General features: G+C 38.1%; 3 protein-coding genes and 1 long non-coding RNA gene across 4 annotated transcripts; 1 reads left to right on the top strand and 3 right to left on the bottom strand.

Moving 5' to 3' along the window:
• Positions 1-862: 862 nt before the first annotated feature.
• On the bottom strand, positions 863-12197 carry LOC127417649 (ras-related protein Rab-33B-like). Its single transcript, XM_051657722.1, has 2 exons — positions 11717-12197; positions 863-3992 (listed from the first exon to the last, which is right to left on the bottom strand). The coding sequence occupies exons 1-2, from the start codon at positions 11942-11944 to the stop codon at positions 3510-3512; spliced, it is 711 nt and encodes a 236-aa protein (XP_051513682.1). The 5' UTR covers positions 11945-12197; the 3' UTR covers positions 863-3509.
• A 183-nt stretch (positions 12198-12380) lies between these two features.
• On the top strand, positions 12381-16048 carry LOC127417654 (uncharacterized). The gene is made up of 3 exons (XR_007893301.1): positions 12381-12958; positions 13279-13497; positions 15679-16048. It is a non-coding gene; the product is annotated as an uncharacterized LOC127417654 (long non-coding RNA).
• Positions 16049-16193: 145 nt separating this feature from the next.
• On the bottom strand, positions 16194-38616 carry LOC127417645 (N-alpha-acetyltransferase 15, NatA auxiliary subunit-like). The gene is made up of 20 exons (XM_051657712.1): positions 38384-38616; positions 34067-34151; positions 32776-32880; positions 32401-32558; positions 32184-32318; positions 31711-31864; positions 28731-28850; positions 28532-28627; positions 28342-28448; positions 28159-28231; positions 24471-24640; positions 24148-24300; positions 23761-23889; positions 23299-23512; positions 23011-23204; positions 22757-22865; positions 22351-22449; positions 22119-22262; positions 17500-17597; positions 16194-17408 (listed from the first exon to the last, which is right to left on the bottom strand). Exons 1-20 carry the CDS (start codon positions 38435-38437, stop codon positions 17202-17204), a joined length of 2604 nt encoding a protein of 867 aa, XP_051513672.1. The 5' UTR covers positions 38438-38616; the 3' UTR covers positions 16194-17201.
• A 15618-nt stretch (positions 38617-54234) lies between these two features.
• On the bottom strand, positions 54235-57976 carry LOC127417798 (piggyBac transposable element-derived protein 4-like). The gene is made up of 3 exons (XM_051658044.1): positions 57543-57976; positions 55953-57439; positions 54235-55300 (listed from the first exon to the last, which is right to left on the bottom strand). The coding sequence occupies exons 2-3, from the start codon at positions 57376-57378 to the stop codon at positions 54981-54983; spliced, it is 1746 nt and encodes a 581-aa protein (XP_051514004.1). The 5' UTR covers positions 57379-57439; positions 57543-57976; the 3' UTR covers positions 54235-54980.
• Positions 57977-61302: the final 3326 nt, after the last annotated feature.

Consider the following 61302-nt stretch of genomic DNA (forward strand, 5'->3'; position numbering starts at 1 on the left):
ATGGTGTACAGAATGGTGTGTTAAAGTGATCTGGTTTGGTGTAAGGGCTCATTCTAACAAGCATTTCTTCTTTTGTAAATATGATTGGTACTGTGTGTATTTTACAGGAGTTTCTTGCTCCCCAGAATGATCCTAGTGCTCCAGTTGATCTGATCTGCACTTGGCACTTGGCAAGGTAATAGAAGGATATTGCTGGAGTGGGTTGGTACATTTAGATAACAAAATCATTTTTCAGAGAGCCTCTGCCACAGGAGCCACTGTGTGTGCTGTTATGAAGATGTTCATGAGGTTGTGCCAAATTGTAATGTATTTTGCCTTATGCAGGCAGAGATGAGCACATCTTAAACTCTCCTGTGTCTTTCATGGATCGCTGCCCTGAGCAGGAACAGCAAGACATCTCCACACCTCCACCTTATAGCAGATTAGATTAGGAATAGCCATCTATGGTTTTTAAATCCATGTTTGTGATGGTAAGATGCATCACTGCATGTACCATTCACTTTTTCCCCTATTGGGAAATATAATTAATTAATTAGCCCCAGAAAGTGAAAGGTCAGGAAAGTCCCTATTTTATTGTGCTTCATTGTTTCATTCGACTTAAAATGTTTCTCTTGATATTTATAAGTTATTATCAGTGCCATATCAGTTTTATAAGATCTTTTAGTTTGTTTTTTCATAGGCCTGGGCCTTATCTTTATACCTGATGGATTGTGATTTTTTTATGATATACGTGAAACCTATATATATAGTTTCCAATAAATAACTCTCTAAAATATTCTGTGTAATTTCTGCAGTACTAGTGTCACCAAATGGAATTGTAAACAGATTCCAGAAAACTACTCACACTATTGGTGATTAAGCCAATATTGCTGTTGGGTTGGATGGATCACTCAAACAGGATTGTTATAATAGCGCCACAGAGTAACACTTTTAGGTGAAATCAACATACAAATGGCTTACTTATAGTTGCTTATTAAGCTGGGATACAAGAAATATTTCTTTTCACATCAGCTTTAAAAATGGTAAGAATTGCCTCTTTGTGGTTATAAACCTACAAATGGCTCCTTCTGAATGACTGAGATCAGACTGATCAAACCCAGCAATTTCAGTTTTTATTATGCATTTCAATGTTGGTGCTCCTCTCATATTCAAAATAAGAGGTTTATTCATTAAGGCAAAAAATAAATAAGTAAAGTGAATGTTTTCGCTATGTAAGCCAGAACTTAATATCACACAATTCGAGTCCAGAGATTTTTGATCGTGCTAAACAAAAAAAGACGCAACACCATTCTGGTGGAATTCAAAGAGGTGATGCTTTATTCTTTTAACATAACTGTTTAAACCAAAACGGAAACAAGGATGATTTCTTATGTACCCATTTGATTACAGTGGATACCGATTGAAATAATATTGTTCCTCAAAATTATCACTCTACCTCACCAACACTAAAGACAGGTTTTATCAGCAAAATGATTAGTAAAGATATATATGATTTGCATGCTTGTGTTTTGGCATTGCAAGGTGCTATTTTATCAGCTGTTGACCCCTGGTAGCATGAATTGCTCACAAACTTTGGTTGAAAAGATGTATAACAAACTTTAACTGAGAATAATAATTAGTAATATTGAGCACTCAATTACATGCCACATATTGTATGCATAACTTGGAAGTTTCATTTCACATAGCTTTTTGAGATTTGCACATTCTTAATATTATAAACTATGTTATTGTGAAACAGAGAAAATAAGAATGCTTGAAATTGTACTTTTGGTGAAGAGAAAACTCAATATTGACAAACAAGTGAACCCAGAGCCATAAAAGGTTTATCAAGACCACTCCAGCATCATAAACTTCATAAGATCATTACCACAGAAGCCTGTTGATATACCAAAAATGATCCACTTCATGGTGCTTCCGGCAGTTAAAACAATACAATAATTCTTCTGTCAAGTATACAAGAAAGCACCCAGGATCAACACATTTAGCACAAACAGTTATTTCTTTAGTAAGTATTGAATACTTTGCACTAACATATTTCAGAGCCATCATTAACCATGCAAAATTCCACAACAATCACATGCTCCTTTTAATTCATTTCACTTTAATTGGAATTCATATGCAAACCTCTTCAACTTTTTTGACAATTCCCCAAACAAATAAAACAGGTGGTGCCTGAGGCTTCTTTGACGCAATCCACAGTACCTGCTGTGGTGACATTAAATACATTAAAGACAATGAATATTCCTTTATTGTACTGAATACGGTGTGCAACATGCCTGTGTAGAGTGACTAAAATGGCCACAGGGGGAATAAATTTCTCCATTAGCAACTGTGAAGTATTGTAAATTACAGCCGATTACAGTGAATGAGAGACTGACCGTGGAACTGTCAGAGCAATGCCATGCACAGCGCAGATGCCATGTGTAACACAAGGTGTGTATTTGACAACTAATCTATTAAATACTTGACAGATGTGTTTCATTTTGCCTAGTAAAGCTGCGAGATATAATGTAATATGTCTAGAGTAATACATCCTACACCTGATTATGGATACTTAAGTAAATATCACAGTGAATTACTGTCCCTTTTTACCAGCAGTCATTTTAACAGCTGCCTTTCACACATCCACAATTTTGAACTGATTCACTGTAAGGATTACAAATGAGAGATTATTCATAATTATTTTTGTGGAAATAAACATTATGCCACAAATGCTGTTGATTGAGCTAAACTTGTATTGAACCCAGAATATTCCTCTACATTCATCCCTTGTTTCTCTCTATTAGCAGCACTTATAACAAATAATCTGCATTTTTCAGAGTGTGTTTGATGGTTAGACTTTTCCCTTGAGAGAACTTACAACTTTCACAGGAAGTGCCTGCATGTGTGGTGGTAAGAGAAAGGGAGAGAACGAACCAGAAATAAACAGACTAAACCAGATTTGGCATTTCAACTAGGAGGCAAGTGATTTTACTAAACAATTTATCTAATTTTGGCATGAAAATTGTTTCATAGATGTAATGAAAAAGACATCATCTTGTACATGATGATTTCACCTTTCAATTCCCCTGTGCACTATTGCACTAAAACTAAAAGCAAAATCTAGTAGGTGAATTTTTTCATCTGTGGCGAGTGTGTGGCAGTGATAGTGGGGAGGTACAAGAGCTAGATAGAGGCTACTGTACGATAGTTTGAAGCTGGGATATGTAAGGTGGGCATAAATGCACGTAAAAGCATCTGGACAGCCATAGAGAGACCATTTTCTGGTGCCATTTCCTTTTTGAATAATGGCCCGATTCTGCACATCAGATACAAAAATCTAGACAATGGTTTACATCTCCCTCAATATAATACTCCTCTGTCCTTATTTTAACAATCCCAGACCTCCTTTTCACAGATAACGTAAGCATTAAATCTGCCTCTGTGCAGCTTCACTGATGTTGGCCCCGCCCAGTAAAGTGTGGCTCCTCCCCTTTCTGCACTTCCAGGCTTGCACAGACTCTGCTTCATTAGCAGCTACAACCCCAGGCTCCCCTGTCCTCCTCCTCCCGCCTCCTAAGAGTGACCGTATCTCCCGCTCGGCTAGGTGGCTGGCTTAACATCAGTGGTTTCTGAGATTTCAGCTTGTGCGCCACAGTCATAAAAATGGCCTCGACATGGTCGCTATTGTTCCGACTGCCATCATCGTTTCCAAAGGGGTTCTTGGCTGAGGTCTCGAACAGAGGCATTGAGTGGGCATCAGCAAACTGCTGTGCTACATCAGTGCTTACTTGAGCGGCGTGGCGCAGGTCACATTTGTTGCCGACCAGGATTCTGGGCACCTCCTGACCCAGAGCATGATGACGGCACTCCTCGATCCACGCCGGAAGATTCCGGAAACTAGCAGCATTTGTGACATCATAAACGAACACCACAGCATGGACATTACGGTAGTAATGCTGCACCATGCTCTTACGGAAGCGCTCCTGGCCTGCAGTGTCCCACAACTGGACCTAGTTGATGGAAATGGGAGAAAGGGGAAAGTTAAACTTAAAAGAAGCAGTAATTCAAAGCTTAAAGGAATGTTCCGGGTTCAATAGATGTTAAGCTCAATCGACAGCATTTGTGACATAATGTTGATTACCAAAAACATTAATTGCGACTTGTCCCTCCATTTTTTTTTTTTTTTTTTTAAAGAAAGAAAAAGCAAAAATCAAGGTTACAGTGAGAGGCACTTACAACAGAAGTCAATGGGGCCAATCCGTAAACATTAAAATTCTTAGTATAGCCACAAGACAAACAATATGCATGGTAATATGATTTTAGTGATAAAATTGCTTACTAACCTTTAAGTGTAGTTATAACCAATTTTACAATTTTGTTGCCATGACGACGAAACGCCATAAACCCTGTAATCACAAACTACGATTTTAAACAACTTTACAGCTCAAATAATTTACAAATTTTAACAAAAGAATTCACGTAAGTGCTTTTATAAAATTAAGGTTCACATTTTTGCCTTTAAACCATCCAAAAATTGGCCCCATTCACTTCCATTTTATGCAGATAAATGCGGATAAAGTGTTTATGACAGTGGATAGCTAGGAATATCATATGGTAAGGAAAATGAGCTGTACCATCAATGCAGACTACTGACAAGAGCATTGCCAATCATACATTCCCTGCATTCAACTGTCCAGTGGCTCTCTTTAAATTCCCTCATTAATGCACTTATATGCACGGCTATACAAGGCGCCTTCTGAAAACTAGGGATGTTCGATTCCGACTTTTTTGGAGTCGACTCCGATTCCCGACTCTAATCCTTGACTCAATTTGTTTTTAGTAAAGACAGGGTCGAGATTCAAGGCCATGGCCAAGGGTGGCCGTTAGGGGGCAGTGCCTTCCAAAGTGACACAATGTGGCCCTTAAAAATTGCTTGTCAGGCATGAGGGGAAAATGAAGTGAATGATAAAAATCCTCAGGAGGTTTCACTCGTATTAGCTTGTTTAATCCAATAATTTAAATTGCTGCTCCATAATAATTCTGCAGTTTATCTGTAACTGCTCGTCTAGGATCAGTTTCTCTCACCCAAACTCAAACTATTAGTGGGGCAGGAAAAGCTGACTCTAAACAAAGTGTCTTATAGCAAGTCAGCCCACTGTCGGCCATCTTTGGAACACTATTGGGAGACTATTTCCAGTCATGCCAGTGCAGCTCCTATCTACTTGAATGGATAAAGACCAAAATCTCAAAAACAGTTGGTCAAGATTACGATCAAAGAACAAATTAAATCACCAATAAAATCTGACAACACTGGAACATAAATTGTGATTATTTACCTCACATTATGCTGAAAAAAGTTATTTTCCCAGCTTGTATAGCTAATGCGCATGCGTGTTCTAGAGTTGATTGACAGGCAATGTCTGTATCTAAAAGGTACATCCGTTGAAAGTTGGGCGCTCACAGCTCCGTGGTTGAGCGTTCCAATTTCTCCCATTCATTTTAACAGAAGTGGCCTGTCTCTGCTAAATAATCTCTGACCTAAATCAGCACCTGCGGCCAACTGAAAACACATTGCTTGCTGTGTGCATCTGCAGAGAAAGTGTCATCTTTTAATATATAATTATACATGTATAACCAATTTTAAATAAAAGTAGTGCAATTCAAGGAGTAAAACATATTTATTAAATTATGGAGCATTAAAACGAGTTCATCCCTTATTAACCATTATAATCAACTCAAGCTAACCTACACTGAGATGACTCTAGAACATTTTTTTCATAAGATATAACCCTTGAACATGTGAGGCATTGCCTACTGGATTTTATTTCAACTCCCTAAAACTCAAGTTGATGCTGAAATTGTCGGCAAGACTGCAAGATATGCCAGGTGCAAGTGTGATTTTGTTGCATTCAGTGGTTAGGCCTGTATATATATTTCATGTTGGCTCGCATGCCAACAGTAAACATATCATGCATATGTTCTTGCTCGATTCACTTAAAGGTGCACTCAGTGATTCCTGAGAAACACTAGCCTAGTTTCCATCCACTTTCGCACTATTTTGTTATCGACAAAGTGAAAATGCGTTAAAAAAAAAATTTGCAAAATTTGCTGTCTTCTGCCTGTTTCCATTCAAATGACCTTTTATCGATAAAAATGGTGTGCGTGATGACATCATGCTTAAAAAAAAAACAAAACACTTTGTCGCATAGGTTTTTGTTTACCGCAAAAGAAAGCTGCCCTTAAGCCTTTTCCATACAGAAATGAGTGTATATCGCTAATTGTGTACCTTTTGCCTCCCAGATGTCCCTCATTTTTTCCCACTCTAAGTTTTGGTAAAATGGGTTGAGTATTGACACAACTCATTGAAATTATCCAGCTTACTGTCATTTTAATTTCACAAATAAATGCAATCAGAAGACGAGGAATTGCAAGCAAAAGGGAGCAGTTGCCCTTCTGATAGGACTGTAATATTGGTTCTGATGTTGCGCCTATCGCAGGTTGCCACAAGTTCCGACCTGAAAGCGAATCGTCATGGCCGTTTTCAAGCTGGCAACCTGCACCAAGTAGTGGAGGAAATTTCAGTCTTAGTATAAGGACCATCCATCGGCGTGTATATGCTGTGTGCACAGCTATTAAAGAAACATTGATGAGGTGTAATATCAGGGTTTACATATGATACATTCCTGATATTCAATAGGTTATTTTGAACAATCATCTAATCTAAAGCATTGCCATCACAACTGCATTATGTCCCGCATATTTGTCCAGCAACTTTTAACGACCAACTTAACTTGATTGTCATCTCAAATTAATTTTAGCATCATAATGAATTTTACATTTTCTATAAGGTAAAGAGGGTTAGATTTAAAATATTTAAAGTTTTCAAATGTTCAAAAGCTAGTTTTCTGAAAGTGACCTCAGCATTGGACAAATAGTTCTGATAGTTTATAATCTTGAAAGTGTAGAACATTCTGAGTGTCATTCAGCTGAATTTTTTCACCTACAGAAGAGGGTAAGGCTAATTTAGGCTTGTGTAAAGAACAGGCATATATAGGTCTAACAATATTACTTTTTTGTTTGGTAATTTCTTTTTTTAATGTAATGCTTTATTTGTTTGGTAACTTATTTTATTTAAACCAGGGAATTTTGCCTGCATTTTTTCAAAAGTAATCTAAACAATAATTTTATAGAATTGGGCTATATGTTAGTGTTCCAGAAAAGCACACTGATGCTTTTCTCCGAGTATTGTGTATTTATTTTTCATTTAAAACATCTTTGTGCACAGAAATGATGTTTCTTTGTATTGTGGGTTAATTCCGTGACTGCCGTCTATTATTTTCAATGGTGTGGAAAAGCAGCTTAAATAAATAAACGGATGGCTACCGCGATTAAATTAATCACAAACAGTGGCCATTCATTTGTTCTCCGTGCACTTGTTGATGTGAATGATACGAGATATTTGTGTTGGCACTCCTGGAAGTGTCATGTTTGCAGCATCGGATCTGTGCAGGTATGCCGTTAAGATCAATCCATAATCACGTACAATAAATTGGCTTTTAAGGATGTATACCATAGTCGTGATTATAACGACTGGAGTAAATTCTGTCATGTGACACTAAATTTTTGCGTTAATGCCAATTTTCTCCTTGTTTCCAAACAAGTTTTTTGCGACATTTGAAGTATCGACATAGAGTTTATGCGCTAGAGTTAAACGGAAAAATATTATGTCGACACTTGTGAAATTTTAGCAATAACTTGCGTTTCCATCAGCTTTATTTTGATGCGCTAAAACTTTTTTCGTAAAAAAAAAATCCTTGGATAGAAATGTAGTTACTGTTGATATTTGAACTCAACGGCCCCTAACCACATCCTCCACAGTTTTAGCAATAAATGCGTTGCGTTAATATGCGTTATTAATAAAAATTATATATCCTTTCTTATATGCTAAAATGAGAACTTTCCTGACTCACGACTAATACATGATGTATTTTATGTTAAAAATATATTTATTTTAATTTCTTCGATTATTTGTCTTCTTTATCTTATTTATGTATACATTTTGGATGGTTTATACATATTTTATTTTTTATAATTTTTATTTATTTGTTTATTTTTATCCTTCACCTGTACTTGTCTTTATGATTGTATTCATACATTGTTTGATCTTATTGTACATTTATATAGAAAAAACTCCACAGTTTTACCAATTGAGGACTTTCAGACGGTCCATTACCACACCCTCCACAGTATTAGCATGTTTTGGCACAATGTGTGGACTTTTCAGATGGTTCCTTTCCACACCCTCCACAGTATTAGCATGTTTTGGCACAATGTGTGGACTTTTCAGATGGTTCCTTACCCACCTTAGGCAAATTTTCCAAATTATATCAATGTTAAATGGGCGTCTGGAACGATTTCACCATGACGCCATCTGACCAGCATAAATATGGGACAAATCGCATCCCGTATTGATTCAATATATATTAAACGGCAGGGGTTTAATTCACATATTTTAGTGTGTTTATTGCTTGTAAAATATCACTTGCTCTCAGATCATAAAGTGTTCCCTATTCAATAGCATGTTCTGGCGATGGACCTGACAAGTTTACAGTCATTATCACACACTCAATGTCATTTTTTTGTTTGATTTGTTTTTAAAAATGTGCTCCCCAAACACATAAACTACAGAATTTATGAAGACATAAACTATAACAGCACAGTAGTATAATTGCTCAAATGAATCCAGTTTAGAGACATTTCACATTTTACCTTAAAATGCCTTTTGAAAACGTCAATCCCTGGTTTCTGCCAATAACCACATTTAAAGGGGGAAAATAAGACACAGGCCAGGCCGAAATTTATTTATTTCATTTTTCAAATAGAAACTAGTCAAACAGAGAAACAGGGGCGGGGTACTAAAGTTATGAATAAAAAAAAACAAATCGACAGTAGTACATGGTGGAGAGCAAAATGACAAGCATTCAAATACACACTGATAAAACCAGCATCAGTTTATTTCCCAACCACTGCCCCATGCATTGATGTAATTCTAGCAAAGTAAGGTTTCGTCTTTTGAAGTCTATCACCCATCCTCTCTCTCTTTAGGATGCACATGCATTATCTCTCACTCAAAAGTACATGATGAATGAGTGTCCCACCTACACGTGTGTGTAAGATATGTGATTGGTTCTTAAGAAAGCCAATTCACTGATTTGCGCCAATCAAAACATCCTGCTCGGAAAGCTACTGAGTCAACAGAACAAAAGAGTCGATTCCTATCTAGAGTAGTGATGTCCAGTTCGTGAATGAATCGTTCTTTTGAACCGGTTCTTTTTAGTGAACGAGTTAAACTAGTTCACCAAATCGGACTGAATCATTTGAAACAGTTCGCGTCTCGAGTCAACACTGATCCACAAGTTACTCTATCTTATCCGGTCTCTCGGATGTGCCTGACACTCCGAATCGAAATGAGCTGATAACCGGGAGTAATATGAACCTAGAACTGGTGATATCTGCTTTTGCCAAATCTTCTTTGCAATTAACCGCTCCAACTAGTTCACAAATCGGACTGAATGCTCGGGTCACATCAGTTCTCGAGTCAACAGTACACTGAACTGAGAATCACCTCTTTCAGAGCATGTGTGATTAAGGGGCGAAATGTATGTTTCAGGTGTATTTTGCTGAACAACAGAGTGTAACAAATAAAACATATGTTATGTTTATGACTTGAATGTATTACAGTTTTATCAAAGTATGAAGATGATCCAGTCTACAGCTCTCGAGTGAACAGTACACTGAGTAGTTCACAGCATTTCTCGAGTCAACAGTACATTGATCCGAGGACAGCGGCTCTCGAATCAACGGTACATTGATCCGAGGACAGCGGCTCTCGAATCAACGGTACATTGATCCGAGGACAGCGGCTCTCGAATCAACGGTACATTGATCCGAGGACAGCGGCTCTCGAATCAACGGTACATTGATCCGAGGACAGCGGCTCTCGAATCAACGGTACATTGATCCGAGGACAGCGGCTCTCGAGTCAACGGTACATTGATCCGAGGACAGCGGCTCTCGAGTCAACGGTACATTGATCCGAGGACAGCGGCTCTCGAGTCAACGGTACATTGATCCGAGGACAGCGGCTCTCGAGTCAACGGTACACTGATCCGAGGACAGCGGCTCTCGAATCAACGGTACACTGATCCGAGGACAGCGGCTCTCGAATCAACGGTACACTGATCCGAGGACAGCGGCTCTCGAATCAACGGTACATTGATCCGAGGACAGCGGCTCTCGAATCAACGGTACATTGATCCGAGGACAGCGGCTCTCGAATCAACGGTACATTGATCCGAGGACAGCGGCTCTCGAATCAACGGTACATTGATCCGAGGACAGCGGCTCTCGAATCAACGGTACATTGATCCGAGGACAGCGGCTCTCGAATCAACGGTACATTGATCCGAGGACAGCGGCTCTCGAGTCAACGGTACACTGATCCGAGGACAGCGGCTCTCGAGTCAACGGTACACTGATCCGAGGACAGCGGCTCTCGAGTCAACGGTACACTGATCCGAGGACAGCGGCTCTCGAGTCAACGGTACACTGATCCGAGGACAGCGGCTCTCGAGTCAACGGTACACTGATCCGAGGACAGCGGCTCTCGAGTCAACGGTACACTGATCCGAGGACAGCGGCTCTCGAGTCAACGGTACACTGATCCGAGGACAGCGGCTCTCGAGTCAACGGTACACTGATCCGAGGACAGCGGCTCTCGAGTCAACGGTACACTGATCCGAGGACAGCGGCTCTCGAATCAACGGTACACTGATCCGAGGACAGCGGCTCTCGAGTCAACGGTACACTGATCCGAGGACAGCGGCTCTCGAGTCAACGGTACACTGATCCGAGGACAGCGGCTCTCGAGTCAACGGTACATTGATCCGAGGACAGCGGCTCTCGAGTCAACGGTACACTGATCCGAGGACAGCAGCTCTCGAGTCAACGGTACATTGAGTCGATCACAGCAGTTTGCGAGTCACTAGTACACTCTTTCGGACATAATACTGAGAACTGCTGATCAGTGAGCAGCTGATGAGCATGCGTGAACCGAGGACTTGAATGAGTGGGCGAAACTTTTCAGTCGAGAGATGTAAACAAATTTTACAATTGAGTACTGTGAATGCGGATTATATCTGAAGTTGTGATGAGCTGGATCAGGGTTTCTGTAAAAAAGGGTGAGATAATTAAGACTAGTTTAATCACTTTTTATGCTTTAAACGTGTAGAATAACCACGTTTGTATATCAGTGTCAATATTGGGTGCTTTAGGTGCAAAACTTTAATGTAGGATGTATTGTAAGATCACTGAATGAAACACTGATGACAATAAACACCCTTATTATTATAACTTCATTAAATAAAATGTTATAATCAGCAATATGCCCTTACATATGGCTTTACTGAATGTGTTTGTGTGTGTATTTTACAACGCTGGCTTTTTAGCATTGTATATAGTGACGTCATTGCGTGATGACGTAAATGAACTGGTGAATCGGTTTTTTGAACCAGTTCATTGAAACGAACCATCCGAAAGAACCGGTTCGCGGAAAAGAATCGGACTTCCCATCACTAATCTAGAGTCGACTCCGATTCCATGGCTTATCAGAGTCAAGGAATCGACTCTCTTGGAGTCGACTCCCCATCCCTACTGAAAATACGGGAATCCTCACCTTGATTTTCTCGCCGTCTATTTCGACGATCTTCTCCCTAAAATCCACCCCGATAGTAGCCTCAGTCTTGTCTGGAAACTTGCCCGCACAGAATCTGTAGGTGAGGCACGTCTTGCCGACTCCGGAGTCTCCGATGACGATGATCTTAAAGATTCGCGTCCTTGGGGGAGGCAGCGAGGAACTAGTAAAAGATGAGCTGAATTCAAAAGAGGACTCGATATCTGCCATACTGTCTGCCTGTAGACACACGAGTGCCCAGTACGTGACACCTAACAGGCTGGCACAGTGCAAATGTACTGATGCTAAAGGGTTAGATAGTGATTCAAAAGTACACTTAACTTAACCTCTACCCCTTCACCACGAGCTTCTTTTGTAAAACTCAGAAATACAGAAAGTAGAGAGTGTATGAGACGTGTTGACTGCTAGACTCCACATTTTGCTGATGCATTCCTGGCGGAGTCCTGTTTCACTGTTTGGGTCTGTAGCCACGTACGACGTTGACACAACTGTAATCTCGCGAGATGTTATATTACACAGTTATTGGTATTTCCACATAATACTAACACAAAAAAGGCATTAAAGCAAAATACATAATATAAAACAAAGTAATAATAATAATAATAATAATAATAAAAAAACAAGACAACTGTTATATATTATATTTAAGCAATATCACTCGAGTTTTTGAACAATTTTTTTTTTTTAAGTAAACGAATAATTCTCGTTCACTTCCATTGTTTTGGTGGTGAACAACTGTGTTTTTTAAAGAATAATTTGAGTAAACAAACCTTCCTCCTGATGAAGATACAACATTAAAATCAATTGTGGTAATCTGTAGTTAAAGAGAGCAGGCCTACTGCCACGCAGGCACGCGCACACACACACTTTTATGCTGTATTTATGTGCTTTTTGGTGTGTCAAAGTTTTGGTCACCATTCGTTTGCATTTTATGGACCTTCAGAGCAGAGATATTCTTCTAAAAATCGTTGTATGTGTTCAGCAGAAGAAAGTCATTCACATCTGCGATGGCAGGAGTGTGCGTAATTGAGGAGAGAATTTTCATTCTTGTGTGAACCATTCCTTTAAGACAATAACAGTGTAACGTGCTGATAAACAGGTACAGGAAGGTGTTGAACTGGAAACGCCTCCCTTAGGACTGGAGAGTTTCACACACTATTTAGCTCTGAAACCCAGCAATTTCTGTCTGAACTCATCTCTATCTTCCAACCAGAGGTTGACAAGGTATCTGTGACCCACTTTAAGACAATTTCCTGTAGAATTTCCTCTCACCGTCTTTCTTAAGAGATCAAAATATATGTAACAGGGAGTCCAACATTTTTGATATACAGTAGATTACTGTAAATCTACAAATCAGAGCTTTATTTTGTTTGCATCTATGACAGGTTCTAGTTTGAAAATGAAAGATAAAATATAGAAATATAATATACATATAGTGCACAGATTATATGAGGATAGCACAGAGCATTAGACTAATCACAGTCAGGTTTATTTGTTTATTTTTTGGGTGTGTGTTGATATCTCTTTATTTATTTGTCTGCAAGATCCTAAAGCTGCGAGTTCCCCCGAAAGTACAATTGGATCTGACCGGAGAGCTGCCAGGATTTCTGGAGGACACAGCTCACAACCGAAATTATCCCAACTGGAGAGTCAACTCTGTTCCACCCAGATTACACTGCAGACATGTGGACATTGGTGACCTTTCACCCTGTGACACACAACACTTTGTACAGGGACTCAAATCCACTGTCCAAGGGTTACAGGTAGGACTGTATGTATTGAAATAAATGTGTATACACACCGATCAGCCACAACATTAAAACCACCTGCCTAAACAACGCCAACCTGCATCTCAGAATAGCATTCTGAGATTATATTCTTCTCATCACAATTGTACAGAGCGGTTATCTGAGTTACTGTAGACTTTGTCAGTTCAAACCAGTCTGGCCATTCTCTGATGAGTTCTCTCATCAACAAGGCATTTCCATCCACAGAACTGCCGCTCACTGGATGTTTTTGGCACTATTCTGAGTAAATTCTAGAGACTGTTGTGTGTGAAAATCCCAGGAGATCAGCAGTTACAGAAATAGTCAAACCAGCCCATCTCTCAGATAACCGCTCTGTACAATTGCGGTGAGAAGAATGTCATCTCCGAACGCTATTTTGAGATGTGGGTTGGCGCTGTTTTGGCGGCATGAGGGGGACCTACACAAAATTAGGCAGGTGGTTTTAATGTTGTGGCTGATCGGTGTACACTTCTTGATTGATAATAGTTTGCTTCAATGAACATAATAGATTAGTTGATATCACCTTATTTAAATGGGTTCCTGTTGAAACTATATTTTTGTTCTTCCGTTCTATATCTGTAGGTTGATTTTGATGATGGCAACTGTCCTACATATCACAATCAAATAAGGGCATATATAAAGTTTACCTGGCTGTACACAAGCACTTTCAAGGAGAGTTTACCTTATCTCTTGATGTGTTTTGCCAGAACTGTAATGAATCATACTTTAAAACAAGTAGCCCATCAGATACACCTGTAAGATTAGTATGTGCCAATCATTAACAATCTGTCACATTCCTCTTAAATATATATGTCCCGCCCATTTCTCAGGTTCCATTGCTGATGCCCACGAGCATGGAACATGGTGGAACACAACATGATGGTGTGGAGATGCTATAAAGATGCATCTTATATTTTAATGTTGTATTGTAAGATTTTTCTTTATTTTAAATTAGGAAGTTGAACGCACCCCTATCTCCACGTGTGTACTGTAGGTGAATGGTCGAGAGGTTCCAGGTCCATTATTTGACTTTGGTCTGCTGATGTTTCATAATGCAAAGCTACTTCTTCAAAACCAGAGTGGCCCTTTTCTCTACTTGTCCAAGTTTAGTAGTGAATTATTTTAATTCAATTTAGTAAAACAGTATTTGTTTTTCAAAATAACTTAAATTTAACACTTTTAAAATGGAAATTCTCTCAACGTTTACTCGCCCTCATGCCATCCTGTATGTGTATGACTTTCTTCTGCAGAACACAAATGAAGATTTTTAGAAGAATATCTCAGCTCTGTAGGTCCATACAATTAAAGTGAATGGGTACCAAACCTTGAAGCTCCAAAAAGCACAAAGGCAACATAAAAGTAATCCATATGACTCCAGTGGTTTAATCCATATCTTCTGAAGCGATTTAATTGGTTTTAGGTGAGAACAGACCAAAATGTAACTGTTTTTTCACTGTATATCTTGCCATTGCAGTCTCTAGTGTAATTGAGCTTGAAATCACGATTGCCAAGCAGATTGCTGATGTCAAGATTTATAGTGAAAAAGGACAGCAGGGAAAAACAATGCTAAATGCAAAAAATAACAATGCAATTATACACTCACCAAGCACTTTATTAGGAACACTATGGTCCTAATAAAGTGCCCGACATGGTCTTCTGCTGTTGTAGCCCATCCATCTCAAGGTTCAATGTATTCTGAGATGCTATTCTGCTCACTACAATTATACAGAGTGGTTATCTGAGTTTCTGTAGCCTATCAGCTCAAACCAGTCAGGTCATTCTCTGTTGACCTCTCTCATCAACAAGGCACTTTCGTCCACAGAACAGCCGCTCGCTGGATGTTTTTTGTGTTTCGCACCATTCTCTTAACACACCAGAGACTGTTGTGTGTGAAAATCCCAGGAGATCAGCAGTTACAGAAATACTCAAACCAGCCCATCTGGCCACAGTCAAAATCATTGAGATCACATTTTTTCCATTTGATTTTAAGGACATTTTACTTTTGTACGCTAAACGATTTTTAAACTTTGTTGGGTAACCGCTTGATGTCAAATGTAAAATCTGGGTCCCCCCTGGAAGATGTCAAAATGTGCAGTTTTGGTGGAATTTAAGTTCTCAATATGTTACAGCAACATTTTCTCTTTCCACTCTCTTTAGAGACGAACAGACGTTGATGACTGCTGTATCCATGTTTCTAGAAATAGTGCAGAAGAATGATTTCCCAGAGTTCCTCACTACCTACCTTAACCTGGACCACACATTCCTTAACTCTCAGAGCCTATAGGAGAAGGGACAGATGGATAGGCTGCCCAAAGCCCGGCTCTAACTCAACATATAACCTTACATTCAAGTCTAAAATTATTATTACTTATGTAGTAAATAATACATCCATTAATGTAAATCTGAGTTATCATGCAAATTCCCCACATGGAGGCATCACTATTAGCTATAAAATTTTAAAGATTATTAAGAGGTATAAAGAGTACAGTCTTACTGTGTGGCAATATTGGCAGGTGGAGTACAAATCCCAGCTCATTTATCCAACAAATACTACACTATTTTGATCAACTTTAGTAGCCCCTGATTATTTATTATTTTCAGATTAAAGTGTTACATTCTACTTTGTTCAACCAATTTTGAAAATTAAAAACTTAAAGAGAAGTGCATCACAGTAATGTTATTTTGTTTTATTTTTAACTGCATGAGTGTCAAATGATGAAACATGTTCTCAGAATTCAGACTTGCTTGTTGTAGTCTTGCATTATGGAAAAAAAATGATAAACCAAAAGGTTGAAACCAGCATGAGAGAACCCAAACAATGAGTGGAAGAAAAATAAAATAAGCCAAACAAACCCAAAAGAAACAGTCACAGTAAAAGTCCTGCAGGTCCAACAGATGCCACTGCCACCTCTAAGACATTCGCTGAATAACCGAAAGGCAACAGAGGACGAAAGAGAAAAGTAAAGAGATACACGTCTGCCTCTCCTCGGCACTCCAGGTGACCTTTCAATCGATTCTACTATCAGCGTATTGGCTGAACGTAGTCTCCTCCTGACAGTCATATTGGGCTTTGACTGCTGGTTTCCCCTAGTGGCTGATACTGAAACTGCTTTGTGCCCAGCAACACAATGCCACAATAATTCACTGCCACACTCCCCCTGACCTCCCCTCCCCCCAGTACCCTCTCAACAGGTGCCGTTATCCGCATCTAAAGATCCGCCCCACAGGTTTGGCACACGACCATGTTAGTCAAACCAGGATCCAAAGTATTGCTCCTTTTGATAGTATTCTGTTCTCTTTAATATTCTTTTATATAAATTACTCTTAAAAACATGAAAAGCAGATGCCTGTGTCTGATAAACATGACTTAGGCCAAATAAGTTCATTGTGACAGTCTTTCTCAATCTTTCACATTTTCTGTAATACCGTTTATTCTGTTCTAGCATAAGAGACGCAATTGGCCGTTAAAAAAAAAAAAAAAAAGCAGAAAGAAAGAAGAAAAAAATAAAAGGAGTAAAACAGGTATTTTCCCATATTGCTTGCTCGCTCCCGTGAGTGGAAGTGAAGGCGGAAGGTAACTGTGGTCTCATTAGTGCAGTAGAGTCTGAACCTCTGTGGGGCGTCTGGTTTCAAAATGCTGACGGCCATAAAAGGGCCTTCCTGCTCTTTCCTAAAAATGCTCACATCTCATTGGGCATGTCCTCGTGGTCGCAGGGTGACAGGTCTCCATTGGTGGTCACTGCAGAGTTGTCCTGGTATCCAGGAGGCATGAAGGCCAGGGCGTAGGGGTAGAGACCGTGGCATGATGCACGATACAATTCAACAACTTTCTCCTGCTGCGAGCCCAGACTGCCATCCCTCAAAGCCTGGGTCACCTCTGTGCACGTCTATTATTCAATCATAAAAATATGAGATGTGGCATAACGATTTTCATGAAGTAACATAAGTCTTATACTGTTCTCTTTGTAGAAACAATACCTGAATTGTTCTGCCTGTCAGGGACTCATTCAAAGAGGTAGCCAGCTCTGCAGCCATGCCCTCAGAGGAGGGGTCCAGACAGACCATCATCTTAGCAGCTGCATACAACAAAATGAGGCATTACAATACATTACAAACTTAGCCGGAAAACAGGCGAGCACAATTATGCTCAGAAAATTACAGCTCATACTAAAGGCCCCTGCATACGTCCTACAAAATTGAAGACCGAACAGGTGAGATGTCATTTAGAACAAAATCTGTCCAAAAAGAAAGTGCTTTTTAAGTTTGTTTCAGGGGTTCGTAACAGTTCAGTCAGTTAAGATTAGTCAACATGAACGCAGTGTGTAGATTTATAAACGAGCTGGTGTAAACTTGCATACATCTGTACAATCGCTCACGTAGACACATTTTCCAAGACTCTATTTTTTTCCTTAGTCTACAAAAGGAATCAAATCTACTTAAAGGAATATTCCGGGTTCAGTACAAATTAAGCTCAATCGACAGCATTTGTGACAATTTCAATTACCACAAAAAAAAAATATTTAGACTCGTTCCTTTTCTTTTTTAAAAAAAAAAGCAAAAATCTGTGTGACAGTGCGACACTTACAATGGACGTGAATGGGGGCCAATTTTTAAACGTTAAAATACTGTTTCAAAAGTATAGCCACAAGACATAAACAAAATGCATGTAAACATGATTTTAGTGTGTTAAAATCACTTACTAACCTTTTAAACTTACTAACCTTGTAAAGTTATAGCCAATTTTACAACTCTGTTGCCATAACGATGTAATGTCAACAAACCCTAAAACTACTGTAAAAATGATTTAAACAACTTTACTGCTCAAATAATACATGAGTTTTAACAGAAGAATTAATGCAAATGCTTTTATAAAATGATATGCTTCAAATTTCTGTGTTTAAACCCTCAAAATATTGGCCCCATTCACTTCCATTGTAAGTTCCTCACTGTAACCTCCACTTTTGCTTTTTTAAAAGAGGAACGATTTGAAATTCATTTCTGTGGCAATCAACATTATGAAATAAATGCTGTTGATTGAGCTTAACTTGTATTGAACCCGGAATATTTCTTTTAAGTGCCCATTCACTCATGGGCCATCTGCAGCCAAAGCTATTCACACATCTGTCCAATGTAAGATATGCCTATCATTATTCCTTTGTCTGTGTTCTGCCCATTAACACTCTTTTATACACCAATTGCTGCTGTAGTGTCAGTGTTATTATAAATGACAATAACAGAGTGTGATCTGCACATTTTATAGCCGCGTACATCATGTTTGCGCAGTAGAGCCAGAATGTAAACAAGACAAATAATGCATTTTCTACTGCATCTATATTACTTTAAATCATCATCTAGTGGTTTAAAACAGCTTCTTTCACTGACTTCATGTGAATTCTACTCAGAATGAGGCATGAAGTCATTGATAACACATTTCAATGTCACATTAGTTAAGGTTTTACATGTAGTCTTAAGGGTCTCATATTTAAATGTCACTTTAAAAAGCACCTATTATGTTTTTTTCAAATATTACCTTTCATGTAGTGTGTTATATAGCTGTTTGTGAATGTAGAAAGTCTACAAAGTTTCAAAAATCAAAGTGCATGACAAATGGAGTTATTGACACCCAAAAGAAAGAACCGATTCTGAACACCTGAAACGAGTCGCTAGTAATTCCAGACTTACTTCCTGTAATAACCTACGTAATTTGGTAACAAAAACCCCGCCTCTGGTCTTCATTGGCTGCTTGCGAACAGCTATGACCCGCCCTCAAACACTACACTAAGTGGAAGACCAATCACAACAGACTGGAACATCTGACCAATCAGAGCAGAGTAGGCTCTCTGAAAGGAGTTTAGAATGAATCCTTTAGAACGGATCATTGAACGAGTCATTTTTAACACTGGGGAAAAAAAGGTAATGTTGCAATTTAAATTATGAGCAAATTAAAGTGTTTTTGACCTTGGATGCATGTAAATCTATTATATGAGACCTTTAAAACAAAATTAGGCACGTTTAAAAACAATAATAGGTGCTCTTTAAACGCCTCCTCCTGCAGTGTGGCAGGTGTTTGAATGTTCGCAAACAGTATGTTGTTGCTCAGCTCTTTCAGCACCGATACCACTTTTTCTCTTCCGATCTGATAACTGAAATCTCAGTATCGGCTGATACCGATCCAAGTGTTGTTTTTTTCATAATCAGTTTAGAATATCTATACTTCACTCTGTAATACTAACTGGGGGTACTCTTAATATGTAAAGAAACACAAACCTTTAACTACACATTATTTCAATATACACTACCGGTCAAAAGTTTTGAAACCCTTGACTGAAATGTTTCTGATGATCTTAAAAATCTTTTGATCTGAAGGCGTATGCTTAAATGTTTGAAATTAGTTTTGTAGACAAAAATAAAATTGTGCCACCATATTAATTTATTTCATTATAAATCTAAAATGAAATTAAAAAAAAGTTTTTGAAATTGATGACTTGGACCAAATACATCAACCGCATGCACGTGCTATGTGTGTGTCAACAGAGCCGCGCCATTCACTAACACGCTGCATATGCATACAAAATATTTACTTATTAAACGCAGCCTTTTGCGATTCACAAAGCTACTGCATGTCTTCAAGTGGCTTTGAATAAAATGCACGAGTCATATAGACTTACTTTAATAGTGCCTTTATGGTTCTTTTGTCATTTTTGGAGCTCGACAGTAACGAACATGACTAACACACGGTATCGGATTTGGATCGGGCTCGTCGGACCGATACCAATCCGTCTAAAAATATCAGTATCGGTGCATCCCTACAATTGGGGCTTTAAGACCTGATTTACACATGGCTTTGAGATGTGCTTTGGGTGATCCGATCACAAGTGGTCAGTACTAAACAGGTCTAAACAGAGTCTAAAACGTTTTTGACTGGATCATGTGACCACATCGCCTTTGAGGAGTCAACGCTAATCAGTCCTGTATGCATCCCAGACAGCAGTGAAGCACCACCCCTCACCTGTCAATCAACTGCTGCGCTAAAACAAGAGTTTAAACTCTGCCAGTTACAAGCGGCTTTACAAGAAATAACCATCCATTCTAAAATTTAACAAGGCGAATACATACACAAGCACGTGAACTCCACAATTATTCTTCAATGTGTGATAAAAACATGCAGGGACACCGATGAGAAGCACGAAATACTTACGTAGGTGTTTTTCTGTGCAAAACAAGATATTCAACAAGAATAGTGGAATTTTATTATATACATTGCCGATTGTTCGCATCAGGAAAAGTGGGCGTTCCACACTAGAATTGAGGTAGATCTGAATGCGCATTTGCACTTTTAAGTAGGACTTTTGACGTCAAGACTAGAGGTCGACCGATAGTGGATTGTGTCGATACCGATAACTAAGGTGGTGAAAAAGGCCGATAACGGATTAATCAGCCTATCGATAATAAAATCGGTTTATAGAATGTTACATTTCTTAGTCTTTCATTACTATGACGGGCACAGACATAGAGGCTACAAGAGTCCAAAATAAAAAAAGATTTGGTGCATAATGCGGGACTTTTAAATGTAAACAAGCCCAAAACACACAAGGGACTCTTATTTTGAAACAATGGAGATATGGCTGTTACAATGCTCTTTAAACTTTTTATAGCCAATATATAGGTGAAAGGTTTTGTGTGTGTATATTTATATATTATATTTCACCAGACGAGGTTTAATGAAAAATTAGGTTTATTATTGTTCACAAAATATGAAGTTGGGGACATGATGTATGTGCTGACAGGGCACATTTCCCTATAGTTGTTTTTCTTTGCATGTCCTCGCTTCAATTTATAACACTTATCTAATCAAAATAACGATGAATATTGTAAACTATGAACGATTTAGAGACAGCAAATCCCCACGTGATTGTTTTTGTCACCTCTAGAGGCCGCTGTTATACTTCAGAATCTTTCAGAGCTGGCTACAGAGGTACACTTTATAGAATGGTGGCACTAACTACGACAGTAGCTTAAAAGAATGAATAAATATCTATTAATGTTAACCACCAGCTCATGCAGCCTTGGTGATGTCAATCAAATAGGAAGGTTTTTCCAATAGGCAGAGCAAGCTATTACATTTTCATAAAAAATTACAAAGCCAAAAATATAATTCTTTGGGATAACATGCATGGATGTTTTGTGCAAAATTAGACCAAGAATGTGTATTAATTGAGGGCCTGGGTAGCTCAGTGGTAAAGACGCTGGCTACTACCCCTGGAGTTCGCTAGTTCGAGCAACCAAATTGGCCTGGTTGCTAGGGAGGGTAGAGTCACATGGGGTAACCTCCTCCTGGTCACTATAATGTGGTTCGTTCTCGGTGGGGCCATCCACACACAACTCACCACGCGCTATGTCTCTGTGGCAACACGCTCAAGAAGCCACGTGATAAGAAGTGTGGGTTGACTGTCTCAGACGCGGAGGCAGCTGGGATTCGTCCTCCGCCACCCGCATTGAGGCGAATCACTACGCGACCACGAGGACTTAAAAGCACATTGGGAATTGGGTATTAAGTTATTCAAGTTTCCAAATGAATGAACAACATGTATGGGTACCTGCAAATCTGTGTGGTATTGAATTGGCATGCTTGCTCAGAAAATTCTGGTTGAAGGTCTTGGGATCGCTCTCTCCGAACAGTTTAGTGATCTCCTGCTTCAGAACCGTCTGCACTGCCTCGGGCATGCCCTTACTGTCCGACACTAAAAACAGGCAAATCTCAGCTTGCTTGTATATGCTTTTGAGAGTTAAAATAGTCTTTGTCACTGAGATACAAGCACTTTTCCGTACCTCCTTTGAAGAATCGCACTAAACATTGGTGGAGCCAGGGGTGATCAGGGTCCAATGAGTAAGCCCTCTTGATCGACTGCAACATCAAAAGATACTTTTCTACAAACACAAGAACACATCATGAGTTTTGAATCACTGAAAACTGACACACAGTTTCCCACAATTTTTAAATAATTAATTTCAATGACTTCTGACTGTACAGAGATTACACTCACAAAAGAGCTATTTCTAGCCAATTAAATATTTTAGAGCATAACTAGAAAGATAAGATTTTATTCATTGCTATGACTTTTTGAGGACTGGAATTCTCAAATGTAAAATTGCCCGATATTTCCAGGTTTTCCATGAACTTGGGGAACCCTCTATACATTATGATTAACTCTGACGAGTTACTCAGTGTGCTCACCTTTCCTGCAGTAGATCTCGAAGGCCAGCAAGTGCGTCTCTATTTTATTCTTTACTAAATTCTTCAGGGGAGTCAGAAACTTAACCGCTTCTTCTAGAGGATTCTCAACCTAAAGAAAAGACAAGCCATCATGATGCTCAGCAAAAGGAAAAAAAATTCAGATGGACCCAATCAGAAACCTTCTTTCCAATGTTCTTATACATAGACTTCCTCTACAGAGCAAGACACTTCGAATGTATCATACATACACAAACCTTCGCCAGTTTTTCTGGTATTAGCTCCTCTTTAGGTCCTCCAATCTCCTCTTCATCCTCTTCCTTTTTCTTCTTTTGGTTCTTTAGCTGTTTCTCTTTTTCAGCATTCTTCTTTTCCTCCTCTAACTGAGCTTTCTTTAGGGCACGTCTCTGTTTGTTTCGCAACTTCTTCAGCTCTTTGTCCGTCAGGTTGGCTACAGAAGAAACACAGTAGTTAAAAAAACCCCACTTCAATCTGTTTTGAAACTGATCGTGAAGTTCGTTTGTTTGAATGTGTTTTGTAGGCACCGTTGTCTGCCTGTGACTCCTTGTTGTCATCAGAAAGTGGGTTATCATGAAGGTTGAGGTAGATCTCAATGGCCGTGCGTGCTGCCTTGAAGTAGAAAGGGTGTATGCGCAACACATCCTCCAGTTGGAGCAAATCCACGTACGAGCGCAGTGTCATCTTCCGCATGCAGTATGTGTGGAAGTCAAACTGGTCGTCCGTTATCTCCACAAAGTGCTGTAAATGACACAATACAGAAAATTCAGGATGAGCAAGAAGATAGCTTTAAAGATCTCAATAATGATGTTGAACTAATGCTACTCGAAATTTAGGAATGATCTTTGTGCTCAAACCTACAGATTTAGCGCAGACAAGGGTGTTCACTATTGGTCCACCAGTTTTCAGACTGAAGACTTTAAGCTGAACTAAACCTCAGACTGTATGTAATGCTGTGGCCCTGAATGAGGATAATACAAAGAACTCACTCTCTCAATTTCATGGCACTTCTTCAGCGCCTCTCCATATTTGTTCAAGGATTTGTAGGCCAGAGCGCACTCTGTCTGGAACCACATGCACTGCATCTCATTCAGATTCTCTACTGCAGAAGTACCTTCCTGAAGAACAGCGACAAAATTGAATACAATCCCATTAATATTACCAGAGACAGAATAGAAGGGACAAAACAGTCCTAGAAAAATGAAAGGGACAAACTGCACGGCTCGATATTTCTTTTTGTACCACTAAGGGAAAACAGGGGAGTCGGAAAAAGATGAGGTATTGCCAAGATGGACACCAAATGAACCAACTTGCCTTAAAAGGGACACTAATTGGTATTGTTATACAGCAGTTGTTCTCACAAGCACATGACTTACCCGTGTGAACTTGGAACACATCTCCTCTGCCTCCTTGATAAGGCCAGCCTTGATCAAATACTTGGCGCACTTGGAATTGATGAAGCGGTCAGCAGTGTCGAGAGCCTGGGCCTCGTCCATCCAGCGAGCAGCTTCACGGATGTTACCTGCATGCTTTCAAGAGAACATGAGTAAGAGTGAGATGAGGAAAATAATGGCAATCAGCTTTGGAATGAAGACAGATCTTTTCTTTTTAATGTCTTCTGTCTCGAGAAAGAACATTGAGAATTACTCTTCAAATTATGTTTCATTCAGAGCTGTTTTGTGAACAAAGTGTGTTTTACCTTGTATATCTTCGCTTTGATGAGGAAGAGCTCTATGAGGGTGGGGGTGCTTTCAATGGCTGCGTTGATGTATTCTAGGGCAAGCATCTGTTTGCCGATATGGTTGAAATGCTGGGCCAGGAAATACTGAACCCATAGTAAAGAGGTGGGAGGCTCCAATTTCCCCTCATCTGAAAATCACATTAATAATCAGCTGTCAGCCGTCAACAGTCAGAACACTCAGAACTTTGGCACCATCTGCCATAACTGCATTACTACTGCCATTTGTCATTAAAGGAATAGAGCCGTATGACTGACTGACTTTCGTGGAACACAAAAGCAGAAATGCAGAAAAATGTTCTAGCTACTCTTTTCCTTATAAGGAAAAGAGGGACCTTAAGATGTCAAGTTCCAAAATGACATGAAATAAGCACCATAAAAGTAGCACTATATTCCAAGTCTTAAGCCATACAGTAGCATTAGTTGAGGAACAGACTCAAATTTAATTTGCTATGTACTTAAAAGTCTTCCCCTCAGCTGCAGCTTACAAATTAAACATGTCGCCATTAAGGCCCCTGTACACTTCCTACGAAATCAAAAAACAAACAGGTGCAACGTCATTGAGAACAAAATCTGGCCAAAACAAATGTGTTTTTTAAATTAATTTTGTGGTTCTTAACAGCTCGCCAGGGCAAACTTTTAGGAAAACTTCATACTGGCTGCTAAACACTTTCTTACTGGTATTGGTCCACATCATCAGTAGGTGTGACCTGGAGCTCAACCTACTTTGAGGCCGACAGCTAGTTCCCGCTCAGTCAATCAAGATCAGTAAACATGAACACACTGGCGTGCAGTTATTAGTGAGCTGGTGCAAATTCACCTACATCTGTGCAATCGTTCAAATAGAGACATTTTTCAAGAACATGTCATGTGATTTTTTTTTCTTTAAATAGTCTACAAAAGGAATCAAATCTACTATTTTATTAATCTTTTGTTTGATATGCTGCTTCACGCGTGCCATCTGCAGCGAAATGCATTCACACATCTGCTAAGATATGCCTATTATTATTCTTTTGCCTGCTTTCTACCCATTAACTCCCTTTTATACACCAATCTTTGCAGTAATCAAGTATGCTTCCATATACAAGGAATTTGTCTTGGTGACAGAAGCTTCCAGTGCACAAATAATACAACAAGATGACAGAGATAATAATAAAACAATTAGAATAAAAATAGAGCGAATAGAAATACAAGTATATATAGAATATCAGTGTCATCATAAATTACAATAACAGAGTGTAATCGACGCATGTATTTGTCCGTGAACAGCGTGTTAGCGCATTAGCGCCATGAATGCACAAGGTAAACAAAATACACATTATCTACTGCATACTATATATATTACTTTAATCATCATCATCATCGAGTAGTTTGAACAGTTTCTTTTACTGATCTCAAGTGAATTCTACTCATAGGATGAGACATGATGACATTAACTACATTTCCAACAAATAGTGCCAACACAAATATGTAGTATCACGCACCTGTCATTGACAAGTGCACAGAGAACAAATGAATGGCCACTGTTTGTGATTAATTTAATCGCGGTAGCCAACCGTTTATTTATTAAAGTTGCTTTTCCACACCATTGAAAATAATAGATGGCAGTCATGGAATTAACCCACAATACAAAGAAACATCATTTCTGTGCACAAAGATGTTTTAAATGAAAAATAAATACACAATACTCGGAGAAAAGCATCAGTGTGCTTTTCTGGAACACTAACATACAGCCCAATTCTATAAAATTATTGTTTAGATTACTTTTGAAAAAATGCAGGCAAAATTCCCTGGTTTAAATAAAATAAGTTACCAAACAAATAAAGCATTACATTAAATAAGAAATTACCAAACAAAAAGTAATATTGTTAGGCCTATATATGCCTGTTCTTTACACAAGCTTAAATTAGCCTTACCCTCTTCTGTAGGTGAAACAAGTTCAGCTGAATGACACTCAGAATGTTCTACACTTTCAAGATTATAAACTATCAGAACTATTTGTCCAATGCTGAGTTCACTTTCAGAAAACTAACTTTTAAATATTTTAAAACTTGTAAATATTTAAAATCTAACCCTCTTTACCTCAGATCACATTTTCTGAGTTTCTTCAGAAAATGTAAATTGAATTATGATGCTAAAATTAATTTGAGATGACAATCAAGTTCAGTTGGTCGTTAAAAGTTGCTGGACTAATATGCGGGACATAATGCAGTTGTGATGGCAATGCTTTAGATTAGATGATTGTTCAAAATAGCCTATTGAATATCAAGAATGTATCATATATGTAAACTCTGATATTACACCTCATCAATGTTTCTTTAATAGCTGTGCACACAGCATATACACATCAATGGATGGTCCTTATACTAAGACTGTAAGTTTCCCCCACTACTTGGTGCAGGTTGCCAGCTTGAAAACAGCCATGACGATTCACTTTCGGGTTGGAACTGGTGGCAACTGTTCCCTTTTGATTGCAATTCCTCGTCTTCTGATTGCATTTATTTGTGAAATTAAAATGACAGTAAGCTGGTTAATTTCAATGAATTGTCTCAATACTCTCCCCATTTTACCAAAACTTCAGAGGAAACAAATTAGGGACATCTGGGAGGCGAATTAGCAATAAACACTCATTTCTGTATGGAAAAGGCTTAAGGGCAGATTTCTTTTGCGATAAACCAAAACTTATCCGACAAAGTGTTTTTTTTAGGCATGACGTCATCACGCACACCATTTTTATCGATAAAAGGTCATTTGAAAGGAAACAGGCAGAAGACAGCAAATTTAGCAAAAATCTTTTTACGCATTTTCACTTTGTCGATAACAAAATAGCGTGAAAAGTGGATGGAAACTAGATAACACATTTTAAAGTCATATTAGTTGATGTTTTACATGTAGTCTTGAGCGTCCTCATATTTAAAGGTACCTCTAAACGTCTCCCCTTGCTGCGTGACCGGTGTCTGAATGAAAAACTTCGCTGCGAGTGTGCTGGGGCCTTTAGTCTAAGTGTTGCGTTGTTGCTAAATGTTACATTCGTCGATCTTATAAATGTTTTTATGGTATGCAAGCATTTGGTTCTCTGTGATGCATTGAAAATTGTTTTTGTGAATTTTGGACAATTAAACTTTTCACCATAGTAATGTTATCCAGCTGGCTAACATAGATGAGGTTTTGTGGAACTGTGAGAAATGGCATCAGTAAGAGTGGATTGAAAATTACAAATTAACCAGTAATCTTTTGTATTGCAAAAGCAAAGCTTGTTCTTAATAATAAAAAAAAAACCTTAACATTTAATGAAAAATATTAGATATTATTCCAGGCAGATACTGCATACATATAAAAACACATTGCTAAAACTAAAATTTATCTGAAAATGTTGGCAAGTTAAAATCAAGCAGGCCTGCAGAAAAAAAAATCCTTAGCATTGAGCCCTGATTAAATTCTTGTGTGAACTTCTGTTCAACAGAAGTCATATGGGTTTAGAACAACAAAAGGGAGAATAAATGTCAGAATTGCCATTGCTGGTTGAACTACTCTTTTAAGTTTACCTACATCTAATATGACTGAATTGGTATCAATTCATTAGCACACAGTGGAAGTAAAAAACATGTACCAGCTGAATTAAAAGCTTTCATGTTTTTAATTTACTCACCATTTTGGTTGAACTTTTTACAGGTTCTCAAACTTTTTTCATAGCCCACAACTAACTCCTCAATTATTGCCGCCTGCAGAAGGTGAGAAGATGGCATGTTGTTACTCCAAGAGATGTCTTCTCTAATTAGTGGACCACTAAGGTCCAGTACATATTTCTACTGAGATATGGCCCCTATCTCACCTTGTCTTTATGAGGGTAGATTGACTTGAGTGTGGTAAAGACAGGCGGGCATCCTTTGCTGAAGTTCATCCGCAGGTACCGATCCAGACACTCTCTAAACTTCTCACCTATAAGAACCAAATGCAGTCATGCACTCAGACACATTCTGAGAGCAGAACAGCCCTATTGATTTAACAAGATTGGCACAGACCTGTGAGGAAGCTAAGAGGAAGTCTTCTTGGCACCAGGCCTTTTGGATACTTAACCCAGGCGTCTTCATAGATTTTCTGCCTCTCCTCTGCACTCTCTGAAAAAAAGACATTTATGACACATAATAATGGCCTGAAGGAAAATTGCCAGGATTAGCTGTTTCAGTGTAAATAAGAATCTGAACAAATCTGCACGTGTACTTGGTTTGAGTGCTTTCTCTAGCCCTTGATAGTAGCTCCAGTTCTCAGGGTTTCTCTCCAACAGTCGGTAATAGATCTCCGTAGCTTCACCAGCCCGATCCAGTTTCAGAAGAAGCTCTCCTACAGACATGGCCAAACACTGCTTCAGTAAAACTGTAACAGCACAGAATGTCAATAAATCCAGGACCTAGACTGAGACTAAGATGGCCGGAAATGCGACATCAATGAAACATCTGTAACAATTTAAAATCTAGGCATGATCGGTGACAGGCGGGAGCTCTTTATTTACATCTAAACATGGTTACAGATTTTATCTGGTTCTTTTTAATGACTCAGTCGAAAAGATTCGCTAATTCGCTCCAGAAAGTTATTGGTTAACTAAATCACAGTGGTTCGGCTGGGGATCTTCCATCACTGGAATAGCATGGATGACATTGCTTTGAACAACCACCTATAAAGTGATTAAAATTCCCTTGGCTTCTAAATGTTTCATTTTTAAAGGAAGTTCACCAAATAATTTAAATGTTGCTCCAAAACGGAATGCCCTTTTTTCTTCCATGGAAAACAAAAGGTGAATCTACAGTTGAAATCAGAAGTTTACATACACTTAGGTTGAAGTCATTAAAACTCATTTTTTAACCACACCACAGATTTCATATTAGCAAACTATAGTTTTGGAAAGTCGTTTAGGACATCTACTTTGTGCATAACACGAGTAATTTTTCCAACAATTATTTACAGATTGTTTCACTTTTAATTGACTATAATCACAATTCCAGTGGGTCAGAAGTTTACATACACTAAGTTAACTGTGCCTTTAAGCAACTTAGAAAATTCCAGAAAATGATGTCAAGACTTTAGGCAATTAGCCAATTAGCTTCTGATAGGCTAATTGGAGTCAATTGGAGGTGTACCTGTGGATGTATTTTAAGGCCTACCTTCAAACTCATGCCTCTTTGCTTGACATTATGGGAAAATCAAAATAAATTAGCCAAGACCTCAGAAAAAAAATTGTGGACCTCCAGAAGTCTGGTTCACCCTTGGGAGCAATTTCAAAATGCCTGAAGGTACCACATTCATCTGTACAAACAACAGTATGCAAGTATAAACACCATGGGACAACGCAGCCATCATACCGCTCAGGAAGGAGACGCATTCTGTCTCCTAGAGATGAACGTAGTTTGGTGTAAAAAGTGCGAATCAATCCCAGAACAAAAGCAAAGGTCCTTGAGAAGATGCTGGAGGAAACAGGTAGACAAGTATCTATATCCACAGTAAATCAAGTCCTATATCGACATAACCTGAAAGGCTGCTCAGCAAGGAAGATGCCACTGCTCCAAAACCACCTAAAAAAGCCAGACTACAGTTTGCAAGTGCACAGGGTGACAAAGATCTTACTTTTTGAAGACATGTCCTCTGTTCTAATGAGAAAAAAATTTAACTGTTTGGCCATAATGACCATCGTTATGTTTGGAGGAAAAAGGTTGAGGCTTGCAAACCGAAGAACACCATCCCAACCGTGAATCATGAGGGTGGCAGCATCATGTTGTGGGGGTGCTTTGCTGCAGGAGGGACTGGTGCACTTCACAGAATAGATGGCATCATGAGGAAGGAAAATTATGTGGTTATATTGAAGCGACATCTCAAGACATCAGCCAGGAAGTTAAAGCTCGTCGCAAATGGGTCTTCCAAATGGACAATGACCTCAAGCATACCTCAAGTTGTGGCAAAATGACTTAAAAGACAAGAAAGTCAAGGTACTGGAGTGGCCATCACAAAGCCCTGACCTCAATCTGATAGAATATTTGTGGGCAAAACTGAAAAAGCATGTGCGAGCAAGGATGCCTACAAACATGACTCAGTTACACCAATTCTGTCTGGAGGAATGAGCCAAAATTCCAGCAACTTATTGTGAGAAGCTTGTGGAAGGCTACCCAAAACGTTTGACCCAAGTTAAACAATTTAAAGGCAATGCTACCAAATACTAACAAATTGTATGTAAACTTCTGACCCACTGGGAATATGATGAAAGAAATAAAAGCTGAAATAAATAATTCTCTCTACTATTATTCTGACATTTCACATTCTTAAAATAAAATAGTGATCCTAACTGACCTAAGACAGGGAATGTTTTCTATGATTAAATATCAGGAATTGTGAAAAACTGAGTTTAAATGTATATGGCTAAGGTGTATGTAAACTTTGACTTCAACTGTATTTGACTCATAAACTATATTCTGAGATTTTGGAAGTGATATCATGACTTGTATACAGAATGAAAATGAGTACTTATTCTCGAAAAAAAAAAAAGTCACAGGTTTGGAGCGATTTTGGAGTGAGTAAATAATGACAGAATTTTCAATACATGTTAAGCTCAATCGAAAGCATCTGTGGCTTAATGTTGATTACCACAAAAAATTATTTCTACTGGTCCTCCTTTTTCTTTAAAAAAAAAAAAAAAACAGCACAAACCGAGGTTACAGTGAGGCACTTACAATGGAAGTGAATGGGGCCAATTTGTGGAGGGAAATATGAAGCTTATAATTTTACAAAAGCACATACATTAATTCTTCTGTTAAAACTCATGTATTATTTGAGCTGTAAATTTGTTTAAATCATTGTTGTTACAGTTGTTTTAAGGTTTAAGCATAATGTCGTCATGGCAACCAAGTTGTAAAACTGGCTATAACTTCACACAGAAAAGGTTATTTTGAAATTTTAACACACTAAAATCATGTTAACATGCGTACTGTTTACGTCTTGTGGCTATATTTTTGAAACAGCGAGTATTTTAATGTTTATGGACTGGCCCTATTCACTTCCATTGTAACCACCTCACTGTAACCCAATGGAGGGACAAGTCGAATAACATTTTTGTGGTGTGCTTAACTTCTATTGCACTCTGATTATTCCGTTAAGAGCCATTGGCTCCCTAATCATTTGTTTTGTCTGAAGCCCTGCCAAGATCCCACAAACACACCTCGTGTCTCCTCCACAGCCAGTTTGTCACAAATTTGTTTTTCATAGCTGGTCAAGTGATCGAGAGCTTCTTTGAAAAGCCCAGCCTCCCTCAACAGCTGATTCTGATACAGCAACAGCTCACTGTACTCGTAATCCACCTTATCCGGAGATGTCTGAAAGACACCCGAAAACACACAACCCATTGGAATCTTCTTAAAGCGATAGTCATGAGAATAATACACAATGCACTGCATATCAACAAGTCTCACATGCCACAATAAAACAGAAATATGAACTGAAATGTTTAAATGAATTTACAGTAGTTTGAAGCTTAAACTGCTATTTTCAGTATACAAATGCAAAATTGTACAAATATAAATCAAAAACAAACAAAAACACCTCTGGTATTACCTACTTGCATTAGAAATATGCAAAAGTGAGCTTTCCCACTTTGTGTCTATGTTATTACTGACATGGAAATGTGAAAGAGACCTGTTGTGTTTTGCGGAACTCTTCCACAATCTTCGCTGCCATCTCATAATCTTCCAGAAGGTGGTACGCAATGGCATAGCCAATCCAGGACGCTCTCTGAGCCGGCCGCAACTGCAGTAATTGGTACCGGGTCTCCTATGAGAGAGAAATGAGATAAAAGGTTTCCATAGAACATCATTGTTCCCTGACACAAAGGCTCACATTCAAAATACCTTACCCTGTAACCTTCCAGGTCTCTCATTTGGATCTGTAGCAGTGAGAGATCTCGGAGGATTTGCAGATTGTCTTTGTCCCATTTCAGAGCATTCCTGTAGCACTTAATGGCCTCGTCATACTTCTTATCTGAGCGCTGAAGCAAACCGTACACGTGCCAACCTGGGGAGGAGGAGTTAAGGACAGAAAACAGCACTGCAAGTCTCTCTTAAAATACGCTATGGGGTAATCCCTTGCATTCGGTTGCCAAGCAACTGACATAAAGAGTCACAAAGTGCCTCACATTGTCATTGGGATATGCCAGAGCAGAGCACTGCTGTGAGGTTCTTTGACAGTGCTTTTCACAATTCTGCTGACAGTGGGAAAGTTTAAAGGATACAGACATGACTCTTCAGGTCATTTCGTAAACCTCGTCGCACTAAATCATATGCCTCCTCCTTTCGGCCCAAGCAGTTCAGAGTCAGTCCCTTCATTGCTAAGGTTTCTGTAGGAAGAAAGTCGGATATGGACAGAAAGTGTGACGATCACGTGCTCTGCAATAACTGGTTTTTTTCAAAATAAAAGGAATAGTTCACCCAAAATTACATTGTCAATTTACTCACCCTCATGATGTTTTATGCGGAACCCAAAATGAGACGTTTTAATGAGTATTGTGGTCAATATTTTCAGTACAATGGCAGTGGATAGTGCCTCACTTTAAAGCTTAAAAGCAGGGCTCGACATAACGCTTGTCCGCGACAGGTGGATTTTTGAAGGGGCAAGTAAGAGAGAATTTTATTGCCAAACTGGGCAAGTTGACTGATTAAAACGTCAATAATGAAAAATAACGTGTGCAGTGAGGAAGCGCATTTCTGTTAATTCGACAATACTACCTCTGTGCGATGCGTTAAAACTATCACTCCTGTTTATAATCAACAAAGCGGCCAACGTTGCAAGTGCTACTTTTGCTGCCTTTCATATCGTGGTACTGCCACATAAGTCATAATATAGCACATTTAACAAGAAGGGCAGAAATAGCAAAAATGCTTTTTGTAATGTCCCAGAATTACACAGCTGCAGGGTGAAGAGAAACACTTAAACACCTGTTACATCTCTGATCTCTCTGGAGCTCCATCTGATGCATTAACATATTTTCTCTGCCATGTGAATTAGACAATTTCAATATGTAATATACATTAATAATAAAATTATAGTACAAATACTGTAATTTTAAAATTATGCTCGCACCGTCAAGCCCTGTTCCAGGTCTCCTGAATACATACGGTAGGTTTTGGTGAGAAACAATCTGAAACTTCAATAGTTTCTAAGTGCAAATCTTGATGTCTGTTGCTCATTCATGAGGCTATGAGAGAAGCTTGTTCAAGAAACTTGTGTTGTTCAGCGCTAAAAACAACTTAAGTTCTCTGTGATCTAATTTCTCTTAAATAAATGCACAGACTACTTTTATTGTATTTTTGGGTCCTTTTTAAAATTTTAAAGTGAAGCACCAACCAAAGCCATTGTATTCAAAACAGTGTTCTGCATAAGAAAGAAAGTCATATGGGTTTGGAACGACATGAGGGTGAGTAAATAACAGACTTGTAATTTGAGCAAACTATTCCTTTAAGAGAAAATTAAGCGATAAGTGCCTGACGCACCTATTAAACTCACACTGAACAAAAAGTTCTTACCTCCGTGTTCGACAAACTTTGGGTTGGACAGGATCTGTTTGCAAAACTTGAGCCCATTTCTGTACTGCTTGCGTTCATAGCATCTCTACAAAACATCAAATAGGAATATCATGCTCTTTAAAAAGACTTTCACTGCATATTAAGCCGAAATGAAAGTCGGCAAAAGTGTGTGATTAGCAATCTTCAACTTGTTAAAATTTCAAACCAGAAACATCAAACCAAAACCGCAGAGAACGTGGTTGTGTAACACAGACTCATTAACCCGACTACAAAATCAGAAGTGTGAATCACCTTGACATCCTGTAGAAGAGATGCAAGTACACAAATGCTAAAAGAGTTCAAGAGAGAACTCTTGCAAAGACATGCACTGGATCTTTGGCAGCGTAAGGATTCGAGAAGTAAGCCGCTCCTTCTGTACCAACGCTCCCTTAAATTCTTACTTACTGACTTCTGTCAAGTAACTCTTATTGAATGTGGTTCACAGTGCAGCAGAAAAGCCCATGGCAGGCTTAGGAAGAAGGCTATGAGATGCTGATTACAAACAGATTCCCAGTTAAAGGGATAGTTCAACCAAAAATGAAAATTCTCTCATTTGCTCATCCTCATACCATCCCAGATGTGTACGAATTAATTTCTTCTGCAGAAAGTACATGAAGATTTTTATGGTGACCATGGAATGGAGACCAAAACACTGTAACACATACAACTCCAGTGGTTTAATCCATGTCTTCTAAAGCGATCGGTTAATATAACTCCTTTTTCATTATAAATTTTGACATTAGCAGTCTCCTTGGCGATCATGATTTCAAGCTAGATTACACTTCCTAGCACCATCTAGTCCGCTGCACATGCGTCAAGGACTAGGAAATGTAATTGAGCTTCAAATCATGATCATGCCTTGAGAATGTACCATGAAAACCCCCAAAACCGAATGGATCGCTTCAGAAGACATTGATTAAATCACTGGAGTCTTATGGATTACTTTTGTACTGCCTTTATGTGCTTTTTAGAGCTTCAAATTTCTGGTCACCATTCACTTGCATTGTATGGACCTACAGAGCTGAAATTTTCTTCTAAAAATCTTAATTTGTGTTCTGCAGAAGAAAGAAAGTCATACACATCTGGGATGGCATGAGGGTGAGTAAATGATGAGAGAATTTTCATTTTTGGTTGAACTATTCCTTTAAGAGTTTAGATGTCCAAAAATGCAGTCAGACAAATATCAACATAACAGTAATGAGCAGGAATGCTCCTCTGGCACAAGCATGATTAACAGAACCCTTTAACATGGCCGTTTGCATTGTTTTGATGACTTCAAGCTATATGTGAGCCTGAGAAATCAGATTGTTTGAAGGACTTCAACAAAAGTTGCTCTGCCTCCCTGTGACAGCACAAAAACAGAAACAGATTTAAGAAAGCAAAAAATAAACAGATGTCAGAGGTCTGAAATGCCTAACTAACTTCAAAACTTGGACAACACAAAATCAACCATTTGGACGGTTTCTCTGCTGGTATATTACACTCTAATTGAGAGCAATGACTGTGCAAACTAATTTTGAGTTATTATACCACATTTAGAACAACTTAATATATAACTATATACAGTTGTGCTCAAAAGTTTGCATACCCTGGCAGAAATTGTGACATTTCTTTTAAGGATAGTGATCATATGAAACCATTTATCATCACATAGTTGTTTGGCTCCTTTTTAAATCATAATGATAACAGAAATCACCCAAATGGCCCTGATCAAAAGTTTACATATCCTTGAATATTTGGCCTTGTTACAGACACACAAGGTGACACACACAGGTTTAAATGGCAATTAAAGGTTAATTTCCCACACCTGTGGCTTTTTAAATTGCGATTAGTGTCTGTGTATAAATAGTCAATGAGTTTGTTAGCTCTCACATGGATGCACTGAGCAGGCTAGATACTGAGCCATGGGGAGCAGAAAAGAACTGTCAAAAGACCTGCGTAACAAGGTAATGGAACTTTATAAAGATGGAAAAGGATATAAAAAGATATCCAAAGCCTTGAAAATACCAGTCAGTATTGTTCAATCACTTAAGAAGTGGAACATTCGGGGATCTCTTGATATCAAGTCAAGGTCAGGTAGACCAAGAAAGATTTCAGCCACAACTGCCAGAAGAATTGTTCGGGATACAAAGAAAAACCCACAGGCAACCTCAGGAGAAATACAGGCTGCTCTGGAAAAAGATGGTGTGGTTGTTTCAAGGAGCACAATACGACAATACTTGAACAAAAATGAGCTGCATGGTCCAGCACGACAATGACCCTAAGCACAAGGCCAAGTTGACCCTCCAGTGGTTACAGCAGAAAAAGGTGAAGGTTCTGGAGTGGCCATCACAGTCTCCTGACCTTAATATCATCGAGCCACTCTGGGGAGATCTCAAACGTGCGGTTCATGCAAGACGACCAAAGACTTTGCATGACCTGGAGGCATTTTGCCAAGACGAATGGGCAGCTATACCACCTGCAAGAATTTGGGGCCTCATAGACAACTATTACAAAAGACTGCACGCTGTCATTGATGCTAAAGGGGGCAATACACAGTATTAAGAACTAAGGGTATGCAGACTTTTAAATAGGGGTCATTTCATTTTTTGTTTTGTTTAATGATTGTGCCATTCTGTTATAACCTACAGTTAAATATGAATCCCATAAGAAATAAAAGAAATGTGTTTTGCCTGCTCACTCATGTTTTCTTTAAAAATGGTACATATATTACCAATTCTCCAAGGGTATGCACATTTTTGTGCACAACTGTAAGTCACTGTGGAACAACTCTATTTCCAAGTATTTTGTATTCAGCTGTGTCTTAAAAATTAGTTAGCTACCTACCTAGACAGTTGAGCTGACCTCGAACATGCCAACGATGCCCAACAATCCTGTCTAAGTAGACAGCTCATTAAGTTTTGAAACACAACCAACCTGTCGAGCTACTCTCCCAACATACATTCTCTTTTGGTATCTTTACAAACCTCAAGACAATTTTTAAAGGGATAGTTCACCCAAAAATGAAAATTCTCTCATCATTTACTCACCCTCATACCATCCCAGATGTGAATGACTTTCTACTACTGAAAACAAAGAAATATTTTTAGAAGAATATCTCAGCTCTGTAACTTTGAAGCTTCAAAAAGCACATAAAGGCAGCATAAAAGTAATTCATAGGACTCCGGTGGTTTCAACTGTATCTACAGAAGTGATATGATAGGTGTGGATGAGAAACAGATCAATATTGAAGTCATTTTTACTGAAAATCTACACTTTCACATCTAGTCACCTACTGGTTGGGGCTGGTCAACAGATTTATAGTAAAAATTAAAATAAAAAAAAGACTTCAATATTGACCTGTTTCTCACCCACACCTATCATATCACTTCTGAAGACATGGATTTAAACACTGGTGTCATATGGATTACTTTTATGCTGCCTTTGTTTCCTTTTTAGAGCTTCAAAGTTCTGGTCACCATTCACTTGCATTGTATGGACCTACAGATCTGAAATATTCTTCTAAAACTCTTCATTTGTTTTCTGCATGAGGAAGTAAGTCATACATCTGGGATGACAAGTGGGTGAGTAAATGATGAGATTTTTTAATTTGTTTGGGTGAACTATCCCTTTAAACCTGTCTTTTGAGGGGAAAACCGTTAGCATGGTTCGTGCAGTTTGGATCTGACAGCAGTTTTGAGGCGTGGACTTCAGTACTCGTTAAAGTGCCACTATTAAAAGTACACTGCACAAAGATTGTGCATTTGAAGCTATGTTTTTCCAATAAAGCGTCCAGAACAATTTGTTAACATATCTATAGCAATTTTGCTATTTAAAATGCTGCTTTACGCAGATCAACTTTCATGGTGACTGGTCCGTTTATAAGCTGTTTTTACGACAAAATTGGAGTATAAAACTCTCCAATTGTACATTTGAATGTTGATGAAGCTTTAAACTGACTTTATAAGCAGTGTTTAATGTTTACTTCAGCGATGTGGTTAGTACCAAATCACAAATTATGTGCTGAACGTGCTAAAGCAGTTAGCAGCTCTGTATTGGGCACGTAGTGCTCTTAAAGTGCGTGAATGTGCACGAGCTGATAGTCATGATACGAGTGTTAGAAACCAATGCGCTCTATCACCCACCACAAATACCTCTTTTATGTCGCAAAAGGCTCATAGAGGGTCTCTCGTGAGGTCAGCGCAGAGGGACCCTGGCTAAAATAGGAAAGCGACTGACACACGCTTGCTTTCTATTATTAACAATCCAGCGCTCGTTTGCACATTTCCCCCAACTTACCAATATTCTCTTAAAGAGAGCGTTCTCCTTCGGCGGCAGAGTGATCGAGGGCATGGTGCTTCTTGAGTGGCGATCACCGTGACTTTGCTCTGATCATGAATCGGAATCCGCGATCCTCTGGTCGGATTGTCTGCTGTATCCTAAATGCCCCCCGAACTTCGCTGTCTGGGGCTCCTCGCCTTCACGTGGTGACAGCAGGCCCCCCTTCCGAACCAAAATGGCGACACTGCTTCTCTCCGGGTCAAACAGTGAACAGCGCATGCGCCGAGTGTGCAACATTTCCGAGGCGAAGATGGCACGGACGAAACAGTATCAGAATATCAGAATGAGCTTTATTGCCAAGTATACAAGGAATTTTCCTTGGTGACAGAAGCTTCCAGTGCACAAACAATACAACAACAAGACAGAGATAATAATAATTTTTTTTTAATAAAAATAAAAAGCGAATAATCAAATCAAATCAAATCAAATCACTTTATTGTCACAGCCATATACACAAGTGCAATGGTGTGTGAAATTCTTGGGTGCAGTTCTGATCAACATAGCAGTCGTGACAGTGATGAGACAGTACCAATTTACAATAACATCAAATTAACACAGCACAATTTAAACATCTGTTATACATAATTACACTCAACTTAAAACATCAAATTAACACAACACAATTTAAACATCTGTTATACATAATTACACTCAACTTAAAACATCAAATTAACACAACACAATTTAAACATCTGTTATACATAATTACACAACTTAAAACATCAAATTAACACAACACAATTTAAACATCTGTTATACACATAATTACACTCAACAATATACAAATAATAACATACACTGTACAGTATACAATACGCTGTTTTTGTTTTTTGTTTTTTACTATATAGATACACATTATTCAATAAAAATTAAAAATTAAAATATATATAAAAAAGTATATATATATATATATATATATATATATATATATATATATATATATATATATATATATATATATATATAGAATGTACAGTATTGTACTGTATTGACATTCAGGCTGTCGGTTGATAGTCAGTTGTTAAGAGAGAAAATAATATAATATTAATATAATTTATGACAGACCAGTGTGAGATATAAGAGTAAGGGTAATAAAGTGCAGGGCTGATGTATTTTGATCGTGGGAGATCAAGAGTTCAGAAGTCTGATTGCTTGGGGGAAGAAGCTGTCATGGAGTCGGCTGGTGCGGGTCCTGATGCTGCGATACCGCCTGCCTGATGGTAGCAGTGAGAACAGCCCATGGCTCGGGTGGCTGGAGTCTCTGATGATCCTCCGAGCTTTTTTCACACACCGCCTTGTATATATTTCCTGGAGGGAGGGAAGCTCACCTCCGATGATGTGTTTGGCAGTTCGCTCCACCCTTTGCAGTGCTTTGCGGTTGTGGGCGGTGCTATTGCCGTACCAGGCAGAGATGCAGCCAGTCAGGATGCTCTCCACAGTGCAGGTGTAGAACCGTGTGAGGATGTGGCGGTTCATTCCAAACTTCCTCAGCTGTCTCAGGAAGAAGAGGTGCTGATGAGCCTTCTTCACAACGACTTCAGTGTGGATGGACCATGTGAGTTCCTCAGTGATGTGGACACCCAGGAACTTGAAGCTGCTGACTCTCTCCACTGGTGCTCCATTGATGGTGATGGGACTGTGTTCTCTGTCTTTTCTTCTGAAGTCCACCACAAGCTCCTTTGTCTTACTGACGTTGAGGGAGAGGTTGTGCTCCTGACACCAGTGTGTCAGAGTGTGCACCTCCTCTCTGTAGGCTGTTTCATCATTGTCAGTGATCAGACCTAAAAAAACAGATTAAAAAACAAGAGTCATTAATCTGTAAAGTTAATCTAAAAAAAATAAAAAAAATCTTTGTGCTTTACTATTTAAATATATATATATATATATATATATATACACAGGTGCATCTCAATAAATTAGAATGTCGTGGAAAAGTTCATTTATTTCAGTAATTCAACTCAAATTGTGAAACTCGTGTATTAAATAAATTCAGTGCACACAGACTGAAGTAGTTTAAGTCTTTGGTTCTTTTAATTGTGATGAGTTTGGCTCACATTTAACAAAAACCCACCAATTCACTATCTCAAAAAATTAGAATACATCATAAGACCAATAAAAAAAACATTTTTAGTGAATTGTTGGCATTCTGGAAAGTATGTTCATTTACTGTATATGTACTCAATACTTGGTAAGGGCTCCTTTTGCTTTAATTACTGCCTCAATTCGGCGTGGCATGGAGGTGATCAGTTTGTGGCACTGCTGAGGTGGTATGGAAGCCCAGGTTTCTTTGACAGTGGCCTTCAGCTCATCTGAATTTTTTGGTCTCTTGTTTCTCATTTTCCTCTTGACAATACCCCATAGATTCTCTATGGGGTTCAGGTCTGGTGAGTTTGCTGGCCAGTCAAGCACACCAACACCATGGTCATTTAACCAACTTTTGGTGCTTTTGGCAGTGTGGGCAGGTGCCAAATCCTGCTGGAAAATGAAATCAGCATCTTTCAGCAGAAGGAAGCATGAAGTGCTCCAAAATTTCTTGGTAAACGGGTGCAGTGACTTTGGTTTTCAAAAAACACAATGGACCAACACCAGCAGATGACATTGCACCCCAAATCATCACAGACTGTGGAAACTTAACACTGGACTTCAAGCAACTTGGGCTATGAGCTTCTCCACCCTTCCTCCAGACTCTAGGACCTTGGTTTCCAAATGAAATACAAAACTTGCTCTCATCTGAAAAGAGGACTTTGGAACACTGGGCAACAGTCCAGTTCTTCTTCTCCTTAGCCCAGGTAAGACGCCTCTGATGTTGTCTGTGGTTCAGGAGTGGCTTAACAAGAGGAATACGACAACTGTAGCCAAATTCCTTGACATGTCTGTGTGTGGTGGCTCTTGATGCCTTGACCCCAGCCTCAGTCCATTCCTTGTGAAGTTCACCCAAATTCTTGAATCGATTTTGCTTGACAATCATAAGGCTGCGGTTCTCTCGGTTGGTTGTGCATCTTTTTCTTCCACACTTTTTCCTTCCACTCAACTTTCTGTTAACATGCTTGGATACAGCACTCTGTGAACAGCCAGCTTCTTTGGCAATGAATGTTTGTGGCTTACCCTCCTTGTGAAGGGTGTCAATGATTGTCTTCTGGACAACTGTCAGATCAGCAGTCTTCCCCATGATTGTGTAGCCTAGTGACCCAAACTGAGAGACCATTTTGAAGGCTCAGGAAACCTTTGCAGGTGTTTTGAGTTGATTAGCTGATTGGCATGTCACCATATTCTAATTTTTTGAGATAGTGAATTGGTGGGTTTTTGTTAAATGTGAGCCAAAATCATCACAATTAAAAGAACCAAAGACTTAAACTACATCAGTCTGTGTGCACTGAATTTATTTAATACACGAGTTTCACAATTTGAGTTGAATTACTGAAATAAATGAACTTTTCCACGACATTCTAATTTATTGAGATGCACCTGTATATATATATATATATATATATACACACACACACACACACACACACACACACACACACACACACACACACACACACACTGGCAGCCAAAGGTTTGGAATAATGTACAGCATTTGCTGTTTTGGAAGGAAATTGGTACTTTATTTGAAAAAAAGTCATTTTTGATCAAATCTAGACAGGCCCCATTTCCAGCAGCCATCACTCCAACACCTTATCCTTGAGTAATCATGCTAAATTGATAATTTGGTACTAGAAAATCACTTGTCATTATATCAAACACTGCTGAAAGCTATTTGTTTCATTAAATGAAGCTTAATACTGTCTTTGTGTTTGTTTTTGAGTTGCCACAGTATGCAATAGACTGGCATGTCTTAAGGTCAATATTAGGTCAAAAATGGCAAAAAATAAACAGCTTTCAGAAACTCGTCAGTCAATCATTGTTTTGAGGAATGAAGGCTATACAATGTTTGAAATTGCCAAAAAACTGAAGATTTCATACAAAAGGTGTACACTACAGTCTTCAAAGACAAAGGACAACTGTCTCTAACAAGGACAGAAAGAGATGTGGAAGGCCAGATGTACAACTAAACAAGAGGATAAGTACATCAGAGACTCTAGTTTGAGAAATAGACACCTCACATTTCCTCCGCTGACAGCTTCATTGAATTCTACCCGCTCAACACCGGTTTCATGTACAACAGTAAAGAGAAGACTCAGAGGTGCAGGCCTTATGGGAAGAATTGTAAAGAAAAAGCCACTTTTGAAACAGAAAAACAAAAGGAAAAGGTTACATATTAAAGGTTATATAGTATGTACAAATACAAATCTGTTATATACAGTGCAAGGGAATGTAATGGCATTAGAGGCAGGATATGTTGGATAATATAAATAGACTAAGTTGTGTATTGCACATTAATTATTGCTCAATGGGCCAGTTTTAACTGTTCATGAGATGGATAGCCTGAGGGAAAAAAACTGTTCCTGTGCCTGACGGTTCTGGTGCTCAGAGCTCTGAAGCGTCGGCCAGAAGGCAACAGTTCAAAAAGGTAGAGTACAGTTCTTGAAGGGAGGGCAGGGGGCAACCAATAATCCTCTCAGCAGTCCGAATTGTTCTTTGTAGTCTTCTGATGTCCGATTTCATAGCTGAACCAAACCAGACAGTTATTGAAGTGTGAGTGTATGTATATATATATATATATATATATATATATATATATATATATATATATATATATATATATATATATATATATATATATAACAATTATAAAGGCGTTATAAATCAACAGTATTCGTTGACATTTTTGAGATTGTTTGTTATTAATGCCCAATAAAGATGCAACACATGAATTGAAATCAACCAAATAGAGCGGGAGGAGGGGATTCTTGCCTAAGAATCACACTTATGAATGAACATTTTTCCAAAAATAATAAATAAATTGATAAGATATGGTACACTGGCGAGGAAAGAAGAGGCCGTTCTTTCTGTGGAGTTTACTACAATAAAATAGCTGTTTTATAAGAGCAGTCACGGACCATTTTGTGACAGGTAAATGTCAGTTTACGGCTCTCCCCATTCATTTGTATGGTATCCGCAAACAGTGACTTACTGTCGTAACACGTTAGTGGACGTTACGCTGTCTCCTATGATAAGAACGCGGAGGTTGTTATGAAAGTATAGAAGATCTCTGGTGCTCTGGACGTATAAAAAACCACTAAAGGAATCGTGGATATAGTCGCACCTCTGGGGCCGGTTGCACCAGCTATAAGTACGTTACAACTTAGCCTAGTTGTGGCGTAAATGGGCACTAAGTCACAATTTACGCTCTACTAAATATTTGAGCGTTGCACCATTACGTTTATGTAGGATGTAAATCTACGTATAAACTAAATATTTACAGAAGCCTCCGACCAGGAGCAACAGATGGAATTAAAAAGCAGACTCATTTAATGACATCAATGAGCTCATGTTTTGCGTGACAGGCTTCAATCCTTTCGACATATATGATGATGTTGGCATTTACGCTCGTTTACATTTACGAGAGAGAAAAACGTACTTTTAAGCGGTTCTTCAGCGTGAAACCGTTCAAACGGTGCAGTTTTCAGTGTGTGTCACCCGGTGTCAAGTTTCAATATATACGAAATATATAAGATATTAAAATGAATAAATGTCTATTTTTCCCAGCCTGTTGTAGTATTTATTTATCACCCCTTATTTATTTTAGATACAGTTCCTATTTATTGTTATTTACGCAGGGTCAAATATACTATTTATTAAATCTACTTTTATTACGTATCGTATTTTACTGAGGATATTATTTATTACAGCTGACAGTTACGTGAGCAAACAAGGTTTGAACATCAACCGTAACAAGATCAAATTGAAGTTCACGGTTTTTTAACTTTTTTTTATTGCTTGAGTGAAAGTACAAAGAAGCTACAGTAAACGTAAAACTTAATACATTCCGTCAAAACTAAATAGCAGCACAAACAAAAAAATAAGCATAATAAACAGAGGTAAATAGCCAAGGATTAACAGAAAAAATAAATAAAAAAAATAAGACCGAAAGAATATTGTACAAGGGGGTTAATCATTAAAGTATATCTCCAGAGTTTATGCAATTTAAGGGCTTTTTTATTATGCATACATTTTAAGGATTTGAGGAAGATCGCCAATTCCTTCTGGAAATGCAAGAGGATGGGAGGATTCTTTAAAAATCTAGATTTATGTATAAAGCAATTGGCCAAAACCACAATATTATTAACCAACAATTCAACATCACCATTGAGAAAAAAAAGACCCCATGTATAAGTCAGGTATTACATATTTCAAACTTAACCAAACATGAAGGTCATCCCAGAATTATTTTTGTAAATTTGCATGAGTAAAATAAATGTTCCAATGACTATGTCTGCTTCACAGAAGGTGCACTGATTGCAGTCCATCTTAAATCTATGTCTGAGGAACTCATTACAAGGATAGATGTCATTAATCATTTTAAACTGAACCTCTTTAGCCTTCGGTAGAAGAGGGAAAGAAAGAAACCTTGTTCTAATTTGAACCACTTTCTCCTTACAAAAATAAAAACAAGGGGTCTCTTTCTGACATGTAAAGGGAAAGTCTGTGCATTTACAAATGTTCTTAATACCTTATTATTACAACTCTCCTTGATAAAATTTAAACCAGAAATGATTAAAGTATCAGTCTTGGTATCACAGGTGAATAACACAATGCACCTTTAACCAATTGAGCCAAGCCTGCAGGAATAGCTTTTAACAAAGACATATACAATCTCTGAGTACACGTGATATTGTGCTTTCCACAAAAATCATCATAACTGAGAAAATTCCCTTCCCCATCCATAATGTGTACAACAGACCAGACACCTTTATCCATTCCAATCACGAAATAACACAGATTTATTCCACAAACAGCAACTATGTGGGGAAAAATTGTGTTTGTATAACATCTTCCAATATAATAATACCTGACTATGAAAAGACGCTAGTTTGCATTTTAATTTTGAAGGCTCAAAATCACACCTCAAAAGGAAATCAAGGCCCCCCAAAAATTCAAAAATGTTAGAAGAAAAATATGACCAAACCGATTTATCATTTCTAAGGAAAGTTTAGAGCCACTTCAATATTTAACAAATGAGACTCTGTATGATCATGAATTGCGATCAGCTCACACTTTTTTAAATTCAATCGTAAGCCTGAAGCTTTTGAAAAATGAGACACCAAATGAATGGCCACTGGAATGTGCTCTGCATTACTTAGAAACAAAGTAGTATCGTCTGCCAATAATACCTGACTACCTAAAACATTCAAGGGCTTGATCTCTTTATTATTTTTAACATAAATTGCTAACAGTTCAGCTACTAAGATAAATAAATATGGACTTGTCGGATCCCCATCTAATACCCCTATTAATGTTAAAATGCTTAGAAGTCCCAGATGGAAGTGAAACTGAACTATTTATGTCTTCATACAACATCTCTATTATATTAGTACATTTGTTTCCAAAACCAAAAAGCTCCAGTGCATGTAAAATAAATGTATGTTCTACAGTGTCAAAAGCCATGTAGAAATCAAGAAACAAAACCATCATCCTTAATCAGATGTCTATAATCAATTAAATTCAAAATAAGTCTAATATTGTTGTGTATCAACCTGCCTTTAATAAAACCAGATTGAGTTTCACTTATAACTTGACTTAAGTTAAATTTTAATCTGTTTGCAAACACAGACGAGAGAATTTTATAATCAACATTAAGTAGGGTAATCGGTCTGAGGTTATCAATAATTCTCTTGTCTTTACCTGACTTTGGTATAAGAATATTCAACCCCTGTTTCATGGTTGGAATTAAATTCCAAACATTCCTTTAAAGCTTCAAACAGCAGACCCTTTATATCTACCCAAAAGAATTTATAAAAATTGGTGGTCAAACCATCATGACCCGGAAAATTCCCTTTAATAGCAGAATCAAGTTCCTCCATTCTTAGGTCTACTTCACAACTTTCTCTAAATTCCATATCAATCTGTGGGATAACATCTTTTATCTTTTCAAGAAATGTATTACTATTTTTTTCCGAATAAGATGATGAATATATATCACAATAAAATGTATATATTTCCTCAGATATTAATTTGGGGTCTGTGATTACCTCATCATTAATAATAAAACTATGAACTACATTGTTTTCCTGTCTCCTCTTTTCTAAACGATAAAAATAAGCCGTATTCTTCTCCCCTTCTTCTATCCATTTTGCACGAGATCTTACAAAAGCTCCCTGTGCTTTCATTAAATACAAATGATCTAGTTTAGCTTGAAGATACTTTAATTTATCATCTTCTGGAGACATATCCTGTGTATTACAGCAGACATTAATTTCTTGTATTAAGTTGAATTCCATCTGCTTCTGTTTTCTACTCTTTCGTTTAGCAGACTCAATTGAAAGTACCCTTGCTTTGAATTTAAAGTACTCCCACTTCCTCCCATTAGACGTTAAGGTGATGCCATCCTTAATCTCAATAATCAAATTTCTTATTTCCTTGCAATAATCTTTATCCCTTAAAAGGTCTGCATTAAACTTCCAATAGTCTTTTCTAGGGTTATTTCTTATTGCTGGAGTCAAGATTAATGAAATAAGACAGTGGTCTGTCAATGGTGCACCGGAAATTGAAAACTCAGTGAGATCTTCAGAGTATCCGTCAGTAATAAGCCAAAAATCTATCCATAATTTAGAGGATCCATTAGGCCTGACCCACGGAAACTGACTAAGATTAGGATACTTCACTCTCCAAATATCTTTAAGGGAATTTGTCCTGCAGAACTCCTGAATAATGTTATTAAGATGGTGACTAGTAGAACTAGAAGGAGATCTATCCAGCCATTCATCAGTTGCCAAGTCAAAATCACCTCCAATTAGCACAAAATTTGTATGAAATACAAAAAGTGTGATAACATCAGTAATATTTGTCCATTACTATTATAACCATAAACATTAACTAAAATAAGAAAAATACCTTCAATATTAACCACCACACTAAGCCAATGCCCATTAAGATCATACTGAAAAGTCACAACATTCCCAGGGCAGTTGTTAAGGCATATGGCGATACCTGCTGACCGATTGGAGCCTGGACTAAACAAAATTATATCTCCCCACTGCATTTTCCAAAAAGCAGCATCCTCTTCAGTAGAGTGAGTCTCTTGCAAAAAACAAAAACAAAATGTGACTTCTGCCCTTTACAAAACATAAATATACCTTTACGTTTTACTATGTCCTTTAGTCCCCTTGCATTTAACGAACAAAAAGATAAACAAGACTTTAAAGAGAACATACACTGACCGAAACTCACAGTGAACAAACGACTTATGCTATTACAAAGAAGTCGAGATCAGAAGAACGAAACTGCAACAGTTACAAAAAAAAATAAAAATAAAATAAACCTTTCAAAAATCAACACAATTCCCAATTTTCCAAATTCCATCATCAGCCAAAAATCTGCTTCCCCTCGATGAAAGCAAATGGCCCACGAAAGAACGCGCCACTGTTCCTTCAGCACGTGCTTGTTTAATGCGAGGCCAAAGCGCTTCTCCAGCTTCTCTGTCCTCTTTGTTTAAGTCCTCTGCGAAACGAATGCCTGGTTCTACACACGGCTGATCTGTTTGACAACACCCAAACTTGATCTCTATAGATTCTCTTTGAAAATTGAATGATGATCTGCCGCATGCGTTTTCCTTCCTTTTTGCCAATTCGATGAACCGTGTCAACCGATTCTTCCATTTCCCAGGGCACTCCAGGAGCAATCTTTGAAAGCAGCGAAATCACCTCTTCCCTGATATTCTCGTTCTGTTTCTCTGGCGAGCCTTTGATGCGTAAGTTCCAACGAATTCTGTAGTGATCCAGTTCTCCTACCCTCGCCTTAGGCTCTTTATTTTCCTGTTTAAGAACAGAAAGATCCAGATCCATTTCAGCTGCCTTCTGCTTGTGAGCTTTCAGCTCTCCCTTAACCTCAGAGATGACACTACAGTTCTCTTCCATTTTCTTTGACAACTCCTCCAACTTTAATTCCTGCAGGTCAAACCTCCTTCAGAGAGAGTGAATAGCCTCGAGGATATCCGCATTAGAAATCTCTTCCTCCTGCTCAGGACGCACTTTCTTCATGACGTGCACTTTGCTGGGAGTAACAGGTAGATTCTCAGCACCAGTTCCTCCAAAAGACGCTTGTTTGCAGCAACAGCTACCTCCATCACTTCGGCGTAATCGTGCTCGTTTCTGTTACTTCTCACTATCTTATCTTCAGATTTTTTTTGCTCTGCCTGCCATCTTTAGATGATCAGAAATATATTACGTTGAAAAACTATTTGGGAAAAGTCTAAAAACACGAAAATAAACGTAAGGACTTTGCTAGTTGTTAACTATGCTGCCATCTAGTACGTCATGTTGGATCCAATCCGGCTTTTTAACACTTCTGTGTTTAAATTTGAAGACTGCTTATTGGATAATACAGGTAAATGTCAAATTATGCGACTACGCATTACTTTATGGAGAGCTTACGACCTGCTAGTTAAGTCTTGCCTTACACATCTTCAATAATATACGTTTGGTTCTGGATATTTTAGATTACTCTGACTTTACCGCTAATGATTGTTTTAACCTCTTCTTGGACTATTATAAAGCTTTCGATTCCTTAGAACATGAGTTTTTATTTTAGGCCCTTTGTAAAATGGGATTTGGTGAGTTTTTTTGTAGATCTATCAAAATGCTTTACACCAATGGCAATAGCGCTATTAAATTCAGCAGTGGTACCTCTCCTAGATTTGCTCTGAATCATGGAGTCAGGCAGGGATGCCCAATATCTCCGTATTTGTTCCTGATAGCTACACAGCTTCTAAATTTACATATTAGAGAAAGTCCTTTAAAAGGAATCACCATTAATGATACCGAAGTGATAATAAGTCAGTTAGCCGACGACACCGCCTTGTTTCTAAAGGATGTCTCTCAAGTAGCTATAGCACTACTACCTCACAGGACCTGAAGTGGGAGACCCACATTGACTCCATTGTGAAAAAGGCCCATCAGAGGTTGTACTTCCTTCGCTATATATATATATATATATTGTCTATTGTGTATTCTATATATACTTTTTTCTTTTCAATATTTATCTATTTTTTATTCAATTTTAATTATTTTTTAAAAGTCTTGTTGCTGTTTTGTATTGTTGTGTACTGGAAGCTCTTGTCACCAAGACAAATTTCTAGTATGTGTAAGCATACTTGGCAGTAAACCTCATTCATTCATTCATTCATTCATTCATTAGAAACTCTTAAGCCCTTTTCCAAAGCCTCAGGTCTTTATCTTAATATCAGTAAATGTGAGCTGCTTCCAGTTGGCAACTGCATGGAGTCCTCAGTTTGTAACATTCCTGTAAGAGAAAGCGTCACCTATTTGGGGGTTAAAATAATTAAAGATAATAAGGCTAGGTGCCCCTCCAATTTTGCCCCAATCATTGAAAAGACATGCAAGGTATTGAATCATTGGTTGCTGAGAGATCTGTCACTTAAGGGCAGAGTTCTGCTCACTAAAGCAGAAGGCATTTCTCGCTTATCATATACTGCTCAGTCACTTTATGTGGACAAACACACATGTAAATTAATTGACAGTATGTTTGGTACATTTTTATGGAAAAACAAAGTTCACTACATTAAGAATATTAATACTATTAATTTAATACTAAATTCATATGATAAAGGCGGTCTAAATTTTATCGACTTTAGCTCTCTGAACAATACTTTTAAAATAAACTGGCTTAGATGATATTTTGAAAACCCATGGTCTGTTTGGAAAATAATCCCACGACATATTTTTTCTCATTTGGGTGGCATAGAATTTATTTTAATGTGCAATTATAAGATTGAAAAACTTCCAATTAAACTCTCTACATTTTATCAACAAGCACTTGCTGCTTGGAGTCTCATTTACAAACACAACTTTTCTCCCCAAAGATTTATCTGGAATAACGGCAGTATTTTGTATAGGAATAAATCTTTATTTTTTTCACAATTGGTTTAGGAATGGGTTGTTATTAGTGAGTCGGTTATTCAATAATGAAGGGACTTTATTTGAGTTTGCAGAATTTATCTCAAAATACAAAATACCTATTACATTAAAAGAATTCAGTGTGATTAAAAAGGCTATACCTGCTGGGGTGGGTATGCTTTTTAGAAATGGTGTCTATATTTCTGCACTTTCTGTCTGTCCTCCCAGACCTGAAAATACCCCAGTTGGCTCGATTTGCTTTTCCATGTTAAAATCTAACAATTATAAAATTAGATCCTTATTTTTGAAAGAGAATATCTCTACTCCTCCTGTTATTTTCTATTGGAACAATAGAACTGGACTCAAGTTTGGTCGTTGCCCCAAAAATTCCTCCTTACAAATAAGGTTAAGGAAATCTCATACAAAATAATTCACAGAGTCTATCCTACCAAGCAATTTTTACAAAAATTTAAAAGTGATATTGAAATAAAATGCTCTTTCTGCGAAAGTTCTACTGAACCATTTTTCATATATTTTGGTCCTGCCAAGATACACAATGTTTCTGGAAAGATGTTGAGAGATTCATTGCAGATAATATTTTAAAAACGTTTCTCTTATCCTATAAGTATGTAATATAGGTTATTGTATTAAGGACCATTGCTCAAAGGATGCTGGTTTCATTATAAATTTTATTTTATTTTTTATGTAAATTTCATATCCATAAATGTAAATTCACAAATAGCAAACCCAATTTTACGGTGCTTAAGAAGGAGATTAAAATGTGCATTGATGTTATGTCAAAATCTAAAAATAGCAAAGCAATTAAAACAACTGCAATATGTTCTTCATTAACATTTTCATATAAAAAGTATCTATTTATGCTTATTCAACAAAAAGTAGATATGTACCCTCTCTATTGTATTGTGAAGCATGTGATATGTTCCTCTGTTGTAATATGGAAGTTACTCTTGTACATGCTATTTGTTGATAATAAAGCATAAAAAAATAAAATAAAAAAAAGTTAAGTCTTGCCTTAAGAACAGGTGGTGCAACCAAATTAAACACTGACATAGTTACAAACTAAATACTAGTTACTAAGCCCTTAGTGTGAACTTTACGTCCCAACTTACGTGAGAACTTACGCACAGCTGGTGCAACCCTGCCCTGGTGATTATCTCATTATAACGCCAGTTCAATAAATTGCACGATCAAGTATGTTTATTTTAAATGCTGTATACCTTATAGTCGCTAGATGGCATTATTACCCCGGGTGCGTTCAATGTTGAAACGCCAGTAACTGTAATGAACAAACTCTGAATAAAAGAGTGTTGGGACATGCTCGTCCTGACAATTAACATTTAATAAATCATCTTCAACACGTTTTAATAAATTAAATAAATGTGACAATTAAAAGTGGTTGAAAATGGGTTGTCGAGACAACGAACATATGTTCGTGATCGATGACTCTGTGTGCCACTAGATCGGTCAGTCCAGCAGTAAGCAGGAAAGATAATCGAGCACGGATTGACTCGAACAAGTTTGTGTGTGGGGTGATAAACGGTCAAAATGCCTCTCGGTCGGTTATTGTTGCGGACATCAACTGTCAATAAGAGTAAGTATTAAAATCCAAACGATATTATGCGTACTATTGTATCAGTGTGCGTCTTTGGTAACTATATAAGGTATTCGTCCTGTAGTTAGTGAAGCAGTGTGGCCTGACCTTTCTTAGCTTAGCAAGACTAGTAATACATCAGTCTTGAGTTGTTTAAATACGTTCAAATAAAACATTTATTTAAAAAGATAAGGATTTAATATTTAGTTCTTATTTCCAATTGATTTGACATCTTTCGAAATTTGTTGATTAAAACCAGACAATCCTGTAACGGTGCATTGACGTTATTGTTTTTTATACAAAATGATTTAACCCAATTGTCTCGTTATTGCATGGTTTCTTTAACAAATTGAAAACATTATTTACACAGCCAAATTAGAGCTGATTCAGTTTGGCAGCAGTTTGCATAACGGGAACCAACACTGTCCAATACAGCCAGTACATTAAATATAAACTGTTTCAAGGACTTTCTCTTTCAGTGGTTAGCAGAACTGCCTTCACTGCCTCCAAACCTGATCCTTCCAAACCAAACATGCTAAGAGTAGGGCTGGCGTTTGGAAGCACCGCTGTCCTGTGGGCACTGGTAACTATTTTACATTTAAAATAGTTTACATTGTCACTTACACAATCTTACACCTCTATTTTTTTGGAGTTGCCTAAACCGTAACAAATGTTTTTGGCGATGCACTTTCTCTGTGTCCCAATAGCTCTTCAAACAACACAACACTGATGTGCGGGAGTACAAAACAAGGAATGGGTTAGAGTAATTCATATGGATGTGTAAGTAAATCCATTACAATCTCCTTACTCGCTGTAATTCAAATTGCTTGTATCCCTTTACTGTGTACAACCAAAATGCCCAACTACAGTTGTTGCAGTCAGTCAAAATTGTACCGGGGTGCAATATTTTAACCTGATGTTTGCAAAGTCAGAAAATGTATGACTCCAGATTCATGCTTTTACATTCAAGGCATTTAGCAGATGCTGTTATGTGGAACAATGTATGAAAGTGCTTTAGTACGTGTAGTACTGAATAAAGACATGATCCTACAAAATTATTTTTTGTTACTGACCTCTGTTAACACAAGACAATGCTATGATAATATATACTGATTTGCCAGTGAGAAAAATTGTGTTTTTCCCCTCGTAGGGCACTGATTGCTGTGTTCTTTATGGATCTGCTTCTCCCATTTCAACGTTCCTCTATTAAGGAAAAAAATGTATAAAAGTGTTAAATAAAGATGTGTATGTATTACTCACTTTTAGTCACTCTCTACTGTTTCCAGCAATCATGAGTTCAATAAATATTTACATAAAAGACAATATTTGAGAACAAAGGAAATTTAAAAAGTGTGCAATTCCCCCCCAACCCCCTCAATTAATTCAGCTTGGTGATGTGATTTATCAGCAAAACAATTATAGACACATACTTGAACATCTTAACACAGTATATGCTCTCAATTGTCAATCTCCCAAAAATAGCACATATGATGTCAACATTCAAGGGATAGTTCACACAAAGATGACAATTTTCTAATCATTTACTCACCCTCATGCCATCCCAGATGTGTATGGCTTTCTTCTGAATGCAAACAAAGATTTTTAGAAGAATACTTCAGCTCTGTTGGTCCTCACAATGCAAGTGAATGGTGACCAAAACTTTGAATCTCCAAAAAGCACAAAGGCAGCATAAAAGTAATACATACGACTCCAGTGGTTTAATCAATGTCTTCTGAAGCGATCCAATCAGTTTTGGGTAAAAATAGATCAAAATAAAACTTATTTTCACTATAAATCTTGACATCACCAGTCTCCTTGGCGATCATAATTTCAAGCTTGATTACACTTCCTAGCGCCGTATAGTGCTAGTCTGCATGTGTCAAGCACTAGGAACTGTAATCAGCTTGAAATCATGATCGTGCCTAGAGACTGCAATGGCAAGATGTACAGTGAAAAATTAGTTATATTTTGTTAATAGTCAATATTTTGATCTATTCTCACCCAAAACCGATTGGATGGCTTCTGAATGCATGGATTTAACTACTGGAGTTGTATGGATTACTTTTATGCTGCCTTTATGCGCTTTTTGGGTCTTCAAAGTTCTGATCACCATTCACTTGCATTGTATGGACCTACAGAGCTGAAATATTCTTCTAAAAATCTTTTGTGTTCTGCATGAGAAAGAAAGTCATATACATCTGGGATGGCATGAGGGTGAGTAAATGATGAGAGAATTTTAATTTTGGGTGAACTATCCCTTTCACTCTACATAGTGACATCACAACTATCAATATAGAATGTTAGTTTAAGGTCAAAAAGTCAAATATCAGAAGCAAGACCATTTCAATAATACAACTGCATCTGTCCGTTGTCCAGCGGAAAGAATGCATGGACACAAAACAAGTTTATTATAGCCAGTATATGCAAAGATAAATCTCCTTGCAAAAGCTGCTGAGCTCATTATACTGCACTAATTATTAGGACAGTGTCCAGAGCTCTGTGTTCTTAACTGTAGCCTTTCAACATGTCTAAACAGAATATCATACTGTATATACAGATATACTAGTAAAGATAATAAATGATGAAACATTCTAACACAATGAGTTGCTGTAACATAATACTGCTCATGTGTGTTAAGAACAAGGTAGCTTGTAAAATTACTTTCAAAATACATTTTGGAACTTCACATTTACTGTTTTCAAGGATCATATTAGTGAAAGAGAACTGTAGAAAAGTAATCCATTAATGTATAACCTGTTTTGTGATCATTACAGCCGTTTAACTCATAAGAAAGCCCTTCAAAACAGACCTTGAGTGCTCAAAGACACTCATGAATGGTGCCCCTGGTGTGAGATGTTGTTGCTTGCGATATCAAAGATTGCATTATATTTATGAAAGTAGCATCAATTTAAAATGACAGACTTTCTCAATAATTTTTCAGTGTGTGGTACTCTTCAAAACAAGGAGTAGCACACAAGGCAATGTTGCACGCGACACACATATATCTAGTGCTACGCCTCTTCTTTGCCCTGCACTTGCTGGAAATGCAGACCTTGCAGGCACGTCTGGTACTCCTGCCCTGTAATTCGGTCTGAGGGATGTCCGAAAGAAAGTGCCTGGCTGTCAGACGCAAGGGACTGTCCGAGGCAGGACGTCCCCCTTTGGGTGGATTCCGAGGTGTACTGTACTCCTCCAACAGCCCTCTCATCAGGTTCATCCGGAACTCTAGAGAAGTCATGCCCTTGCCTATAGATAGATTAGTGTGAAGAGGCGTGTGAAACAGTACATTAATGAAGACTGCATTAAAGGAATAGCCTAGTTCACCCAAAAATAATTATTCTCTCATCATTTACTCACCCTTATGCTGTCTCAGACTCGTACGACAGACTTCTGCAGAACATAAAGATGTTTTCATAAGATTTATGATGCCTTTATCCATACAATGCAAGTCTATGGGGTTCAAAACTTTCATACTCCAAAAGGACAATATAATGGAAGTGAAGGAAGTGCAGTCATGCTTCAAATCATAATCGCACCACGGAGAACACAGATGTTAAGATTTAATGAAAACTGAGTTATATTTTGGTCTGTTCTCACCCAAAAACAATCGTATTGCTTCAGAAGACATGGATTAAACCACTTGAGTCGTATGTATTACTTTTATGCTGCCATTACATCCTTCTTGAAAGCTTTGGAAGCCATTGACTTGCATGGGTGTGGATATGGATATAGGCTATTCACATCATATCACCATCAAAATATCTTCATTTTTTCCACAGAACTCAGAAAGCCATTCGAGTTTGAGAGACAATTATCCTTTTTGGGTGAACTATACCTTTTAAACAATATAAATCATGCTTCAAAACAATATTTTTAGGTTTACATGCAAATTTCTCACCAGCAAGTTGGCGATAGACAATGAAACTGTTGAGTACAGCAGTTTCAATCATGTAGAAGAAAATTTTCTTATACCACTTGGTGGTCTTCCTGGCACACTTCACAAAACTTTTCATAATGTCTGCTTTGTCCACAGCCCCCATCTTTTTATTGTACTCAAGGACACACAATGGCATCATCTTTTTCTCCCCGGTGGTGTAATCAACCTTCTGTGAAACTGCCATGATGGATGCATGGACAGTGGTTAGGACATGAACTTCTCTTTTGTCGCACCATTTTACCGCCAACTGTGTTCCATTCTCTTGGAATTCCATTTGCCCCTTGGTCATGTTATTGTTGGTGAAAGCTGGCATCCCCCTCCTGTCAGCCCGCACAGCCCCACAGGCCCCTGTGCCACGGGAAAGGAGTTGTTGAAACAGTGTGGGACTGCTGTGCCAATTGTCCACATAAACAATATGGCCCTTTCCCAGATAAGGGGCCAGTAGGGTCATGACAACAGACCCAGAGATCCCAAGCCTTGCATAGTGATGGATGTCAGTGGTGGATCCTGTATAAATAATCATATCTAGCACATAACCAGTGAGCACATCACGCACAGCAAAAAACTTCACTCCAAACCTATTCCTTTTTGCTGGAATGGGTTGACGCAATGCCAATCTACCCTTCCAATTCATCATAGTTTGGTCCACAGAGAGATCTCTGTATGGCACAAAAACACTACGAAAGGAAGAAGTGATTTCAGTAAATACTCTTCTAATCACAAACAGGGGGTCATCGACATCAGCCTTCGCACTGTTGGCAAAGTTTAGACAGCGCAGGAGCAAGAGGAAGCGGTCCTGGGAGAACAAAGTCCCAAAAAACGGGGTCTGAAGCATGGGGTCTGTGCTCCAGTAGTCACGTAGTGACGACTTCTTGACCATTCCCATCAGGAGGACTGTCACCAGGAATGTGTACATCTCCTTTATATCAGTTGGCACCCATTTTGCTAGCTTTCCCTTTGAAGCGGTGGATGTCTCCTTCTGCAGCTGCAGCGCATGCCGGTTTGTTTCTTGCACCAGTTCCTCAACAAGCGCCTCCGTTATAAACATTTTAAAACAGTGGACCTCGGTGGGGGTTGCCGGAGGGTTTTGCACCCCACACTTTGTGTTATCAAAAACAACCCCAGGTCCAGGAGGAGTGAAATTGCAGGTCGTCCTCCAGCAGGATGAGCTCACCTCGCCTCCGTCAGCTGAAATCTTCGTTTCTTTCCCTCCATCGGTGAAGTCAGCTTCATCCTCAAGACTCTCGAGCACAACGAGGTTGGGAGGCAGCTCCTCGCCGTCACTTTCACTGCTGCTCGAGTCACTGATAATTTCTTCCAAGTTATTAAATAGTTCACTTATCTCTTCATCTGTCAGCTGCTCCATTTTAGGTGTTTTGTGAGACATTTTTGCTGAAGCTCATGTCGAGCGTAAAAGCGCCGAACGAGAGTACGTGGACGTGACGTCACTTTATACCGGGGGAAAAAGACAATAACATATTTTATTTAAAATAAGCATTTTTTACATGTCAGATATAACGCTACGTGTTTTAACACTTGTGTTTTCAATACCTGTTCGGTTGTATTATGAGATGGTGCAAAGTTGAAGTCAGTTTTCTGGACTACATGTGCTACCGTCCCACGTACGCCGTGTTTGTTTACATTTTGATGGGTGTGTCTTCTTCTTCTTTACTGTTTTATGGTGGTTGGCAAACCAGCAATTGGTGCATTTTCCGCCACCTACTGGTATGGAGTGTGGAGCTTTGACGTTATGGTAAATACAATTTTTTAAAAAACTGTTCTAGTTTTTTCAAATTTGTGTCCTTCAGATATATTATAAAAATGTATATACTCTTCCATCCTTATTTAGTAGGCTTTTCAGTGAAAGCTGAGTAATATCTATAGATTTCATTGCCTCTACAAGCTGTGCTCTTTCATTCTTATATGACAAACATTTTATTAGGACATTTTCAACTGTTTCAGGAAGACCACATCTTACGCAACGACCGGATTCATGTTTGTCAATACTGAAAAGTGATTGATTTAATGAGGAATGCCCAATTCTGAGTCGAGATATTATGGTATCTTCTCTTCTGTTTCCATAACTATTCCTCTCAACTCCAACAGCTCTTTGGATATTATATAAATGACGCCCCTTTTTCTCTCGATCCCATTGACCTTGCCACATCCTTATTACAGCTGTTTTGATTATTCCTTTTACTTCCATTTTACTCAATGATACACTAAAGTCTATATCATGATGTCTTACAGCTTGTTTAGCTATCTGATCAACTTCCTCATTTTGTACTTATTTTGAAATGTGGTATGTACACTGCTGCAGCTGTATTGCCTGAATCAGGATCTTTACATCCATCTGTGTATATTTGAATTGTTGAGAAAAATTTCTGGTCCAAATACTGACTGTATCTTTTGAAACTCATCTGTTTTTATCATTTATTCTGTCTAGCACCTGAAAGTCAATTGTTGGCATAAGGAAAAGCCATGGAGGTGTTACTGACATGACAACAGTTGGGCTAACTTTGATATTATTTATTCCTATTTGTTCAGCCTCCTTATTTGCTTTCCATCCAAAGCTATTCAGGTTCATATACTCATATTCCCAACAGTTCTCAAGAACTCTTGACTGAATGTGATTCTAACGATGAAAAAAAAAAAAAAAAAAAAAAAGTCTTTTTCTTCTTCTTCTGCTTCTTTAGATTTATGGAGGTTGGCAAACCAGCTCTTGGTGCTTTTCCGCCACCTTCTGGGATGGAGTGTGAAGTGTTGATGTAGAAGGGAAAATAAAATAAATAAAAAATATAGACTAAATTCTATTATGCAGATCTATTACCTTTAAGTACTTTATAAAGACATTATATACTTTTGAATAATTATTTAGTATGTTCTATAATGATAGACAGATGAAGGAATATTCCGGGTTCAATACAAGTTAATCTCAATCAACAGCATTTGTGGCATAATTTTGATTACCACAAAAAATTATTTTGACTCATCCCTCCTTTTCCTTAAAAAAAGCAAAAATCTTGGTTCCAGTGAGGCATTTTCAATGAAAGTGAATGGGGCCAATCTGCAAACGTTAAAATACTGACTGTTTCAAAAGTAAAGCCATAAGACGTAAACAATATACATGTGAAAATGATTTTAGTGATATAAAATTGCTCACTAACCTTTTATGTTTAAAGTTATATCCAATTTTACAACTCGTTGCCATGACGATGTAACACTGTAAATCCTAATACGACCTAATACGAGTTTTTTTTTCTCTCCATTATCTCACAAAAGCTGTCGATTGATCTTAACTTGTATAGATCCTGGTATATTTCTTTAATTTTTAATTAGTGTGGTTTTACTGTTGTAACAATTTTAGTGGAAACATTGGTTGACCATTTCTGGGTAGTAACTGATTACATGTAATCTGTATTATGTAATCAGTTTATAAAAATACTTTACTACTTATAATTAGATTAAATTACTAAATTACTTTTTAAATACTCGTAATCAGATTACAGTTACTTTGTTATGATCACATGATTACATATTAATCAGGCAAAGGCAATAAATTGTTTATAATTTGTTGATCCCTATAATTCCTCTTTTTAAACATTTTTCATTCTAAATCATCCTACTACAGATGATATACATTCAGTAAGTCTTCGAGTGTTTTCGAATGGGGGCTAGCCACCAGCCATGATTAGGCCTACACTAAAGATGGAGCAGTAATCCATGCATAGATGAAGAACAGATTGCATTAGTGTGGTAAAGTTTTCGATTTGCAAATTGCTTGTGTACTCAGCTTCAAAAATGTCAGTGAATGTGCTTTTACTTTTGAGATTCACAAAAAGAACTGGTCTGATCTGTGACAACACATGAATGGCGTGTGTATGTGATGCCAAAATTCCGAGAAGGGTACAGCTGCAGGCATTGCTCCATAAAAGAGCGGTCACTCCAAACCACCAGTGAAGATATAGGGAGCCCCTTACCTAACCCTTTCCCTAACCTTAACTGTGAGAAAAGGGGAACCCCCTTTTGGAGTAAATACGCCCCATTTTGGACTAACCCCACCCCCTTCGGAGATTCCGCCCCCATTTGGAGATCTCCTGCCTGCAGCTATACCTACTTGAAAATTCCCGGATTAACAACATTTTAAGTGCCTTTTTTATGTCAATCAGAAAAAGACAAATAGCGAGTAAAACATACACAATCAATTCTCATATTTTGATCCATGAAGTTTTCTTTACTGCATTTAAGCAACATTGTCAAAATGGTACAAGCTTATCCTACTGAAATTCATGTGACATCAAATCAACAAGAATTAGGTCAGAAGTAATCCAAAAGTAATCATATTAGATTACTTTAAAATGCAATCCAAGATATCAGTACCAGATTACAATTCAGAAGTAATCTACCTAGCATTGCTTTAATCTGAGTGCTTCTGTTATTATTGGAATATCTGCAATATAAAATAAACAGACTGTTTCTCTAAATACAAATGTGTTGCTCTCCAGAACAGTGAATTTGCATATGAGAGAGAAAAGAAAATGCAGTCACTACACGCTTGAGGTTGCGTAATTTGGTGCAGACCTTTTGGAAAGAGGCATACAATTGGATAAAGCAAAAAGCTGTGTTATCTATTATTTCTTGGGATATTGTTAAATTTTGTATAATATGGGGCCTGGGTAGCTCAGTGGTAAAAGACGCTGGCTACCACCCCTGGAGTTCGCTAGTTCGAATCCCAGGGTGTGCTGAGTGACTCCAGCCAGGTCTCCTAAGCAACCAAATTGTCCCGGTTGCTAGGGAGGGTACAGTCACATGGGGTAACCTCCTTGTGGTCGCTATAATATGGTTTGTTCTCAGTGGGGCGCGTGGTGAGTTGAGCACTGATGCCGCGGTGGACGGCGTGAAGCCTCCACACGCGCTATGTCTCCATGGCAACATGTTCAACAAGCCACGTGATAAGATGCGCAGGTTGATGGTTTCAGATGCGGAGGCAGCTGGGATTCATCCTCCACCACCCAGACTGAGGCAAATCACTACACAACCACAAGGACTCAAAAGCAAAGGAATTGGGCATTCCAAATTGGGTGAAAAAGGGGAAAAATCCCCCCCCAAAAAACATTTGGTATAATAATTGATGAAAAAAATATGTCATTCATTTTGAATAATCAGATGCCTTTGTTACAAAATGTTACACATAAATGTAGACTCGTAAAAATACCTCCCCAATTACGTTTTTAAAATGGAGCTGCCCGTGTATTTTTATTCGATGAAAAGGATGAAAAGCACCCAAGCCAAAAATGTATATTTTTAACCA

The sequence above is a fragment of the Myxocyprinus asiaticus genome, chromosome 27 (assembly GCF_019703515.2).
Source record: "Myxocyprinus asiaticus isolate MX2 ecotype Aquarium Trade chromosome 27, UBuf_Myxa_2, whole genome shotgun sequence".
Classification (NCBI taxonomy): Eukaryota; Metazoa; Chordata; class Actinopteri; order Cypriniformes; family Catostomidae; genus Myxocyprinus; species Myxocyprinus asiaticus.

Bases quoted from the DNA above. Each gene is read 5' to 3' on its own strand.
- LOC127417798 (XM_051658044.1), bottom strand. From the start codon at position 57,378: ATGTCTCACAAAACACCTAAAATGGAGCAGCTGACAGATGAAGAGATA. The intron at 55,301-55,952 runs GTGAGAAATTTG...ATCTATCTATAG, and splicing joins TGTCTATCGCCAACTTGCTG to GCAAGGGCATGACTTCTCTA.
- LOC127417645 (XM_051657712.1), bottom strand. From the start codon at position 38,437: ATGCCCTCGATCACTCTGCCGCCGAAGGAGAACGCTCTCTTTAAGAGA. The intron at 24,641-28,158 runs GTGAGTAAATTA...TGTGATTTTCAG, and splicing joins TAAAAAGTTCAACCAAAATG to ATGAGGGGAAATTGGAGCCT. The intron at 22,866-23,010 runs GTTTGTGTATGT...TCTTTTCTTTAG, and splicing joins TACCAGAAAAACTGGCGAAG to GTTGAGAATCCTCTAGAAGA.
- LOC127417649 (XM_051657722.1), bottom strand. From the start codon at position 11,944: ATGGCAGATATCGAGTCCTCTTTTGAATTCAGCTCATCTTTTACTAGT. The intron at 3,993-11,716 runs GTGAGGATTCCC...TCCATCAACTAG, and splicing joins TAGACGGCGAGAAAATCAAG to GTCCAGTTGTGGGACACTGC.